General features: G+C 43.4%; 2 protein-coding genes across 5 annotated transcripts in view; both read left to right on the forward strand.

Annotated features, from left to right (window-relative positions):
* Positions 1-4,411: 4,411 nt before the first annotated feature.
* FGF5 (fibroblast growth factor 5) lies at positions 4,412-38,723 on the forward strand. Its single transcript, XM_070756543.1, has 3 exons — positions 4,412-4,790; positions 20,138-20,241; positions 38,388-38,723. The coding sequence occupies exons 1-3, from the start codon at positions 4,412-4,414 to the stop codon at positions 38,721-38,723; spliced, it is 819 nt and encodes a 272-aa protein (XP_070612644.1).
* Positions 38,724-59,770: 21,047 nt separating this feature from the next.
* Positions 59,771-72,089, forward strand: part of CFAP299 (cilia and flagella associated protein 299) — a 192,870-nt gene continuing 180,551 nt past the window's right edge. For all 4 annotated transcript variants that reach the window (XM_070756937.1, XM_070756938.1, XM_070756935.1 and 1 more), the window contains exons 1-2: positions 59,771-59,929; positions 64,576-64,706. In XM_070756937.1, coding sequence (XP_070613038.1) covers positions 59,810-59,929; positions 64,576-64,706 — 251 coding nt within the window. In that variant the 5' untranslated portion in view covers positions 59,771-59,809. The remainder of the gene's footprint in view (positions 59,930-64,575; positions 64,707-72,089) is intronic.

Consider the following 72,089-nt stretch of genomic DNA (forward strand, 5'->3'; position numbering starts at 1 on the left):
GCTTATTTGAGCATCTGCACCAAAGACAAATTCCTTGTGTGTCCAATCACACTTGGCCAATAAATAATCCTATCCAATCCCAATCCCATTCCCATTCCCAATTCTATTCTATTCTATTCTATTCTATTCTATTCCATTCCATTCCATTCCATTCCATTCCACCATTCCATCCCATCGCATCCCAAATCTTAAGGACCTATATAGCCCTACATGGCATTGGACCAGAATATCTTCAGGACTGCCTCCTGCCGCATGAATCCCAGCAACCGATAAGGTCCCACAGAGTTGGCCTTCTACAGGTCCCGTTGACTAAACAATGTCATCTGGCGGGACCCAGGGGAAGAGCCTTATCTGTGGTGGCCCCGGCCCTCTGGAATCAACTCCCCCCCCCAGAGATTAGGACTGCCCCCACCCTCCTTGCCTTTTGAAAACTCCTGAAAACCCACCTATGTCACCAGGCATGGGGAAACTGATATACCGCTTAGCTATTACGGTTTTTTATGTATGGTCTGTTAGGTTGTGTGATTGTTTTTTATAATAATTGTTTTAAATTGTTTTAAACATTAGATTTGTACATTGTGTATTGTTGTTGTGAGCCGCTCTGAGTCCTCGGAGAGGGGCGGCATACAAATCTAAAAAATTATTACTATTACTATTACTATTACTATTACTATTACTATTACTATTACTATTACTATTACTATTACTATTACTATTACTATTACTATTACTATTACTATTACTATTACTATTACTATTACTATTACTATTACTATTATTATCCCATCCCATCTCATCCCATTCCATTCCATAATTTTTCTATTCTATTCTGTTTCCTTCTGTTCTGTTTTTTTTTACAAGAAGTGGGACAACTTCGATGAATTATTATGCCTCCAGCCTTCCTCACCAGACAGCCAAAGCGGCTTCTGGTCGGGGCTCCGGAGAAGAGACAGCCAAGGTCTCACGTGCAGGGCCGAGCAGAAGGAGACAAAGACGCGCGTTCGGCTCTGGCATCATCGCCACGTCGGGTGAATAATTCATCGGTCGGGCAAGCCGTCCGCTTAGTAGCGCGCAGGGGCGCAGAACAAAGCAGCTCCCGACCTTGGAGACGCCCTGCTTATCCAGGCGCCTTCTTGGCTTGACCACAACTCCCATCACCCAACCTTTGGAGCCGAAGGCTGGGCATGATGGGGCTTGTCGTCTAAACCCGTCGGAAGGAGCCCGGCGAGGTAAAATTTGACCGAAGGAGGAGGCGACCCCGAGGCGGCCTTTTGTACCAAGCCTCGCCCGCGGAAGCGAGTCGGACGCCGAGGTCTCTCAAGCCCTTCCCACGTTCTGGCTGCCTTCTTCCCGCGATGCCCTTCACCCGATTGGATGACTCGCTTTCCTGATGGTTAGAACAACCTCGAGAAGTTGTAAAAGCTCCAAGGCTGGAAGTTTTTAAGAAGAGATAACCATTTGTCTGAAGTGGTGTAGGGTTTCCTGCTTCGGCAGGGGGGTTGGACTAGAAGACCTCCAAGGTCCCTTTCTTCTCTTCTCTATTTCTACTCTATTCTGCTCTATTCTACTCTACTCTATTCTTATTCTTATTCTACTCTGCTCTTCTCTATTCTATTCTACTCTGCTCTATTCTACTTTATTTCTATTCTATTTATTCTCTCTTGTCTTAATTATAGTCCTTATTCTACTCTACTCTACTCTACTCTACTCTACTCTACTCTACTCTACTCTATTCTATATCTCCTCTCCTCTATCCTTGTTCTATGTATTCTATCTCTTATCTTCTCTATTCTATTCTTATTCTATTTATTCTTTCTCTTCTCTTCTCTTCCCTTCTTTATTCTAATTCCACTCCACTCCATTCCATTCCAACTCAGGAGTCCATCAGACCAAGAATATCTAACCCAGGTTAATCTAACCAAGCTATCTCAAAGATTTCCCCCACCCCCCAATACACACACATTCAAGAGGCAACTGGACTTTCTGGCTTTTCTTGGGAGACGTTTAGCTTGCCACCCAAGATGCTTCTTCCACTCTAACTTGATGGTGGGGAATTTGCCCTTCTTGAAGGCCACCAATCCAATCAGAGCCGAGAATGCTTCCTGGATGAGAAGCGAAACGCCTTCAAAGGAAAAAAAAAACCCAACAGTTGCCCCTTGGGGAAAAATAAGCACCTTTTGGGGCAACCGCGAACCTGGATGACTGAGACCCTCCGCGGACCTCTAACCAAGCTAAACACGCGTGATGGGGGGAGCGGATCTCCCACGCTTTCGCCGAACTCAGGGACAGCAAGAAAGACTGGCCCACAGTGTGAAATGAGAGGCATTGGATTCGTAGGTATCACGGAAGGCGTCCAGACAGCGCTTTTAAGCTTTTTTTTTTTTAAGCGCAAAAGTCCCGAAGTTGAAGCTGTTATATATCAAGTTTCCCACACTTTAAAAAATCCAAATCTTTTGTTTATTTTTTATTTTTTGCGCGCGCGGGGGGAGGAGGGGGTCATTTACGGCGGTGGAAACTACTGAAAAAGTACCACCAGCATCTGTGGTGCTGCCAATCGAGCATCCGCAGAATGGTTAACCGGCTTGATCACCAACTAGAAATCATCCAGGTTTCTCACGACTCGTTTGAGTCAGCGGAAGGATCGCGCTTCCAAGGCCTGGGTGGATTTCCACCTGGGATCGTTTGCTCCAAGCGAGGCTTTCCAAATCGGCAGATCCCGAAAAATGGCGTCGCAATTTCAAGGCTGCAACTTTGTTGCTTGCTACTCTCAATCCCATGGTCCCCAGCCTTTATGAGACAATGGGTACCGCTCCCCACCCCCCAACAAAGCACGTCGATCGCGTGATCTGGTCGCTTTGGTTAGATCTGCCGTCCCACCCACCTTGCGATTGTGTGCTCAGCCTCATCCGTGAGCTTTATATATACAGTACATGGTCTGCCGAATCCTTGAAGGCAATCCGGATTGGGAATCTAGAAAAAGGAGTCGCTTTCCCCCCTGGGGGTAATATATATGCAACCCACGCTTTCCCCCACCCTTTTTATTTGCAAACCCAGCCGCCGAGCCTCGAGGTAACAGCGGCTAAAGGGCTATAGGGACACGACACGTCCCTTCTTACTTTTCCCTGTCGTGCCTTATAAAAACCCTCCACGCTGGTATTCCTCCCCCCCCCCAGTTTGAAGACGTGTGGACTTATAATAATAACAACAGAGTTGGAAGGGACCTTGGAGGTCTTCTAGTCCAACCCCCTGCTTAGGCAGGAAACCCAACACTGCTTCAGACAGATGGTTATCCAACATCTGCTTAAAAACTTCCAGCGTTGGGGCATTCACAACTTCTGGAGGCAAGCCGTTCCACTGATTAACTCTTCTGACTGTCAGGAAATTTCCCCCTAGTTCTAAGTTGCTTCTCTCCTTGTTTAGCTTCCACCGATTGCTTCTTGTTCTATCCTCAGGCGCTTTGGAGAATAGGTTGACTCCGTCTTCTTTGTGGCAACCCCTGAGATATTGGAACACTGCTATCATGTCTCCCCTGGTCCTTCTTATAATTTTATAATTTCCAGAATTCTGGGAAATGAAGTCCACGCGTCCTCAAATTGAGAAATTTGGGCACCCATCAAATCATGAAGCAGGGAATTCCGCGGGATATTAATCTTCTTTTGGAGAGCTGCCCAGAAGCGCAGGATGGAGAGGTCGGCGCTTCCGTTAAAGCGCCTACACCGCCGCTTGCCGAGATTGCGGGCCGTCAGCCTGGCACCCGCCTCCTTTACCCTTCGCCAAAAAGAGACCACCCCACCCCCCCCGCGCTCCCTTCCAAGCTCCTCCACCTTGGCTCGCTCTTTCTCTCTCTCTTCCTTCCAATTCGGGAAGCTCGCCCGGCGGGAAGAAAAACCCACCAGCTGGTGCGTAAAAGCGCGATTGGTGCGTAAAAGTGCCGGCTTGCGCTCTCTCCTTCGCCACTCCGGCCCTGACCAGGGGTGACCCTCGCGCCTGGCCGGAGTCCTTCCTCCTCCTTCTCCTCCCCCCATCGGTGATCCTGCGAGACGCGCCTCCACCTCCGCCCTTCTCCTTCCCCCGCCACCTCCCCCCCCCCCCCAGCTTCGGGAAGGTCTGGCGAAGCCAGCCTCCTTTAAACTCCAGGCATGTCGAGAGGAGCTGCGCGTGAGATCACCCGGGTTATAAATATCTCCGTGCCAGCGCCGCGCTCTCGGACGGACCCCGCGCTCTTTTCCCTCTCGCGGGGGCCGACTATGCCGCCTTCCCGGCGCGGCGGCGGAGCGCACGGCCGGCTGCCCTGTAGGTGCAGCGGCGGCGGCAGCTGCAGCGGCGGAAGGAGTAGCAGCAGCAGCAGCCGCCGCCGCTTCTCCTCCTCCTCCTCCTCCAAAATGCCAGGCGCGTCTCTCGGGCTGGAAGCATGAGCCTGCCTTCCTCCAGCTGCCTCCACCTCCTCCTCCTCTTGCTTAGTGGCCACTTGATCCTCCCGGCTTTGGCGCGCCCGCGGCCCCTTCGGGCGCAATTTGGAGAGGCCGAGCGCCACAACGTTGGCAGCAGCAGCAGCAGCAGCGATCTTGGAAATCGCCCCGCCACTTCGTCTCTCTCCTCCTCCTCTTCCTCCTCCTCCTTTTCCGCACCTTCCTCGGGAGTTCAAAGCGGCGGCTCGGAGATGAGCAGTTTTATGTGGAGTCCCTCCGGGCGTCGAACGGGCAGCCTCTACTGCAGGGTGGGCATCGGCTTCCATCTCCAGATCCACCCGGATGGACAGGTCAACGGCTCTCACCACGATAGCCTCTTAAGTAAGTAAGTAAGCCAAGCGTGGGCGCCTCTCCCGCCCCTCGTTTTGGCGGTGGGCACGCCGGAGCGGTCGCCAAGTTCTGCGTTTCGGGGAGCCGGTGTTGACTTGGCCATGCGTTGCACGCCTATGTTGTTGTTGTTTTTAAAGTGCATCTTAAAAAAACATTTAATAGATAGTTCAGAATGTCTCGCTTGGCTCAGTCCCTGGAGGATTCCTCTTATTTAATTTCTAGCTTTTGAAGCGCGCTGCTTTGCGCTCCGGGAGTTAAATTCAGGTGCTTCAACGCCTTTGGGAATTTTTTATACTGCGGTTCGCAGGCAGTGAAAACCCTAAAGCGCTGGAGCGGTGAAATCTGGACGAGAGATACTTCTCCAAATAAAAGGGTCTGTAAATTGGCGATGAAAGATACCGGATGCTAATGCAAGCTGCTGAGAGCAAAGCCATCCCAAATAAGTAGGTAGGTAAGTAGTCCAGCGTGAAAATTACCGGAAACTATAACAAATAGATAGATAGAATTCTTTATTGGCCAAGTGTGATTGGACACACAAGGAATTTGTCTTTGGTGCAGATGCTCTCAGTGTACATAAAAGAAAATGTACATTTGTCAAGAATCATGAGGTGCAACACTTAATGATTGTCATAGGAGTCAAATAAGCAGGAAACAATTAATATTAATAAAAATCTTAAGGATGCAAGTAACAAGTTACAGTCATACAGTCATAAATGGGAGGAGAGGGGTGATAGGAATGATGGGGGAAAACTAGTTGTAATGGCAGTGCAGACTTAGTAAATATACTGCTAAAAAAATAAAGGGAACACTCAAATAACACATCCTAGATCTGAATGAATGAAATATTCTCTTTGTTCTGTACAAAGTTGAATGTGCACAACAGCAGGTGAAATTGATTGTCAATCAAGGTTGCTTCCTAAGTGGACAGTTTGATTTCACAGAGGTTTGATTTATTTGGGTTCTATTGTGTTGTTTAAGTGTTTCCTTTACTTTTTTGAGCAGTGTAGTTTGACAGTGTTGAGGGAATTTTTTGTTTAGAAGAATGATAGCGTTCGGGGCTTCAAGAGTTGTAGAACTAATCCTACATAGCTTTTGCTCTGGCAATCTCACACTACTTGCCAGAGCTTACAAAACTTTCGCCAGACCCATCCTTGAAAACAGCTCATCTGTTTGGAACCCATATCACATCTCAGACATTAACACCCTTGAAAATGTCCAAAGATACTTCACCAGAAGAGCCCTTCACTCCTCCACTCGAAACAGAATACCCTACGAGATTACACTTTCAATCCTGGGCCTAGAAAGTTTAGAACTAAGATGCCTTAAACAAGATCTAAGTATTGCCCACAAGATCATATGCTGCAACGTCCTGCCTGTCGGCGACTACTTCAGCTTCAACCACAACAACACAAGAGCACACAACAGATTTAAACTTAATATTAACCGCTCCAAACTTGACTGTAAAAAATATGACTTCAGTAACCGAGTTGTCAAAGCGTGGAACTCATTACCGGACTCCATAGTGTCATCCCCAAACCCCCAACACTTTACCCTTAGATTATCCACGGTTGACCTATCCAGATTCCTAAGAGGTCAGTAAGGGGCGAGTACAAGTGCACTAGAGTGCCTTCCGTCCCCTGTCCTATTGCTCTCCTATATCTCCTATACCTTTCTTCTATTCCTATATCTCTTCTTCTATTCTTTCATTGATATGTTCTATTACTATATCTTTTTTTCTATTATTTCTTAGATATATATTTACTATGAGTATCTCCTCTATAACCTTCATCATGTATTTTACTATGTGTATATAGATATATACCCACTAAAACCCTCATTGTGTATTGGACTAGATAGATAGATAGATAGATAGATAGATAGATAGATAGATAGATAGATAGATAGATAGATAGATAGATAGATAAAAAATAAACTGTTCTTGTGTCTAGTTGTCTTGGTGTGCAGTGCTCTGTAGCGACATTTTGAGGGTAGGAGTTGAAATAGTTTATATCCAGGATGCGAGGGGTTGGTAAAAGAGTAATTAAAATAATTCGGGTTTTAATAATTCAGGTTTCTGCTCTCTTGAAATCTTGACTATTTATTCCTTGGGTCTTCAGGGCACCACTTACCCTGTTAAGTAGGTTTAGACTCTATTCGGTTTTTAAAAAGGCAGAATTTTTGCCCAGGTGAGAGAAAATAGAAGCTGTTGGCTTCATTGAAGAAGGGGGATGTCAGTTGGTGGAACTGTGGGAGAGATGGGTTGACTACAAACAACCATTGCAGACTCCGATGCAAACATCCGAAGGAATGCAGTGTACAGGGAGTCCTCCACTTACGACCAAAATTGAGCCCCAAGGTTGTGCTGCTGATTGAGGCAGTTTAAGTGAGTTTGCCTCATTTTACGATCTTTTTTTTTTGGCTTGCCATGGTTTGTTAAGTGAATCACTGAAGTTGTTTAAGTTAGTAACATGAATTAAGTTAGGGAGGTAAATCTGGATTCCCCATTGAGTTTGCTTCTTGGAAGGTCGCCAAAGGCGATGACATGACCCCGGGACGTTTCAACCATGATGGATACATGCCACTGCTTATTGGTACCTGGACTATCGTTAAGTGTTGTACCTCATGATTCTTAAAGAACTTATCTTTTATGTACATTGAGAGCATCTGCACCAATGACAAATTCCTTGTGTGTCTAATTGCACTTGGCCAGTGAAATTCTACTCCACTAAACTCTATTCTATTCTTCATTCCAATATTCTATTCTATTCTATTTTACTCTACTCTACTCTATTCTATTCTATTCTATTCTATTCTTCATTCCAATATTCTATTCTATTCTATTCTATTCTACTCTTCTCTACTCTACTCTACTCTATTCTATTCTTCATTCCAATATTCTATTCTATTCTATTCTATTCTTCATTCCAATATTCTATTCTATTCTATTCCATTCCATTCCATTCTATTCCATTCCATTCCATTCCACTCTACTCTATTCTATTCTATTCTATTCTTCATTCCAATATTCTATTCTATTCTATTCTTCATTCCAATATTCTATTCTATTCCATTCCATTCCATTCCATTCCATTCCATTCCATTCCATTCCATTCTACTCTATTCTATTCTTCATTCCAATATTCTATTCTTCATTACAATATTCTATTCTATTCTATTCTACTCTACACTACTCTATTCTATTCTTCATTCCAATATTCTATTCTATTCTTCATTCCAATATTCTATTCTATTCTTCATTCCAATATTCTATTCTATTCTATTCTATTCTATTCCATTCCATTCCATTCTATTCCATTCCATTCCATTCTACTCTACTCTACTCTATTCTATTCTATTCTTCATTCCAATATTCTATTCTATTCTATTCTTCATTCCAATATTCTATTCTATTCCATTCCATTCCATTCCACTCTACTCTACTCTACTCTATTCTATTCTATTCTTCATTCCAATATTCTATTCTATTCTATTCTTCATTCCAATATTCTATTCTATTCCATTCCATTCCATTCTATTGTACTCTACTCTACTCTATTCTATTCTTCATTCCAATATTCTATTCTTCATTACAATATTCTATTCTATTCTATTCTACTCTACACTACTCTATTCTATTCTTCATTCCAATATTCTATTCTATTCTTCATTCCAATATTCTATTCTATTCTTCATTCCAATATTCTATTCTATTCTTCATTCCAATATTCTATTCTATTCTTCATTCCAATATTCTATTCTATTCTTCATTCCAATATTCTATTCTATTCTATTCTATTCTTCATTCCAATATTCTATTCTATTCTAGTCTAGTCTAGTCCATTCCATTCTTGCCAAGTATCCGAATTTTGATCACATGACCATAGGGGTGCGGCAAAGGTTGTAAGTGTGCAAAATGGTCCTAAGTCACTTTTAGTAAACTCTGAACAGTTAGTAAATGAATGGCTGTAAGTTAAGGACTACCTGTAGAACGATTGGCTAATCCTAATGCAATTGGGAAGGTTCCTAATGCAAACAACGCATGGTGTAAAATCAAGATGGATGTGTGAAAGGCACCACTAGAGTACGGATCACAAGGTGCAGCTGATATATTTTGCAACAACCCATGTTTTTCTTCCTGGACTGGGCTACTTCAAGGCAGCAGCTGGGAAGTTTGCTGGAACTGGGTATACGAAGGCCTAGGGGCAACATAATCGCAGTCTTGGAATATTTGACGGGCTGTCACAGGGAAGAAGGGGTCAACCTCTTCTCCAAAGCATCCGAGGGCAGGACAAGAACTAACAGATGGAGACTTAGAGTGATCCAACCTAGAACTAAGGAGGAATTCTGCTGACAGTGAGAACAATTAGCCTTCAAAAGTTGTGGACTGGAGGTTTTAAGAAGAAATTGGAAAGCCATTTGTCTGAAATGGTATAGGGCAGTGATTATTATTGTTATTGTTGTTGTTATTATTATTATTATTATTATATTTATTATTATATTTATTATTTTATTATTTTATTATTTTATTTATTTATTCATTCATTCATTCATTCATTCATTCATTCATTCATTCATTTATTTGACTTCTATGCTGCCCAATCCCGAAGGACCGAGGGCAGCTTACAACAATATAAAAATACAATTTACAATAAAAAGAAGTCAAATATAAATTAAAACAGTAAGCCCAGTTAAAACCCACGACTCAACAATCAGATCAACATATACATACCATTCAATACGATCTGGCCATGAAAGATGTAAAATTCATGGCCTGCCAGGTCTTCATATCCTTTCGGAAGGCCAGCAGGGTGGGAGCAGTATGGACATCCGGGGGGCGGATTTGGTTCCTAGAGCGGCCCTACCCCATGGACCCGCCTACCTGCATTGTTTAGTCCAATGTTTCCCAACCTTGGCAACTTGAAGATATCTGGACTTCAACTCCCAGAATTCCCCAGCCAGCACTCGCTGGCTGGGGAATTCTGGGAGTTGAAGTCCAAATATCTTCTAGTTGCCAAGGTTGGGAAACACTGGTTTAGTTGACGGGATCCAGAGAAGGCCAAGTGTGTGGGGGAGGGTGCTAACATGCATGCATATGCCGACACCCCTTCCCCCCCATGCATGTGCACCCCGTCATTGCCCCCCCCGCCATGCCCATGAGGCCTTATTGAAGTGTGATATGTGAAAAAAATTGCCCAAATGGGCAAACCAGAAATGCGAGAAAATGCACTGTGCTGTTTTTTCCACTCCAGATGGTTCAGGGCAGTGTCACTCGCTGGGCTGACAATTTGCTTCGTGTTCCCCACGCTCTCCTTCCTGGGTCACCTCCACCCCCCAGGCTGGGTAGCTAGGTGAATGGGTGCTGCCAGAAGCATAAATGCTGCCAGCGCCGCTTCCACCCACACCTTCTGCTTGCACCTCAGGCCGATGGTAACTGTGTGACGTTGGAGGGGAGCCAGGCAGGAGAGAGGGAAGCGTGTCCGAGGCCAGGAAGGAGGAAAGAGGAAAGAAGCAAGGAGCGCAGACGCAGCAGCAGCAGGGAAGAAATGGAAAGTCGAGGTGAGACCAGTAATCCAGGAAGTGACAGCCGCCAATCAGCTATAGCTGCACACGCATCTCAATTTTCGCCGGTGGAACTATGTTCCACCCCGTCCTGCCTGCTGCCCACTCCTGGTTTCTTGCCTGAGCAAGGGGGTTGGACTAGAAGACCTCCAAAGTCCCTCCCAACAATGTTGTTCTGTTAACCGCGGTGTGCTAAGATTCAGCTAATGCCATGTCGTGGCCAGCAATAAAGTTTTCTTGGTAGGTTATCTTAGAAACATAGAAACATAGAAACATAGAAGTCTGACGGCAGAAAAAGACCTCATGGTCCATCTAGTTCCTTTGTGGTACCCACAAATTTGGATAGGTTATTGCTTCTTATGGTGATATCCATTTAGGAATTTCCATATAATATTGTTTTTTAATTTGGATCTAATTATCCATAATACAGTGTTCCCTCGATTTTCACGGGGGATACGTTCCGAGACCGCCCGCGAAAGTCGAATTTCCACGAAGTAGAGATGCGGAAGTAAATACACCATTTTTGGCTATGGACAGTATTACAAGCCTTCCCTCAACACTTTAAACCCCTAAATTACCATTTCCCATTCCCTTAACAACCATTTACTCACCATTATTACTGGTACTCACCATTGAATAAGACACTTCGTGATCCTGATATTTATAAACATAATTATTTATTAACAATAATTATTTTTTTTCTTATTTATTTGCAAAAATTATTAGTTTGGTGATGACGTGATATAGAAAAAAAAACCACGATGTATTTTTTTAATTAATATTTTTTGAAAAACCATGGTACAGTGATCCCCCGAGTTTCACGATCTCGATCTTTGCGAAACGCTATATCGCAATTTTTCCACCCGATGACGTCACTCCCTTCCTTTCTCATCTTTCTTTCTCTCTCTTTCTCTCTCTTGCTTCTTCCTCTCTCACACTCTCTTCCTCCCTCTCTCATCTCTTTCTTTCCTTCTCTCTCTTTCTCTATCTCTCCCCCTCTTGCTCTTGAGCGGCGGGCGGCACCCAGGGAAGGTTCCTTCAGCCGCCCACCAGCTGATCTGCTCGGCAGCGCAGTAGCAGCGAGGAGCCGAAGATGGGGTTTCCCCTTTGCGTGGGCAACGGGGAAACCCCATCTTCGGCTCCTCGCTGCTACTGCGCTGCCGAGCATATCAGCTGGTGGGCGGCTGAAGGAACCTTCCCTGGGTCTTCAACTCCCAGAGCGGCGGACAAGCGGCGGCCGGACAAGCGGCGGACAAGCGGCGGGCAGACAAGAAAAGCGGCGTCCGGACAAGCGGAAAAGCGGCGGACAAGCAGCGGCCGGAAAAGCGGTGGCCGGAAAAGTGGACAAGCGGCGGACAAGCAAAAAAGCGGCGGACAAGCGGTGGGCGGAAAAGCGGCGGCCGGACAAGCGGAAAAGCGGCGGACAAGCTGAAAAGCGGCGGACAAGCGGACAGGCAGGCGGCTCCTCAGCTGCTGGGTCTTCCCAGGTGCGGAAGTAAAAACACCATCTGCGCATGCGTGGCCATGGAAAAAGGGGCGCGCATGCGCAGATGGTGTTTTTACTTCCGCACCACTACATCCCGAAAAATCGATTATCGCGAGGGGTCTTGGAACGGAACCCTCGCGATAATCGGGGGATCACTGTATAGGGTATCCGTGAAGTTCGAACCCGCGAAAATCGAGGGAACACTGTACTTCTCCTTATATAATGTAAAGTATGAATATTTTTTTGTATTTATCAGTGGTGTTGGGCAAACCGAACTTGCAAAGTTTGGGTTCGTGCCGAACTTTGCAGTTTTCGGCATGCGAACCCGAACTTTTTAAAAAGTTCGGGTAAAGTTCAGGTTCGGCGTTCGGTCGAACACCGCGAAACGCCGCCACCCGGGAGGACAGTGGGGAATCCCATCGTGGGATTTCCCACCTCCGTTTGCTTGCAGTGCTGCAAGCAAAAGGAGGTGAGAAATCCCACGATGGGATTCCGGGGGTGGGACTTTGACATCACGGAGACTACTTCCTGACTGTTCTGTCTGGGTCACTCCAGAAGCTATGACCAACCCAAAAAGATAAGCCAGACACACCGGTTGAATCCAAACACAGTTTTATAATGGTAAAGAGACAAGAAGCCAACAGAAAATGTCCTTACAGATCAGGAAAACACTGGAACTCCAAATAGATACACGAAGGCAATTGTTCATACAGAAACACAGAATCCTTAATGCAGACGAGGCTGTTGAGATAACAGACACACTCCTCCCACCAGTCTTCAAGGCTGCTGGGCCACGAGCCAGGAACAAAAACACTGAGAGAAAATGCAGATAACACCAACTCCCCTTTGATAACACTCCACGCTGCATAGGATGGTTCTCATGTCTTATAAACCCTTCCCTGCTAATGAGGACCACACCCAACCCCCTGGTGTTTCTCATTCAATGCTGATAATATCTACGCAGTTGATTCCTCCTTTGAGCTATGCGTCTCTGCCGCATACTAATGATAGCTTGTGCGTCATCATCTAGGGACTCCAGGGAATCAAAGCTACTTGCTGGAGAGAGCCCTTCCCCAGGGCTCCCAGGCCTTGCATCACCTTCACTTTCGTGACTGCTGTCTACACTATCTGACTGCCAAGAACTCTCCTCTCCGCTCTCAGCCTCCCCCGGGCATGGAGCCAGCAGAGACGCAGCTGGTCTTTGATCTGGCTCAGGCTGAAACACAACACTGACCGGCTGAAACGGAGAGGAAGGAGTCTCCGTGATGTCAAAGCCCCACCCCCGGAATCCCATCGTGGGATTTCCTACCTCCTTGTTTATTTTTACAGAAAAGGACACCGCAGCGGCCCTGCTGCTGTTTGGGTTCGGGTTTAGATAAAGTTCTGGTTCAGCAAACTCACCCGAACTTCACGACAAAGTTCAGATTAATTCACCGAACTTCGTTGGGTTCGCCCAACACAATTTATCAGTCCCCAAAAAGGAATTCACCTAAAAACTATCTTCACTTAGCAACAGAAATTTTGTGGCTCCATTGGGTGTTATAAGTCGAGGACTCCGGGCATTCAGGCTTAATAGAAACATAGAAGATTGACAGCAGAAAAAGACCTCATGATCCATCTGGTCTGCCCTTATACTATTTCTGTATTTTATCTTAGGGTGGATCTATGTTTATCCCAAGCATGTTTAAATTCAGCTACGGAGGGTTTACCAACCACGTCTGCTGGAAGTTTGTTCCAAGCATCTACTACTCTTTCAATAAAATAATATTTTCTCATGTTGCTTCTGATCTTTCCCCCAACTAACCTCAGATTGTGCCCCCTTGTTCTTGTGTTCACTTTCCTATTGAAAACACTTCCCTCCTGAACCTTATTTATTTATTTATTTATTTATTTATTTATTCATTCATTCATTCATTCATTCATTCATTCATTCATTCATTCAATTTTTATGCGGCCCTTCTCCTTAGACTCAGGGCGGCTTACAACATGTTAGCAATAGCACCTTTTAACAGAGCCAGTGTATTGCCCCCATAATCTGGGTCCTCATTTGACCCACCTTGGAAGGATGGAAGGCTGAGTCAACCTTGAGCCGGTGATGAGATGTGAACCGCTGACCTTCAGATCTACAGTCAGCTTCAGTGGCCTGCAGTACAGCACTCTACCTGCTGTGCCACCCCGGCTCAATTTATTTAACCCTTTAACATATTTAAATGTTTTGATCATGTCCCCCTTTTCCCTTCTGTCCTCCAGAAGGGTGATGGCAATAGAGAGGAGAGAAATGGGCCAAGATGAACTTTTGGGAGCCTCTGGATTTCCTGTGGTTTGCTAGGCTATTTTTTGCAAAAGAATGGGTGTTTTGGAGAGCTGGCCCGACAGCTCTATTCTTCCTTGCTGCTATTGCAGTATTCTACATTGCAAAGCTATTGATGCTGCTTAACCAAGCCTTTTATTTACCCAGCAAGAACTGGAACATCTGCTGAGCTCTTCCAGCCAAAAATATATATATAACCCTGCATCAGCGTTTTGATTCACCCCACTTTTTGCAGTCTCTCTCTTTCTCTATTCCACTGCATTTTTCTGTTATTGTTTTTTAACTGCCTGGTTTGAATGACCACCGCAGTTTTAAGCCAAATTTTTGTTGTATTCCCTCTTTGTTTTTTCCCCAGTAGCTTTTCTTCTGTTGGAAGGCAACTCCAATCCTCCTCAGCTATGGGGCTCTGCTGGCTGGGAATTATGGGTTTTAGCTGGTACGGCTGGGATCGGGGTTACGGTGGCAGAAATTGAGATACACACAGGGTTGGGCAGCAGGCAGGACGGGGTGGAATAGAGTTCCATTGGCTGAAACCCACCTCTGTCGTCAGGCATGGAGGAATTGAGATATTCCTTTCCCCCCAGGCCTATACAATTTATGCATGGTGTGTTTGTGTGTATGTTTGACTTTTGGTAAGGGTTTTTAGTTATTTTAAATACTAGATTTGTCATATGCTGTTTTATTATTGTTGTTAGCCACCCCAAGTCTACGGAAAGGGGCGGCATACAAATCTAATAAATAGATAGATAGATAGATAGATAGATAGATAGATAGATAGATAGATAGATCAATCCATCAATCCATCAATCCACCAATCCACCAATCCACCAATCCACCAATCCACCAATCCACCAATCCACCAATCCATCAATCCATCACTCCATCACTCCATCACTCCATCCATCCATCCATCCATCCATCCAACCATCCAACCATCCAACCATCCAACCATCCAACCATCCAACCATCCAACCATCCAACCATCCAACCATCCAACCATCCAACCATCCAACCATCCAACCATCCAACCATCCAACCATCCAACCATCCAACCATCCAACCATCCAACCATCCAACCATCCAACCATCCAACCATCCAACCATCCAACCATCCAACCATCCAACCATCCAACCATCCAACCATCAAACCATCAAACCATCAAACCATCAAACCATCAAACCATAAATAAATGAAGATGCCTGCGCAGCTCCAGCTGATTGGCAGCTGTCACTTCTTGGATTACTGGTCTCAGCTTGGCTCTCCTTTTTCCCCCTGCTGCTGCTGTGTCTGCACTCTTTGCTTTTTTCCTCTTTCCTCCTTCCTGACCTCGGACAAGCTTCCCTCTCTCCTGCCCTGGTCCCCTCCAGCCTCACGCGGCCACCTCCCTCCTGAGGTGCAAACAGAAGGCGTGGGTGGAAGCAGCGCTGGCAACATTTATGCTTCTGGCAGCACCCGTTCGCCTAGCTACCCAGCCTGAGGTGGTGGGGAGGCGACCCGGGAAGGAGAGCATGGCAAACGCAAAGCAAATTGTCACCCAAGCGAGCGACACTGGTAAGATTGTAAGTCAAGGACTTAACAGTTCACTTGAACGATGATGATCGTTCAAGCCACTCCCAACTGATCACATGGCTGGCAAGCCACTCCTACCCATTCACATGACCATTAAGCCACACCCACAAAGTAAGCAACACCCACAGTGTGGCAGTAAAACTTTTGGCTGCCCATTACTGGATAGACATGCGTTTCCCAGACCAGAATACCTCCGAAACTGCCTTCTGCCACACGAATCCCAGTGGTCGATTAGGTCCCACAGAGTTGGCCTTCTCCGGGTCCCGTCGACTAAACAATGTCATCTGGTGGGACCCTGGGGAAGAGCCTTCTCTGTGGCAGCCCCGGCCCTCTGGAATCAACTCCCCTCAGAGATTAGGACAGCCCCCACCCTCCTCACCTTTCATAAGTTATTAAAAACTCATCTTTGCCGTCCTTGGAGAGAGGCGGCATACAAATCTAATAAATCATTATCATTATCATTATCATTATCATTATCATTATCATTATCATTATCATTATCATTATCATTATCATTATCATTATCATTATCATTATCATTATCATTATCATTATCATTATCATTATCATTATCATTTCCACCATCCCTATACCTGCATTCGCGTGCATCCACAATATTTGGTAGTAGCCCACCCCTGCACCTGGGCTTAATTTGGAACAGATACAATAGAGCAAAGGTCTCTAACCTTGACAACTTTAAGCCTGGTGGACTTCAACTCCCAGAATTCCGCAGCCAGTTGTCAACGGAATTCTGGGAGTTGAAGTCCGCCAGGCTTAAAGTGCCTAATTTGGAGACAATAGAGGCAGGCCAAGGATTTGCAGCAGGGGACAGCTAATTTTATGCCAGATTACTTTTATTAAATGGGGAAAAAATATCCTTAGATTTCCTAACCCTGCAGAGGAAAGCCCTCCGGCCTGGGAAAACCAGAATATTTTATTTCGCTCGCCATGTTGCATTTCACTTGTTTAAAAGTTAGTTTCCTTCTTCAGTTCCAGAATCCTCTTTGTTGACCTTCAAAGCAAAAACCCCCAAAACAAAACAAAAAAAAAACAAAACTCTGCTTCTCGGTTCCCCCCCCCCCCTGCTTTTTTGATGATCCTCTGAAGCAGAGCAAAAAATGCATCCTTTTGAGATACAAATCCTCAAAAGGACTTGGAGATAGAAGAAGGGGAACAGAAGGGGAGGAATGAGCTATTTAGCAGTGAAGTATTTGATTTGGAAAGGAGAGACAGGCTTCATTTCAGTCCATAGGGACATGTTGCAGAAAGGAAGGAACGGTGACAGCCTAACCTGGTGTTTCCCAATTTTGACAGCTTTAAGATAGGTGGGCTTTGACTCCTTTGAGAGAGTCGTGCTCTCTGGAGAATTCTGGGAGTTGAAGTCCAGACTTCTGATCAAGGAGAGAGTCAACCTGGAAATAAGGAGAAATTTTGATAGCGAGAACAATCTGTCAATGGAAGAGAAGTTAGGACCTTGGAATACTAATATCGAATGACCTAAGTGCTAAAGCCCACTGCAACAATATCGCCAAAAAAGCCTCTAGAGTTGTCAACCTGATCCTACGCAGCTTCTGCTCAGGCATCCTCACCCTACTCACAAGAGCCTAAAAAACTTTTGCCAGACCCATCCTAGACTACTGCTCATCTGTCTGGAACCCATACCACATCTCAGACATCAACACCCTTGAAAATGTCCAAAGATATTTCACAAGAAGAGCCCTTCACTCCTCCACTCGAAACAGAATATCCTACGAAAATAGACTAACAATCCTGGGCCTTGAAAGCCTAGAACTACGGCGCCTAAAACACGATCTGAGTATTGCCCACAAGATCATATGCTGCAGTGTCTTACCAGTCAATGACTACTTCAGCTTCAACCGCAATAACACAAGAGCACGCAACAGATTCAAACTTAATACGAACCGCGCCAAACTTGACTGTAAAAAATATTATTTCAACAATCGAGTTATCGAAGCGTGGAACTCATTACTGGACTCAATTGTCTCAACCCCTAACCCCCAACATTTCTTCCTTAGACTCTCCACGATTGACCTCTCCAGGTTCCTAAGAGGCCAGTAAGGGGCATACATAAGTGCACTGGTGTGCCTTTCGTCCCCTGTCCAATTATCTTTCCTTTCTTTCACCTATCTTATATATTCTCTTCCTTTCATATATCCTCTCCTCTAAGTTCTCCTTCACCCTCTTTTATATTATTACATGTCTATTTTCTTCCTATGTATTTATGTATTGGACAAATGAATAAATAAAATAAATAAAATAAATAAATAAAAAGTTGCCTTGGGAAGTTGTGGGAACTTCATCACTGGGGGATTACAACAAGGGACTGGACTGCCATCTGTTAGAAGTGGCATAAGGTCTCCTGCTTAGGTGGAGGGTTGGGTTAGATGACCTCCAAGGTCCCTTCCAATTCTGTTATTCTGTTATCTTAACAATGACAGTGTTTGAGAAACCCTGGCTAAACCTATCCAGGAAATATGATGTAACTAGTAATGGGGGGGAGAGGTTTATGAATTATTTATTTTTTATTTAATATTTTTATTGATTTTTATAATATAAAACACACACACAACATATTACATATAACATGTGCTCAGTGATCCCACCACCAGACAATCAATCATACTCCACCACCAGTAGGGGGTATTTCTTGTATAAATCATTTAAACCCAAGAGTGAAATACAGTACAGTGATACCTCGTCTTACAAACGCCTCATCATACAAATTTTTTGAGATACAAACCCGGGGTTTAAGATTTTTTTGCCTCTTCTTACAAACTATTTTCACCTTACAAACCCACTGCTGCTGCTGGGATGCCCCACCTGCGGACTTCCGTTGCCAGCTAAGCACCCATTTTTGCACTGCTGGGTTTCCCCTGAGGATCCCCTCCATGGGAAACCCCACCTCCGGACTTCTCTATTTTTGCGATGCTTCAGGGGAATCCCAGCATCGCAAAAACAGGCGCTTCACTGGCAACAGAAGTCCAGAGGTGGGGTTTCCCAGCGAGGGGAGCCTCAGTGAAATTGCAGCAACGCAGAAACACAGAGGTCCGGAGGTGGGGTTTCGAGGACTTCCATGTTTTTGCAATGCTGCAATTTCACTGATGCTCCCTTCCCAGCGAAGCGCTCATTTTTGCGATGCTGGGATTCCCCTGCAGTATCGCAAAAACACAGAAGTCCGGAGGTGGGTTTTCCTATGGAGGGGAGCCTCAGGGAAATCCTAGCAGAGCAAAAACGGGTGCTTCGGCTGGCAAAAGGGGTTAATTTTGGGCTTGCACGCATTAATCGCTTTTCCATTGATTCCTATGGGAAACATTGTTTCATCTTACAAACTTTTCACCTTAAGAACCTCATCCCGGAACCAATTAAGTTTGTAAGACAAGGTATCACTGTATTTCCTTACATATTATAGAGTAATTCCAACTTGTTTCTTATAGCTTGGTCTCGGATCCTACTCGCCATATCTCGTCTTACCTTGTCCCATCGCCCCATCAGTTGTTGCAAATCAGTTTCATTAATCGAATTCATCCTTTTATCCATAATCATAATCTCCACCATAAAGTAAAACAACATATAGTTATAAAAACAACAATGCTTAAAATCAATCATATACAAACTTTGCTTTTCTCATTACTCCCTAAATGGAGGTTCTTATCTCTCCCTCTGTAAAATTTTCTGTTAATTTTATACAACATTAGCAATTCTTTAAAATCTAAACTAAATTTTTCCCTCACCGTCTTACTACAAAAGGTTGCAAAAATGCAAAGAGTAATAAAAATCTCTTTGTCATTTGGAGAACTTTATACTTCATTAATAAAACAAACAGTATTTGGATGGAGTTACAACATATCTTATAGAAAAAAACGGTTCCAACTATGTTTACATTCCATTATAGCTCATTTTAATTAATTATATACACCAGCTTTGAAGAAATACACATCTTAAATTATAAGTGTCATCTTATATCTTTATATTAGACAATAAATTCTATTACCAGGAAAAAAACCTTTATCAATTACCGTAAAATTTACAGCGTAAATATTATTCTATTGTACATTAATTACGGCGTTTTCCCTTTTCCCTAACCACCAATAAAACCTCTCCCAACATTTGTAAAAATCAGATTCTCCTTTCCTCCTGCATCAGTTTTGTCCTTTAAAACCTCAGGACATTTATAAATAAATGTATATTCAGATAAACCAGGCAGCAAGGAAAGAAGCACCCATCCATGAAATAACTGGTTATAAGCCTAAAATGTCAGGGACATTTTTCCCCCCTGCTCCCCGCCTCTTCTCAACAAGGCATTTAAGTTTTCTCTCTCGTGTTTTGTTTGTCTGTGTTACGGTTCTGTGAATGATGAATTTTATTCTGGGGATTTCTTGTCCTTTTTGTAGGTATTTTGGAAATATTCGCCGTGTCTCAGGGGATAGTAGGAATACGCGGAGTTTTCAGCAACAAATTTTTAGCCATGTCGAAAAAAGGAAAACTTCATGCAAGTGTAAGTACATTTTTTCGTGCATCATGCGTTTCCAATGTATACGCTGAAATGTTTCATTGGGGAAAATACACATTGCTTTACCATCTTGCTAATCATGAATAGTGATGGGCGAACTGAACCCACACAATTCGGGTCCGTGCTGAATTTTGCGGTGTTTGGTACGTTGAACACGAACACGAAATTTTTCGAAACTTCGGGCAAAGTTTGAGGTCGTGTTTGGCGTTTGGAGCTTTGACGTCACCGGCAGGTTGCTAAGGACGCCAAGGTGATCACTTCCTGGATTCCATGGAATCCAGGAAGTGATCACCTTGGCGTCCTTAGCAACCTGCCGGTGATGTCAAAGCTCCGCCCCCGGAATCTCTTCATGGGAGGGATTCCCCAGCTCCTTCAAAGGGAGGTCTTCACGTAAAAATAAACATTGTTATTTTTACATGAAAGGACCGCCCTTTGCTTGCAGTGCCACTGCGGCATCCTTTCACGTAAAAATAACAATGTTTATTTTTACGTGAAGACCTCCCTTTGAAGGAGCTGGGGAATCCTTCCCATGAAGAGATTCCGGGGGCGGAGCCTTGACATCACCGGCAGGTTGCTAAGGACGCCAAGGTGATCTCTTCCTGGATTCCATGGAATCCAGGAAGTGATCACTTTGGCGTCCTTAGCAACCTGCCAGTATACGTGACGTCAAAGCTCCGCCCTCGGAATCTCTTGGTGGGATTCCCCGTTCGGATCCAGGTTCAGGTTCGGTTCGGGTTCAGCCGAATTTTGCGTAAAGTTCTCCCAAACGTGCCGAACCCGAACACTGTTGGGTTCGCCCATCACTAATCATGAATAATGAGACCTTTTCCTTCGACTTGAAATAGCCATCCCGGGCCTATATAATTTGACCCATAGGCTAGACACAACTTCTATCTATAGATTCAAGAAATATTTCAATCTCATTGTTTCCCCAAAATTTCAGAAGTAGGAAGGGAGGATTGTATTTCTGAAAAGGTATGTGCCTTTAGTATGATTGTGGTGTGAGTGGGTAGGGGTGTATGATTTTAAAATCTGGGGCTTTTTAAAAAATATATACATATTTTATTGATTTTTTTTTACAATGTAAACACACACGCAACATAAAACAAGTGTTTTGTGAATTGTGCTCACCACCAGACAAACATTCACACCCCACCACCCAATTGGGGGTGTTTCTTTCATAAACCATTTTAACCCAAGAGCAAAGTATCTATTTACATATTATAAAGTGATTCCAATTTGTTTCTTGTAGCTTGGTCTCGGATTCTACTTGCCATATATCGTCTTACCTTGTCCCATCGTCCCATCAGTCGTCGCAAGTCAGTTTCATTAATCGAATTCATCCTTTTATCCATAATCTCAAACGTTAGATTGTTTTAAATATTGGATTTTTGCATTGGTTTTTGTATTTTTATACATTGTAAGCCGCCCTGAGTCCTTGGAGAAGGGCAACATATAAGCCCAAGAAATAAAATTAAATAATTAAACAAACAAACAAATGAAGAAACAAACAAATAAATGTGGGAATGAGCTTGTAAGACTATCAGGGTTCCAATTAGCAAAATAAGACTTCGAGGCCTGAACTTCCTCAAAGCTCTATTTTATTAGTGATGCCTAGTGATGGGCGAACCCAACGGTGTTCGGGTTCGGTAAGTTCGGACAAACTTCGCGTAAAATTCAGCCGAACTCGAACCCGAACGGTTTGTGGCGCCAAAGCTTCACCCCCGGAATTTCTTTGTGGGAGGGATTCCCCAGGTCCTTCAAAGGGAGGTCTTTTCATGTAAAAAAAAATATTTTTACAAAAAAGGAGGCCGCAGCAGCACCGTAAACAAACGTTTATTTTTACATGAAAAGACCTCCCTTTGCTTCAGGCTGGTGTTTCTGTCCTTGTTCTCAGGCGAACACTCAGGCGAGAACAAGGACAGAAACACCAGCCTGAAGATGACGAGTGAGACCTCGTTGAAACGTCGCCAGAAATTTCCAAATCCTACATGGGAAGAAACCCGAATATACCAAGACCGTCATACCTGTACCCGTGAAAATCTACGAAAACAAATATACATACATACATACATACATACATACATACATACATACATATATTTACATGAAAAGACCTTCCTTTGAAGGAGCTGGGGAATCCCTCCCACAAAGAGATTCCGGGGGCGGAACTTTGACGTCACGTACACCGGCAGGTTGCTAAGGACGCCAAGGTGATCACTTCCTGGATTCCATGGCTACCAAGGGTAAAAACCTGGTGGGATCATAAATCTGAGAAATCTTTACCTTTACCTATCTTGCAATTAGTTTTATTGTTGTGCTGCTTGTCTGGATTACGTCAACGGGCTAAGAGTTTCTATAGAGAGTGTAAAGTATCATCTTAGCATTAGGGAATCCAGCCCTCTGCCTTTCGTATGATGTACAAAACGAATTGCGTACAGTTCTGGTCACCGCACCCTAAGAAGGATATAATGGAACTGGAAAAGGTACAAAAAAGGGCAATAAAGGAAATGGAGCCCCTCCCTGATGATACCAGGTTGCAACGCCTTGGTCTCTTCAGCCTTGAAAGACGGCGTTTAAGGGGTGACTTGATCGAAGTGTATAAAATCCTGCATGGGGTAGAAAAGATGGATAGAGAAAAATTATTTTCTATATCACACAATACTAGGACAAGGGGCCCCTCCCTAAAGCTCATAGGTAAGAAAGCGAGGACAAATCAAGGGAAATATTTCTTCACCCAGCGGGTCCTTGGTTTATGGAATTCACTTCCAGAAGAGGTCATGACGGCTGTCAGCCTGGATAGCTTCATGGCAGGATTAGACAGATTCATGGATGCCAAGTGTATCGGTGGTTATTGAAACGGATGTCCATCTGCCACCTCTATGTTGGTTGAGGCAGACAGGATTCCCTTGAGTACCACCAGAAGAGCCCTTCACTCCTCCACTCGAAACAGAATACCCTACGAAAGCAGACCATCAATCCTAGGTCTAGAAAGCTTAGAATTACGTCACCTAAAACATGATCAAAGTATTGCCCACAAGATCATATGCTGCAACGTTCTACCTGTCAATGACTACTTCAGCTTCAACCGCAACAACACAAGAGCACGCAACAGATTCAAACTTAATATTAACCGCTCCAAACTTGACTGTACAAAATATGACTTCAGCAACCGAGTTGTCGAAGCGTGGAACTCATTACCTGACTTAGTAGTGTCAACCCCTAACCCCCAACATTTTCCCCTTAGACTATCCACGATTGACCTCTCCAGGTTCCCCTTAGAGGTCAGTAAGGGGCGTACATAAGTGCACCAGTGTGCCTTCTGTCACCTGTCCAATTGTCTCTCCTTATCTCATTTATCTTTTCTTCCTTTCAAATATGTTCACCTATACTTTTATATCTTTTCTTCTATTCTTTTCTTTATTTATATTATTACATATCTATTCTCTTCAATGTGTATTATGTATTGGACAAAATAAATAAATAAATAAAAATAAATTTGTTGGGGGTCAGGGGAAAGGGAGGGTCTTGCCTTCTCTTTCTGCTCAAGATCCCCATGGACAATTGGTGGGCCACTGTGTGACACAGAATGCTGGACTCGATGGGCTTTGGCCTGATTCAGCATGGCTCTTCTTAGGTTCTTATGAATCAAAGCATCTCAGAGAGACCTTTGCTCTGCCCCGCTGTTTTAACCAAGGTGGGGAAAGGAAGCATTCAGACCAGGATTCGCTGATTGTCTGTTGTCCACCCCATTGCAACCCTGCCTGGGAGAGGAACACCGCCGTGCCTTCATCCGTTTCTCAGCTCTGCATGGTTTTGTAGTCCGTGCACAAAAGCCGCTGCTTCTGACTCACACAAAAGAGTCTGTTGTTGGGCTGCGACAAAGAGACACGGGGTGCCGTTTCGCTTTGTGGGCTTAGCTTTAAAGAGGGCATTATTTGAAACCTTGAAGATTTCAGTAAGCTTTGCCTTTCCCTAATAATTGATCCACCGGTTCTACTGTGGAATTGATGTTCCTGCTAGAACATTTGGATGCTGTGCCAGAATTGGCTTTCTAGTCACACAGGATGAAAACCCAGTTTGATATTACAGTATACAGGCACTGATGGGCTGCCAACATTTTTACTGCAGCACTGTAGGCGTGGCCTATTTTGTGGGTGTGTTGGTCATGTGACCGGGTAGGAGTGTCTTGCCGACCATGTAACCAGATGGGAGTGGCTTGACAATCATGTGACCAGAGGGTGGCTTAAAGGTCATGTGATTGGGTGGGAGTGTCTTACTAACCAAAATAACTTTTCAAATAGGTGCTTGGACTCTTTTTCCGTTGATTAAGTCACATTATTGGAATAGCCACAAAAAGGACAAATGATAGACAGCATTATTTGTTGAGGAGCAAAGAAACGTTTTAAGGCTTTGTGCGGAATGTATGTGTATATGTGTGTGTGTGTGTGTGTGTGTGTGTATCAAATGTTTTTTGCTGAAATTTTAAAAGTAAGGGAGACTAGGATGGCACCATTTCGGCCTTGTTCTGGCCTCATCAGCTAGCCACACCCTTACTGTGACTTGATCCGGCAGCTTCTGCCTTGTAAGGCAGAGAATTAACAGCTGATCCACCAGACCTGATCCCTTCAGCTCTGTACCAGGTAGGGGCTAAATGTTTTTTTTTTATGTCGGATCACCCTGGTATATTGAAGGAACGTCACAGCTCCTATATATATATTTGTTTTTGTAGATTTTCACGGGTACAGGTATGACAGTCTTGGTATATTCGGGTTTCTTCCCGTGTAGGATTTAGAAATTTCTGGTGACGTTTCGACGAGGTCCCACTCGTCACCTTCAGGCTGGTGCTTCTGTCTTTGTTCTAGGGCGAACAAAGTGAGACCTGAGCTGCCTTCTTTCTATAAATACTGGTGGCTGGGTGTGGTTTGATGGTTCAGCAATTGCCTGCTGTGTAGAAACTTCCTGGTGAGTCAGTGGGGTAACACCTGGGGTCGTTGATTTAACTGAGGTATGCTGATTAGTTAATGATTGTGGATTAGGGGTGATATCCTGAATAGTTGGAGCTTGCAGGCTACTTGGTTGTTTTGCAATGTGTGTTCTGAGTCTGGTTTCAGTTTCTATGGCTGGGATACGTTTGTTAATGAGGGCTGGTTTCCAGATGTCTGGTAGGCGGGAGGTATCATCCCGCTTGTTCATATTTTGGGGATGTTTTTCTATCTCGATGGCTTCCATGATTATTCTCTTGCTGTAGTGTTCTGTTTTGGAAATTAATTTAGTACTGTCAAAATCAATTTCATGTCCTGTAGTTTTGAAGTGTTGGAAAAGGGAGGAGGTTTTTTTCTTTTTTTCTTAATGCATTCTTATGTTCTGCAACACGTGCATTTACTCTCCTGTTAGTTTGTCCAATATATGTGGCTGGGCAGATTTTACATGGTGTTTGATAAACTCCCTGGGAGTTTATCCTACACGGGAAGAAACCCGAATATACCAAGACGTGAATTTGAAAATTAAGGGAGACTAGGATAGATCTATTTTGGCCTTATTTTGGCCTCATCAGCTAGCCATACCCACTGGGACTTGAACCTGCAACCTTTGCCTTGTAAGGCAGAGAATTATCCTCTAGGCTACAGTATCCAATCCCTTCAGCTCTGCACCAGGGAAGGGTTACATATTTTTGTGTCGAATCACCCTGGTGTATTGAAGGGACATATATATGACGGTCTTGGTATATTCGGGTTTTTCCCCGTGTAGGATAAATTCCCAGGGAGTTTATCAAATACCATGCAAAATCTGTGTGTGTGTGTATGTGTATGTGTATGTATGTATGTATGTATGTATGTATGTATGTATGTATGTACGTACGTACGTACATTGGACAAAAAAAATAAAGAAAATAAATACTGTTTCTAAATTGCTATTGCTATTTGTAAGCTTGTGATAATTCTTCGTGGGCTAGTGAACGGAATGCCCCGAAATGCAGAAAGCTTGGTTTCTCCTCCAAGATAATTTGAAATTACTTCCATATTTCCTGTTAAAGCCATGTCTTGCAACTTAGCGACAGTTAAAATTCAATTAACCCCCTCCTCGTTTTGGAGCCAGACATGCTGTTACAGATGGATCTGAGCACAGAGAGGTCACTCTGGAACAGATACTGACCTGTGAAGTCTTCTTTCAAAATCAGTGCAAAGAAATTAGATGAAACCGGAGCCAAACGTCGAAAGATTACTGGGCTAAATAACGCTGATAATGTAAAAACAGCATCTGCCGTTCTTTCTTGCTTTGGCAAGATGGATGGGCTAATGAGTTTGAAGAGCGCCTCCTCGGAGCTGTGCTTGTCACTCAGAGGAAGTCTTTGTTATCCAGGATGAGAAGATTGCTAGCCAAGCCCCAAAATAACATTCGGTTCTTTTGGGAAGGAAGGCGGAAATTCTATAGGCGCCTTTCCATAGCTACGTTTCAGGCATCCACCGAAAGGGTGGATTAATTAATTAAATTAGAAAGAAGGAACCTGGATTCGGAAGGAAGAAGGATTCTGCCAATTCTTAGCTAATGACACAGATGGCTTCAGGGTTTTTTTTTTCTCTCTCTCTATTTCCCACTCTCCCATTCCATCCCTCCCTCTCTCCTGTCTCCTCCCCCATATACCCAATATAATGTGATAGGAAAAAAGTCCCATTGCTTTCAATGGGTTTTACTTTTTAGTAACTGTTGTGGTTAGCTCTGGCCCAGCTCCTGCCCCAAGGACTGTGGATGTGGGGGAGACATCCACATGCTGCAGGCCTGTTTTGCCCCCCTGGTGGAATCTGCTGATGAAGGCTCCTCTGACCAAGAAGACATGAGTGACAGGGAGGAGGAGAGTGTGGCAGACAGCTCAGAAGGAGATCAATTATCTAGCTCCTCCTTGGATTCAGAACAAGAGTTAATGATACAGCCACGCATGCGGAGAGCGATGCATAGGAAGCAACAACTGAGAGATTATTATCAAAGAAAATGAGGCCACCAGTGGTTGGGTGGGGCTGTGGTCATTAGTGAGGCTGCTATAAATAGCAGCCTGTGGGTTTGGCCATTGTGGAGGATTATCTGATCGTTGTGTTTCCTGACTGCTATACTGACTTTGACTTTTTGTGTGCTGATTTTTCCCCGCTTTGAAACTAAACCAGAGCAAAGTGTGTTTCACTTTGTGAAAGAAGAAGGACTGTGAATTATCTCACAGCTGCAAGCTAAGTATCACAGAACTGATAAGGGACTTGTACAAATTACCAATTTGGTTGGAGACGAGTGCTCTTTGCTATACCAAAAGAGGGCTTAGTTTAAGTGAATTTTTATTATAAAGAACATTGTTTTGAATTTTCAAACGTGTGTGTGTCTGAAATTTGTACCTGTGAATTTTTGGGAGGAGTCTACCAGAGAGCCCGACAGAACAAGTAACCATGCATGCATTGGTTGCCGATTGGTTTCCGGATGCAATTCAATGTATTGGTTATGACCTATAAAGCCCTACATGGCATGCGACCATAGAAACATAGAAACATAGAAGAATGATGGCAGAAAAAGACCTCCTGGTCCATCTAGTCTGCCCTTATGCTATTTCCCGTATTTTAACTTAGGATGGTTATATGTTTATCCCAGGCATGTTTAAATTCAGTTACTGTGGATTTAAGTTTGTTCCAAGCATCTACTACTCTTTGAGTCAAATAATATTTTCTCACATTGCTTCAACTAACCTCAGATTGTGCCCCCTTGTTCTTGTGTTCACTTTCAGATGACTGATCAGATTACTTAGGGGACCCCCTTCTGCTGCATGAGTCCCAGCAACCAGTTAGGTTCCACAAAGTCGGCCTTCTCCAGGTCCTGTCAACTAGACAATGTCGCTTGGCGGGATCTAGAGGAAGAGCCTTCTCTGTGGGGGGCCCAGCCCTGTGGAATCAGCTTCCCGCAGAGATTCATACTGCTCCCACCCTCCTCACCTTCCGTAAGAGTCTAAAGACTCATTTATGCTGCCAGGCATGGGGCTATTACATTCTAGCCCACTGGCCGATGGGTGTAGGTATATCTGCTGTTTGAATGGGAACGAGTGATTTTTAAATTTTATTAGGGTTTTAAAGTACAGTGGTATCTCTACCTTCAAACAGCTCCGCTTAAGAACTTTTCTAGATAAGAATCAGGTGTTCAAGATTTTTTTTTACTCTTGTTAAGAACCATTTTCCACTTACAAACCCAAGCCTCTAAAATTGTAACCAGAAAAGGCAGGGAGAAGCCTCCGTGGGGCCTCTCTAGGAATCTCCTGGGAGGAAACAGGGTCAGAAAAGGCGGGGAGAAGCCTCCGTGGGGCCTCTCTAGGAATCTCCTGGGAGGAGACAGGGTCGGAAAAAGCGGGGAGAAGCCTCTGTGGGGCCTCTCTAGGAATCTGCTGGGAGGAAACAGGGTTGGAAAAGGCAGAGAGAAGCCTCCATGGGGCCTCTCTAGGAATCTCCTGAGAGGAAACAGAGCCTCCACTCTCCCTGTGGTTTTCCCAATCATACACATTATTTGCTTTTACATTGATTCCTATGGGAAAATTTGCTTCTTCTTACAAACTTTTTTACTTAAGAACCAGGTCATGAAATGAATCAAGTTCTTAAGTAGTGGTACCACTGTAGTTAGCTAAATTAATTGGACTTTTAGATATTTTTATGTATTTTGTTTTTGATATGTTGTACGGCTCCCTGAGTCCTTGGAAAAGGGCAACATATAAGCCCAAGAAATAAAATTAAACAAACAAACAAACAAACAAACAAACAAATATTGATTGGACTTTTATGTTGCCCCTCTCTGAGGACTAATAAATAAATAAATGTGGTAGAGAGGTGGGTTCCTCCCACTTCGGCCAAGCCGGTAGCAATACTCTGGTGACATCACGGAACCGGATCAATCACCAAACCATATTTTCCAAACTTGCAAAGAACTGATGAAGAAATAATGAAGAAATTTCTTTATTTGTAAGTTTGAAATATCTCTCTCTCTCTTTCTCTCTCTGCTATATAAGAGTGTGCGATGACCCATCGATTAAAGCTAGAAAGCTGACAGTCCAGTTTCGAGACCCTTCTGCACATGTGCTCGCTGCCAAATCTATCTATTGATCTATCGATCTATCGATCTATCTCCTATATATATATCTCTACATAGGATATTATACACTTAGATAGCATGCATAGGAGTGGGCTATAAATCTTCTTGCTGTTCAAATACATTTTCACGGTCCAAAGTTTATGCCAAAAGTTTAAAATCAATATTACTTTCAGTAGCAGCAAATAATTTTTTTACAAAAGGAAGAAAAATCTTGTTAAGAACGAATAGATCGAAAAGAGGGTTTTCATCTAGTCTCTTGATCTAATGCTTGTGATTTCTTCTCTTTTGCTACGGAACCTCTTAGGAAGAAGGAAAGGCGTTTAAGGCAAAGCAGCTAAACCAGATCCAACTGGTCTCATTAACTCCCAGTTCTATCCCAGATCCTGACGGCTCAAGGAATAAGGTTTTGTTTTTCAATCAGCGGAAACTTAACCACATGACAGATAAACATGTGTGTCGTAGCGTAAGAATAAACAGGAGAACTGCTTTCTTGAGGCAGGAAGAGTATATAGAGTGACAGGTCAGCTGGACTGGTTTGACATGTTGACCTGCTAGAATGTACATCTGTCACACAAATTAAGAAGCTGGGAAAAAACTGGACTTAGATTTTAGTTTACTTTATTGCCATTGCACCTCGTACAACGGAATGAAATGCCATCTTCAACGTATGTCATACATAAGAAAACTATAAAAATAAAACCAAATCACACAGCGCTTTCTGTACAATTGAAGTGAAAACCTCTGATATTACATTTGTATTGCACTATACCAGGGGTCAGAAACCTTAAACACTCAAAGATTCAATTCAATTCCATTTATTAGATTTTCATGCTGCCCCTCTTCGAAGACTCGGGGCAGCTCACAACAATGATAAAAACAATATTACAATGGCACAACTCTAATATTAAAAATAACTAAAAACCCTATCATAATTAAAACCAAACAGCACATACGTACCAAACATAAATAATAATGAACCTATTCTATATTTTCTATTCTATATTCGACTCTATATTCGCTGCTCTATGCTCTATTCTATATTCTACTCTCTCTTCCCTCTTATTCTATATTCTATATTCTATATTCTGTTCTGTCTGGGTCCCTCCAGACGCCAACACCAACCAAAAAGAGTATCCAGACACACTGGTAAAAATCAAAGGCAGTTTATATAATTCAAAGCAAACACAGGTAACAAAAACTGTTCTTACAGACAGGAACACGATGAAGCTTCACAGAGGTTTCACGAAGGCCAGGCAATAAAACAGGATTCTTGCTGGCAAAAACAACACTGGAGATAATACAACCCACGCCTCCCCCAAGTCTTCCAGACTTCTAGGCCACAAGCCAAGATCAGAGACGCCGAGAATCAAAGCAAGGTCACAGGACTCCCAGTTGATAACTCTCCACAAGACTGTAAGGGCGGGCCTGCCTTTTCAACCCTGCTGAGGAGAACCACACCCAAACCCAGCTGTTGCCAATTCAGGGATGGAAATACCTTTCTAATTGGCCCCGTCTTTGAGCTGCACGTCTCTGCCTCATGTCTATTATAGCCTGTGCGTCTTCATCCAATGAATCCAGGCTACTAGCTGGGGAGAGTCCCCCCCCCGGGGGTCTCAGGCTGCTCTCCCTCCTCCTCTTCCTGACGTTCCTCTCCCCCGTCTGCCTGGTCCTCCCCCTCCTGTTCACTGTCCTCCTCCTCTGGGCATGGATCCGGCAGAGATCCAGCCGTTCCCTGAGGAGCCTCAGGCTGAATCACAACATATTCTATATTCTATATTCTATATTCTATATTCTATATTCTATATTCTATATTCTATATTCTATATTCTATATTCTATATTCTATATTCTATATTCTATATTCTATATTCTATATTCTATATTCTATATTCTATATTCTATATTCTATATTCTATATTCTATATTCTATATTCTATATTCTATATTCTATATTCTGTTCTCTCTATTCTCTATTCTATTCTTCTCTTTGATTTCCTTATCTTTAAGTATATGTGTTTCTTGCAAGTTGGCAAGTTGGCAAGACGGAGGGGTCAGAATTCCACCTCCTGTGCCTTTTTCAGCTTCCAAAGAATTCTTCATTTTATCTTCTGACAATGCACTTCCACTGCCAAGCTGAGTTCGCAACTCTGCAACTCAGTCTTTATTTCTCCTGTCCCACTGAGAGAAAGTTCATCTCAGTCCATTCATTAACTGACAAGAGGATGCAACGGCTGTCCTCTTTGTTTTCAAGAGCTGGCCGCCTTAGGAAGTAGTCAGAGGAAAGCTAACACAACCCCAAAGGGTTGAAGCTATGAGTTAATGCAAGTCTTTGAGAAGAATACATGGGCCATGGTGGAGATCTCTAAGGCTTAGACCAGAAAGTGTCAAACTCAAGGTAGGAAAGAGGGTGTCAGGCCGAAGCCATCATTAACTTGGAGACTTTGTCCTGCCACACTTTATGCTTTAGAAGGTGTTAGCAAAAACTTCAGAAGAGAAGGATTTAGGGGTAGTGATTTCTGACAGTCTCAAAATGGGTGAGCAGTGTGGTCGGGTGGTAGGAAAAGCAAGTAGGATGCTTGGCTGCATAGCTAGAGGTATAACAAGCAGGAAGAGGGAGATTGTGATCCCCTTATATAGAGTGTTGGTGAGACCACATTTGGAATACTGTGTTTAATTCTGGAGACCTCACCTACAAAAAGATATTGACAAAATTGAACGGGTCCAAAGACGGGCTACAAGAATGGTGGAAGGTCTTAAGCATAAAATGTATCAGGAAAGACTGAATGAACTCAATCTGTATAGTCTGGAGGACAGAAGGAAAAGTGGGGACATGATCGAAACATTTAAATATGTTAAAGGGTTAAATAAGGTTCAGGGGGGAAGTGTTTTTAATAGGAAAGTGAACACAAGAACAAGGGGACACAATCTGAAGTTAGTTGGGGGAAAGATCAAAAGCAACGTGAGGAAATATTATTTCACTGAAAGAGTAGTAGATCCTTGGAACAAACTTCCAGCAGACGTGGTTGGTAAATCCACAGTAACTGAATTTAAACATGCCTGGGATAAACATAGATCCATCCTAAGATAAAATACAGGAAATAGTATAAGGGCAGACTAGATGGACCATGAGGTCTTTTTCTGCCGTCAGTCTTCTATGTTTCTATGTTTCTAAGGTGCTTTGGGAAATTGGGAACAGCTGTTGCATGATGCATGTAGAGATGTGGCCATAACAAATTCCTTTTAGATTCTCAAGGTCATCCTTTGTTCAGTGCTGTTGTGGTTAGCTCTGGTCCAGCTCCTGCCCCAAGGAATGTGCAGGTGGATGTGGGGGAAATATCCACATGCCACAGGCCTGTTTTGCTCCCGATGGAATCTGCCGATGAAGCCTCCTCTGACCAAGGAAGCGTGAGTGACAGGGAAGAGGGGAGTTTGGCAGACAGCCCAGGAGGAGATCAATCATCTGCATCATCCCTGGATTCTGAACAAGAATTAATGACACATCCACGCATGCATAGAATGATGCATAGGAGACAACAACTGAAGGATTATTACAAGAGAAAATGAGGCCACCTGTGGTTGGGTGGGGCTGCTGTAATTAGTGCTACAGGTAAAAGTGCAGCTTGGTATTTTAGTCTCATGGCAGTTTATCTGATTCATTGTTTCATCAAGATCGTGGTTTTTGGTCTGTTCAAGATTGTGTGTGGACTCTCTGGACTGTAGAATTGGACTCAATTTCCCAGTTATTGGGTGAGCAATTGGATTGCATTTCACCTGTGCCTTGAGTGTACCAGAAAATCCCTTTGACATGTAAAAAGGGAGCTGTTTCTGTTTTTCTATTTATAAAAACTTTTGGCTTTTCCTTTTATCATGGGGTGTGTGTCTTTCTGGACTAATTACCCTATAATTACGGGCATTTGGGACACGCCGGCAGAACATATCTCATATATCTTCTCTTCTATCTCTTCTATCTCTTATCTCTTACATTTTCGACTAATCTCTCTAATTATATTTTACTCCTATATTTCTCTTCTATACTCTCTTTGATACATTCTACTTGTATATATCCTCTATTATTATTGTGTATTATTGTCTATTGGACAAAACAAATAAATAAATAAAATAATAAATAAATAAAAATAACAAGAGTGCGGGAGGTTCACAGAGAAGTCCTGCCTAGTCCTTGACCACCACAGATGCTCCTGATAGAAGTGATGTTGAGCTGGCCACGCCTACCCTGGCCACACCTATCTTGCCCCCCCCCAAGGTCAAACACATCCCTGATGGGGCCCTCAATGAAATTGAACTTGACACCTCTGGCTTAGACAATCCTTACTCTATCAATATATATTCTCATTATGTGTGTGTATGTATACCACTGATGGACTGCCAATTTTTTACCGTCACACTGTGGGAGTGGCTTATTTTATGTGAGTGGTTTGTGGGCCATGTGACCAATTGGGAATGGCTTGACAATCATGTGACCTGGGGTGATGGCTTAAAGGTCATGTGACCGAGTGGGCGTGGCTTACCAATAAAGATACGTTTTCAAATAAGGTGCTCTGACTCAGTTGATTAAGTCACATTATTTGAATAGTCACAAAAAAGGACAAGTGATAAACAGCATTATTTGTTGAGGAGCACAGTAACATTTTAAGGTTTTGTACTTAACCCACAAGGTTCAGTATGATAAGAGATTAGGCAAATGGCTCAATTTTCTTTCATTGCTATAAAAGTTCAGTTTTAGTTAATTATTAAAATGATGAAAATGTTTATGGGTAAAAACTTACTATTTAATTATTTCCTATTTTGAAAGTAAAGTCTTCGGAGAGGGGTGGCATACAAGTCTAATAAATATTATTATTATTATTATTATTATTATTATTATTATTATTATTATTATTATTATTTGTTTGTTCTGCCGGGCTCTCTGGTAGAAGTCTCCCCGAAAATTCAAAGGTACAAATTTCAGACACACATACGTTTGAAAATTCAAAACAATGTCCTTTATCACAAAATTCAAAAGAAACAAAGCACCCTTTTTGTATTGCAAAGAGCACTCTTCCCCAAAACAAGTTCCCCAAAGGCTGTACAAGTTCCTTAATCAGTCCTTAAGTACTTAGCTAGCAGCTGTGAAGAAACGTCACAGCCCTCCTTCTTCCCACGAAGTAAAACACACACACACACACTTTACTCTGCTTTGGTGTCAAAGGCGTAAAAAATCCACAAACAAAGTTCAGAAACAGCGAGGTACGATCCTAAAGAACTGCGATCAGATAATCGTCCACAACGGCCAAACTAGCACGCTGCTATTTATAGCAGCAGCTCTAATTACTGGAGCCACACCCAAACACAGGTGGCCTCTCTTATCTCCTGTAATATTTCCTCAATTGGTCTCTTCGATGCATAAGTCTGCGCCTGCGTGGGTCTAACACTTCGCCATCCGAATCAACTGAAGATAAGCCCCCCTCTTCTTCCAAGTCATCCCCACCTTCTTCTTCGTCTGAGGAAACTGCACTCCCTGATTCTGCTGGCAACAAAACAGGCCTAGGACATGTTGATGTTTCTCCTGCCTCCACCTCCACATTCCCTGGGGCAGGAGCTGGGCCAGAGCCAACCACAACAATTATTATTATTTAATTACGGATCATACTAAGGTACTAGAGAAGGAAGGACGCTAAAAAAAACTATTAAGTATTCAATAAAATAGTGCATAAACGTATTACCCCCACGGTGTCCCCCCTCCCCCCTGTGGGGGCAGTAGCCCATTATTGGTGTACAGTGTTCCCTCGATTTTCACGGGGGATGCGTTCCGAGACCGCCCGCGAAAGTCAAATTTCCGCAAAGTAGAGAGGTGGAAGTAAATACACTATTTTTGGCTATGAACAGTATCCCAAGCCTTCCCTTAACACTTTAAACCCCTAAACTGCAATTTATCATTCCCTTAGCAACCATTTAGATTATTACTCACCATGTTTATTTATTAAAGTTTATTTAAAAAAATATTTATTAAAGGCGGACGAAAGTTTGGCGATGATGTATGACATCATCGGGCGGGGAAAAACCTGGTATAGGGAAAAACCCCGCAAAGTATTTTTTAATTAATATTTTTGAAAAACCGTGGTATAGCCGTTTCGCAAAGTTTGAACCCGCAAAAATTGAGGGACCACTGTATACATATAATCAGAGTCCCTGAGAAAAGAGGAGCAGGAAAAGTTTGCCCAAAAAGTTTTCTGCATGAGAATTCGGGAGGAGGAGAGACACCGTTTTGTTGACAGTTTCTCTCACCATGATTCCCCCCCCTCCATATCATAATGGGTAGTCTCCCTTCCCATCCACCCAAATTGAGGAAGGCCTGCTGAAAGACAAGAGACATGTTTCCTTCCCAAAACAAACTTAAAGCCCTTGGGAGGCAATCGTGCGAAATTCTCCTCCCAGGTTTAGACTGGATCAAGTCGGCGAGAGGAATTCCTGACCAAGAGAACAGATCATTTTTCAGCTTCTCTCTATTGTTGTCTGTAGATCCGTAGCTCCTGTTGGGCATTTTGATTATTGTTAATATTATTTATATTAGCAGAGTTTAGCTGGCTTAATTTGCAGCGGATTTAGCATGGCAAGAAATAACACGTGGTTCAGAATCCCATTTGTTAGCAATGAATGACCACTCCTTCATAAAGATGAAAAATATACAGTGATACCTCGCCTTACAAACGCCTCATCATAAAAACTTTTCGAGATACAAACCCAGGGTTTAAGATTTTTTTGCCTCTTCTTACAAGCTATTTTTACCTTACAAACCCACCGCCGCCACTGGGATGCTCCGCCTCTGGACTTCCATTGCCAGCGAAGCACCTGTTTTTGCACTGCTGGGATTCTCGTAAGGTGAAAAGTTTATAAGATGGAACAATGTTTCCCATAGGAATCAATGGAAAAGCGATTAATGCATGCAAGCTCAAAACTCACCCCTTTTGCCAGCCAAAGCACCTGTTTTTGCACTGCTGGGATTTCCCTGAGGCTCCCCTCCACGGGAAACCTCACCTCCGGACTTCCGTGTTTTTGTGATGCTGCAGGGGAATCCCAGCAGGTGAATCCCAGCAGCGCAAAACGGGCGCTTCGCTGGCAACGGAAGTCCGGAGGTGGGTTTTCCCATGAAGGGGAGCCTCAGGGGAATCCCAGCAGCTCAAAAATGGGCACTTCGGCTGGCAAAAGGGGTGAATTTTGGGCTTGCATGCATTAATTGCTTTCCCATTGATTCCTATGGGAAACATTGTTTTGTCTTACAAACTTTTCACCTTAAGAACTTCGTCCCGGAACCAATTAAGTTTGTAAGACGAGGTATCACTGTAATCTTTGCTTACAATTATGTTGATTCATGCAATTACAGATTGCAGGCAGATAAGTTTATATTCCAGTCCATAGTAATAACTTCTGGATGGTCCCATGTGTGAGGATGGTTTTGGATTTCATCTCACACATCTGTCCTCAGCCAAGGACAATGGAGACAATGGAAGGGACATACACACAAACATACCATGCATAAACTATATAGGCCTGGGGAAGATGTCTCAGTTTCCCCATGCCAGACGGCAGAGGTGGGTCTTAAGAAGTTTACAAAAGGCAAGGAGGGTGGGGGCAATCCTAATCTCTGGGGGGAGCTGGTTCCAGAGGGTCGGGGCCACTACAGAGAAGGCTCTTCCCCTGGGCCCCACCAGACAACATTGTTTAGTCGATGGGACCCGGAGAAGACCAACTCTGTGGGACCTAATCGGTCCAGGCAGATATTGAGTTCAACTACTAAGGCAATATTCTGGAACTGCCATTAAATGTTACGAGGGTCGGCCAGAAATTAATGCACCACATTTTTTTCCCTCAACAATTATTTATTGAACGCAATTAAACTTACACACAAGAAAGAACGATGTTTCTTCTACACTACCTATTTTTTAACGTAATCTCCATCCTGTTCTATGGCCTTCCTCCAGCAAGACACAAGGGCGTGTATGCCCTGTCGGTACCATTCCTTGTTCTGGTCACGAAGCCATTCCTGCACTGTGCAAATCACCTCTAATGGCCTCACCCTCTGTGCCCAGCGACTAACCGTACTTCTGTCGACTGCAGATTCTCCATAAACTGTACACAAACATTTGTGAATGTTCCCAACAGTTTCTTTCTCCGCAGTGAGAAATTCAATGACGACACGCTGCTTGTAATCTACATCACTTACAGATGCAATTTCGAAACACTGCTGCAGCTACGCTATCTGTCTGAAGAAATGCAAAATTTACACACACATTCCTGACAATTCAAATAATGTATATCTAAAGTTTCTCATTCCTACCATTACCGTAGGCCGAGAAACAAAAATGTGGTGCATTACTTTCTGGGCGACCCTTGTAGATGAAAGAAACTAGGAGGAACCTGTAACACCACCACTCCGCAGTCTGCATTGGTTGCCAATCAGTTTCCGGTCACAATTCAAAGTGTTGGTCATCACCTATAAAGCCCTCCATGGCACCGGACCAGGGTATCTACGAGACCGCCTTCTGCCGCACAAATCCCAGCGACCGGTTAGGTCCCTCAGAGTGGGCCTTCTCCGGGTCCCATCAACAAAACAATGTCATTTGGCGGGGCCCAGGGGAAGAGCCTTCTCTGTGCTGGCCCCGGCCCTCTGGAACCAACTCCCCCTGGAGATTAGAATTGCCCCCACCATCCTTGCCTTTCGTAAGCTCCTTAAAACCCACCTCTGCCGTCAGGCATGGGGGAACTGAGACATTCTTTCCCCCTAGGCCTTTACAACTTTATGCATGGTATGTTTGTTTGTATGTATGTTTGGTTTTACAATAAGGGTTTTTTAGCTGTTTTAGTATTGGATTTACATGCTGGTTTTTTTATTACTGTTGTTAGCCACCCCGAGTCTACGGAGAGGGGCGGCATACAAATCCAATAAATAAATAAACAACATTTAATGTGAATGCAAATACATTTCCTTTTTTATTGATTCCTGCTTTTTTTCTTCCTTTTTTTCAGGCCAAATTTACCAACGACTGCAAGTTCAGGGAGCGTTTTCAAGAAAACAGCTACAACACTTACTCCTCAGCTGTCCACAGGACTGGGAAAACCGGAAGGGAGTGGTACGTGGCTTTGAACAAGAGAGGCAAAGCCAAACGTGGTTGTAGCCCACGGGTAAAACCCCAGCATGTCTCCACTCACTTCCTCCCACGGTTCAAACAAACTGAACCGCCAGAACTTTCTTTCACGGTGGCTGTCCCTGAGAAGAAACGGCCTCCTGTCATCCTTCCAGCCAAGCCCAAAGCTCCTCAGAAGAAACCGGTGAAGTACAGACTGAAGTTTCGCTTTGGATAGCAATTCCTCGTTCTTTCTCAAATGAAGAAACAATCATTTTTACCTCAGGAACTGCCTCCTAAGCAGCGCCAACGGTGCAGAAAGGCAGACCACGATCTGAGATACCTTCAACTCCATTCGTGGATCTCATTTGAGGCCTAACTTTAAAGTTGAACCACTTTGGGGGTTAAAAAAAATGACATGGGTTCCTTCAGCTACACTGAGGAGAAAAAGCACCAAAGGAATTCAGACAAATTCAGAAGGAAGCCTTAATTTTCCATCCCATCTCTCTCTCTCTTTCTGCTTTACGGTCATTGACCACAGGTTGTCTTCTGCTGGATTAAAATGGCTGAACTGGTGTGTGTATACAAACAACGACAACGACAAAACTTTTCCGAGATGTGAAAGATTTACCTCATATGTCGCGTCTATTCGCTCTCTATTTTTATTACTTCTACCTGGGTTTTTAATTGATTTATTTCTGTACTTTGTGTGTGTGTGTGTGTTGTAAAGAGATGGAGACAATGGATAACGTCACATTCTCCTGCATGTGTGTGTTTGTCTGTCTCATCACTTTTTTTTTACCCCCTGCACTTTTAAGAACATGTTTGAAAATACCTCAGATACGATTGTCGGTGGATTCGCTCAACGCATTCAACCTGGTGATCTAAATGTTTTAAGCATTCAGAACTGTGCGAATCTGGTGAGAAATATAAGAAAGAAAAAATGTAATAAATTGATGAAGGATGGAATGGTCTGATGTGAAATTACAAGGGCAATGCAAGGAGTCCTCGACTTACAACGATTCGTTTAGTGACAGCCTGAAGTTACACTGGCGCTGGAAAAAAAACAACTTATGACCATTTTTCACACTTACGACCATTGTAGTGTCCCCGTGGCCACATGCTTGACCACTGGCTCATATTTATGACACTTGTCATGTCTTAGGGGGTTATGTGATCCCCTTTTTGCGACCTCCTGGCAAGCAAAGTCAATGGGGAAGCCGGATGTGCATGTGCGGAGCCAAAATTTCACTCGGACGTGCATTTGCGCACACCGGGGTCACAGAGTTCTGCGGGAAGCGTGTTAGTATGTCTCGGTGCAGCCTTGTGCGAAACCGTCAACATTATTATTATTATTATTTTATTATTATTTATTAGATTTGTATGCCGCCCCTCTCCGAAGACTCAGAGCGTCTCACAACAACAAAAACAATACAAATCCAATAATTAAAAAAACAATTTAAAATCCTTAATATAAAAAACAGTCGTACATCTGAAACACACCATTCATAAAACAGAAACAGCCCAGGGGAATCGGTTTCCCCATGCCTGATGGCAGAGGTGGGTTTTAAGGAGTTTGCAAAAGGCAAGGAGGGAGGGGCAATCCTAATCTCCGGGGGGAGTTGGTTCCAGAGGGTCGGGGCCGCCACAGAGAAGGCTCTTCCCCTGGGTCCTGCCAGCTGACATTGTTTAGTCGACGGGACCCGGAGAAGGCCCACTCTGTGGGACCTAACCGGCCACTGGGACTCGTGCGGCAGAAGGCGGTCTTGCAGATATTCTGGTCTGAAACCATCGACATACACACAGAAGAGTGTTAGCAGTGGTGTAGTTATGTGGGTTAGCCAGTAAATACACAGACTTAGTATTTAACAAAGTATTATTTACAAATATATATAGATATCAACCACAGAGTACAAACCGCACACAGCTACTCTCAAAGGTAACTCTCCCCAAAGGGAAAGGTACTGGCGCCCTCTTCTGGCCAAACCAGCCAAAGCTTTTAAAGACATATTACATCTCTACATACACAGACTACCATTGATAGTTTACCACATGGCAACCCCCAAAACAGGTGAGTACCAATGTACTAACAAAGAGCACTGGTAGCGGTGGTATGTTGCAACCCCCACCTACATGGGGGCTGGTCCAGAGTTTGGAAGGCAAATTGACTGAAGTTTTCAGCAGCTTCCAGCCATTATTATTATTTATTAAATTTATATGCCGCCCCTCTCTAATGACTTGGGGTGGCTTACAACATATTTATTTATTTATTTATTTATTTATTTGTTTGTTTGTTTGTTTGTTTGTTTACTTACTTACTTACTTACTTACTTATTCAATTTTAATGCCGCCCTTCTCCTTAGACTCAGGGCAGCTTACAATATGTTAGCAATAGCACTTTTTAATAGAGCCAGCCTATTGCCCCCACAATCTGGGTCCTCATTTGACCCACCTCAGAAGGATGGAAGGCTGAGTCAACCTTGAGCCGGTGATGAGATTTGAACCGCTGATCTACAGATCTACAATCAGCTTCAGTGGCTGCAGTGCAGCACTTTTCCTTCCCTTCCAAATGTCCTGATTATCAAACGACAATACACACAAAAAAAACCACACACACTGTTCTTTGGACAGCTGGAAGGACAAATTTTATTCCGATGCTGCAACGACAGTGTCTAAAATACCTCTTCTGTGACCCTGTGGAATTTCTACTCTTCTAAAAAAAAACCACCAGCTCAATCAGAGAATCAACTTCCATTCTGTAAACTAGATCAAATGTCATCGCACGGCCCGAGAATAAGCCCCCATTGTTCTTCCTGGCCATCTGGGACACCCTTCACATTAAAAAAAGAAAAAGGGGGGAAAAAACAAGAGGGAATTTTCCTTTTTTAAAAATATACCAATGTCTCAATTCGAGGCGTCATGCCACTCCATCCGGTAACTGTTCTGTCGAGCTCTCTGGTAGAATCCTCCCAAAAATGCACAGATACAATTTCAGACACACACACGTTTGAAAATTCAAAACAAGGTTCTTTATACCGAAAATGCAAATAAACGAAGCCCTCTTTTTGTATAGCAAAGAGCACTCGTCTCCAAACAAACTGGTAATTTGTACAAGTCCCTTATCAGTTCTGAGATACTTAGCTTGCAGCTGTGAGGCAATTCACAGTCCTTCTTCTTTCACAAAGTGAAACACACTTTGCTCTGGTTTAGTTTCAAAGCGGGGAAAAATCAGCACACAAAAGGTCAAACGCAGCAAAGCAGTCACGAAACACAAGGATCAGATAATCCTCCACAATGGCCAAACCCACAGGCTGCTATTTATAGCAGCCTCACTAATGACCACAGCCCTCCCCAACCACAGGTGGCCTCATTTTCTCTGATAATAATCTCTCAGTTGTTGCTGCCTATGCATCGCTCTCCACATGCGTGGCTGTATCATTAACTCTTGTTCTGAATCCAAGGAGGAGCTAGACAATTGATCTCCTTCTGAGCTGTCTGCCACACTCTCCTCCTCCCTGTCACTCATGTCTTCTTGGTCAGAGGAGCCTTCATCAGCAGATTCCACCGGGGGAAAAACAGGCCTGCAGCATGTGGATGTCTCCCCCACATCCACAGTCCTTGTGGCAGGAGCTGGGCCAGAGCTAACCACAACACCTGGTAAGAAGATTATTTTCCCTATTGTCCTCCCCAAAAACTCAGGTGCCTCCAGTGCAACTTATACTCCGAAAAATACAATAATTCAAATATTACATTGCCTAAGAAGCAACAGTCTCCAACCAAACATTATTTGGAGGAAGTACTTTTTCCTCCTCCATTTTTTTCCACTCAGAGAAGTTATGACTCCCCTAATATTTTTCTGATACTGCCTGATTTCCAAGAGCTTTATTCACTCCACGCATTTAGCATGGTGACTAACTTAACCCCTTTTCTGGGTTTATACAAAATATTGAATCATTAATTAGACAATCAGACTGGATTTGTTTGTGTAACCCCTAAAGAGGAAATGTAAGGCATTGTGCGGAGGCATTGTGTAGGCCTTTAACTGACCTACTAAAGGGCAACATTTCTTGGGAACACAAGCCAGGGTCAAAAATGCTATTCAGTGTTTTTCAGTAGGGAAAGGAATGGAAAGTGATTTTCCCAAGCTCATCAACCATTAAGAATTATTGGAAATGACATAATGTAATAAAAAAAAAGTATACTGTGCCAATTCGGAAAGAGCACTGTATGTTTGAAAGTTGTTTTTGTTATAATGTGTTTGTTAAAAAAAAATTAAAGCAACAGGATAAATAGTTCCATAAAAGAAAAAAAGAAGAAAAGACCTAGGAGTTAGATAGATATATAGATACACTAAGGGATAAAGTGTCAGTCATTAAACAAATAATGTGCCATTATAAACTGATTAATTAATTGTTGTGGTTAGCTCTGGCCCAGCTCCTGCCCCAAGGACTGTGGATGTGGGGGAGACATCCACATGCTGCAGGCCTGTTTTGACCCCGGTGGAATCTGCTGATGAAGGCTCCTCTGACCAAGAAGACATGAGTGACAGGGAGGAGGAGAGTGTGGCAGCCTGTGGGTTTGGCCATTGTGGAGGATTATCTGATCATTGTGTTTCATGACTGCTTTGCTGACTTTGACCTTTTGTGTGCTGATTTCCCCCCGCTTTGAAACTAAACCAGAGCAAAGTGTGTTTCACTTTGTGAAAGGAGAAGGACTGTGAATTGCCTCACAGCTGCAAGCTAAGTATCACAGAACTGATAAGGGACTTGTACAAATTACCAGTTTGTTTGGAGACGAGTGCTCTTTGCTATACCAAAAGAGGGCTTGGTTTAAGTGAATTTTCATTGTAAAGAACATTGTTTTGAATTTTCAAACGTGTGTGTGTCTGAAATTTGTACCTGTGAATTTTTGGGAGGAGTGTACCAGAGAGCCCGACAGAACAATTAATAATTGTATAGAACTATGTTCATGATGCTGTCTGAAGAAATAACTAGGAAGCTTTATTAATAAGATACATGATATTAATAACGATGGTACAACTATTTGTCATTGTACCAAAGATACATGTATTTATGCAACCATGTAAAGAGAAGAGAGGAAAAGGGGAAAAAATAAAAAATAAAAACTGTAGAAACAACAACAACAACAACAACAACGATACCCATTGTGATTGGGGCAGTTGGTACCATGTCCAAGAATTTTACAAAACAGATCAAGAAATTGAAGCTTCCCGCAATAATACCAGCGGAACGGCAAAAATCTGTGCTACTGAGAACATCATATATTTTAGATCTAGGATGCTGGCAGCAACTCCATTAGCTCCAGTCAATGGTATTTGTAACACATTTTTAAAAGTTCAGTTGACTGAGTTTCATGTCTAATTAATAAAATAGGTTAGTTATTATTATTTTTGTTCTGTCGGGCTCTCTGGTAGAATCCTCCCAAAAATTCACAGGTACAAATTTCAGACACACACACGTTTGAAAATTCAAAACAATGTTCTTTATAATGAAAATTCACTTAAACTAAGCCCTCTTTTGGTATAGCAAAGAGCACTCGTCTCCAAACAAACTGGTAATTTGTACAAGTCCCTTATCAGTTCTGTGATACTTAGCTTGCAGCTGTGAGGCAATTCACAGTCCTTCTTTCACAAAGTGAAACACACTTTGCTCTGGTTTAGTTTCAAAGCGGGGAAAAATCAGCACACAAAAGGTCAAATGCAGCAAAGCAGTCACGAAACACAAGGATCAGATAATCCTCCACAAAGGCCAAACCCACAGGCTGCTATTTATAGCAGCCTCACTAATGACCACAGCCCCACCCAACCACAGGTGGCCTCATTTTGTTTGATAATAATCTCTCAGTTGTTGTTGCCTATGCATCGCTCTCCGCATGCGTGGCTGTATCATTAACTCCTGTTCTGAATCCAAGGAGGAGCTAGATAATTGATCTCCTTCTGAGCTGTCTGCCACACTCTCCTCCTCCATGTCACTCATCTCTTCTTGGTCAGAGGAGCCTTCATCAGCAGATTCCACTGGGGGCAAAACAGGCCTGCAGCATGTGGATGTCTCCCCCACATCCACAGTCCTTGGGGCAGGAGCTGGGCCAGAGCTAACCACAACAATTTTTATTATTTTTTACAAAAAGCAGCAATACACAGCAAACAAGATATCTATGCTGGATTTCGTATCACAATATGACAAGTCGAACACTTCCCAAGCTCCTAGGACTCTGTGATGTATTCTTGTATCATGCGCGTAGATCCAAGTACAGGGTCCTTTTGCAAATGACAGATTGTGATTTTGTCAAGGTTTGTTGTTTTCAAATGCCAGCTGAGGTCTTTTGGCACAGCTCCCAGTGTGCCGATTACCACTGTGACCACTTCTACTGGTTTATTCCACAGTTATTGTAGTTCAATTTTAAGATCCCGATATCGGCTAGGTTTTTCTTGTTGTTTATCAATAAATTAAGCTGTCACCTAGTGTTCTGTCGGGCTCTCTGATAGGAGCCTCCCGAAAATTCAAGGATACAAATTTCAGACACACACACGTTTGAAAATTCAAAAAAATGTTCTTTATCACAAAAGTCAAAATAAACTAAGTACTCTTAAGAGCACTCTTCCCAAAACAACTGGGTAGTCTGTACAATGTCCCTTAAGCAGTCATTAAGTACTTAGCCAGCAGCTGTGGAGAAACTTCACACCCCTTCTTCTTCCAACGAAGGGAGACACACACACACGCTGCTCTGCTTTGGTTTCAAAGGTGTGAAAAAGCAACAAAGTCCAGCACACAAGATTCCTGATGAAACTGCAACAGATAATCTTCCACAATGGCCAATCCCACATGCTGCTATTTATAGCAGCAGCCCTAATTACTGGAGCCCCACCCAAACACAGGTGGCCTCACTTATCTCCTGTAATATGTTCTTACTTGGTCTCTTCTACGCATAATTCTGTGCTTGCGTGGGTCCAAAACGTCATCATCTGGAGCATTGAGCCGGGGTGGCGCAGCAGGTAGAGTGCTGTACTGCAGGCCACTGAAGCTGACTTGTAGATCTGAAGGTCAGCGGTTCAAATCTCATCACCGGCTCAAGGTTGACTCAGCCTTCCATCCTTCCGAGGTGGGTAAAATGAGGACCCGGATTGTGGAGGCAATAGGCTGGCTCTGTTTAAAAAGTGCTATTGCTAACATGTTGTAAGCCGCCCTGAGTCTAAGGAGAAGGGCGGCATAAAAATCGAATAAATAAATAAATAAATAAATAAATAAATAAATAAATAAATAAGATTGACTGCCTTGGCTGTGTGCCAAGCCCTCCTCTGCCGAGTCACTCCCACCTTCTTCTTCGTCCGAGGAAACTAAACTCTGAACTAACTCTGTCGGCAATAACACAGGCCTGTGACATGTTGAAGTTTCCCCTGCATCCATCTCCACATTCCCTGGGGCAGGAGCTGGTCCAGAGCCAACCACAACCCCTAGAATGGCGACATCAGTGATCCACACTTTTTCCTTTTCCACAATCGCGAGGTATGTTTTTTTCTACCCGTTCTGTGTACCTGAACGTACCCGTAGGAGCCCATTACTGGTAGTAAGCTGCCTAAAGTTGTCCCAACTAGAGAAGAGACAAAACTCTGATGGTAAATATATAAATAAGTAAGTAAATTTTCTGCTGTGTTAAGATTCAGTTGAGGCAGGGAACCGTGAAGAGCCAAAAGAGATTTAGTTCTTTCTTACGGATTCAGTTGGCATGAAAGCTTCTGATCAGAACCATGGAATTGGAAAGGGCTATTTCACGCATGGAAGGCGACCTCGAGCAGGAATCTAAATTGAATCAGAATAACAAGAGTTGGAAGGGACCTTAGAGGCCTTCTAGTCTGTCCCCTTGCTCAAGCAGGAAAACCTATATCCATGATGGGGAACTTATAGCATGCGTGCCACAAGTGGCACATGAAGCCATATCGAAAGGCAAGCAAGTTGTTTCCCTATGTTGGCTACAGTGTGTATGCATTCAGTCTGCCGCACGAATCCCAGCGACCAGTTAGGTCCCACAGTGGGTCTTCTCCGGGTCCCGTCAACTAAACAATGTCGTTTGGCGGGACCCAGGGGAAGAGCCTTCTCTGTGGCGGCCCTGACCCTCTGGAACCAACTCCCCCCAGAGATTATAATTGCCCCCACCCTCCTTGATTAGATTAGATTAGATTTATTGGATTTATATTGGATTTATATGCCGCCCCTCTCCGAAAACTCGGGACGGCTCACAACAAGATAAAAACAATACAGTAGTCCCTCACCTATCGCTGGTGTTACGTTCCAGACCCGGCCGCGATAGGTGAAATCCGCGATGGGGAATTTATCGACTGATAGTACTTATTTAAGTATTTATATTGTAATTGTTTGGTAAGTTTTCATTGTTTTAAGTGTTTATAAACCCTTCCCACACTCTTACAAAAGTTTAGATATTTTTTTTTTAAAAAACATGCCGATCGAGTTCTGCAGGCTGTTTAAATCTGCCGATCGACTTCCTCAGAAACCCGTGAACCAGCGAAGATCCATGAATGATTTTTCTCATTAATATTTTTTGAAAACCCGCGATGAAGTGAAGCCGCAGTAGGTGAAGCGCGATATAGCGAGGGACTACTGTACATAATAACATTATGTATGTTTGGTTTTATAATAAGGGCTTTTAACTGTTTTAATATTGGATTGTTATATGCTGTTTTTATTACTGTTGTTAGCCGCCCCGAGTCTACGGAGAGGGGCGGCATACAAATCCAATCAATCAATAAATAAAATAAATAAATATAAATGAAAGCTAAGAACATTATCTAAAATTTGGATGATAGCATTTGGAAAGGAGGTAGCACAAGATGAATGATATATACCAGAAATAATTGCTGCCAACCTGCCTTCCATTGAGGACCTGTATACTGCACGAGTCAAAAAAAGGGCGGGGAAAATATTTACTGACACCTCACATCCTGGACACAAATTGTTTCAACTCCTACCCTCAAAACGTCGCTACAGAGCACTGCACACCAAGACAACTAGACACAAGAAAGTTTTTTCCGAACGCCATCACTCTACTAAACAAATAATTTCCTCAACACTGTCAGACTTTCTACTAAATCTGCACTTCTATTCTACTAGTTTTTCTCATCATTCCTATCACCCATTTCCTCCCATGTTGACTGTATGACTGTAACTTGTTGCTTGTATCCTCAGATTTTTATTAATATTGCTTCTTCATTGCTTATTTGACCCCTACGACAATCATTAAGTGTCGTACCACATGATTCTTGACAAATGTATATTTTATTTTATTTCCGCTGAGAGCATCTGCACCAAGACAAATTCCTTGTGTGTCCAATCACACTTGGCCAATAAAAATTCTATTCTATTCTATTCTATAAATAATTAGAAAAATCTGATTAATTTGACTAAGAATTTGGCATTTGATATTGTATTGTATTGTACTATATTTTAATTTGAGGTATGTAAATTGGAATCTCTGCAAGGTGCGAAAAACAACCCAAAATATATACCCTGATAAGACTCCGCCTGACTCCTGTGGCACACGCCATCACAGTTCTAGAGTCTCCACATCTTTTTTATATCGTGGAAACCAAAACTGGACTTGATATTCCTTCCGCCTCTGAAGGAAGCTGTCCAACTGCTACTAACAACCCATCCAGAGCACGGAAGCCCGTCATTGTCTTGATAGTAGGTCACACTGTCAAACTTTTCTTCCTGTTGGAGAGTTTCCACTACACACTCCGTTGGAATTTGCTTTCCTGTGACTTAGGTCTATTTTTATTTATGTGAATCGTGTCCTTGAGGTACCTTCCTCCCAACCTTCGGAAGCGGAAATATATCAACAAGCCAAGCCAAGAATTTCCTAGAAGGATCAAGCCCGGTAGATTTGTATTCTAGCATATGTTGGGGTAATTAAAAGTCATCTTTACTCTTCGTTACTTCGTGCCTTATTTATTTATTTATTTATTTATTTATTCATTATTTTATTTTATTTTATTTTATTTTATTTTATTTTATTTTATTTTATTTTATTTTATTTTATTTTATTTTATTTTATTTTATTTTATTTTATTTTATTTTATTTTATTTTATTTTATTTATCTATCTATCTATCTATCTATCTATCTATCTATCTATCTATCTATCTATCTATCTATCTATCTATGTGTTCGCCTTAGAACAAGGACAGAAACACCAGCCTGAAGATGATGAGTGGGACCTCATCGAAACATCGCCAGAAATTTCCAAATCCTACACGGGAAGAAACCCGAATATACCAAGACCGTCTGTCTGTCTGTCTGTCTGTCTGTCTGTCTGTCCATCCGTCCGTCCGTCCGTCCGTCCATCGATCCATCCATCTATCTATCTATCTATCTATCTATCTATCTATTTATTTATTGGATTTGCATGCCGCCCCTCTCCGTGGACTCGGGGCGGCTAACAACAGTGATAAAAACAGCATGTAACAATCCAATAATAAAACAACTAAAAAGCCCTTATTATAAAACCAAACAGACATACAAACATACCATACATAAATTGTAGAGGCCTAGGGGGAAAGAATATCTCAATTCCCCCATGCCTGATGGCAGAGGTGGGTTTTAAGGAGCTTACGAAAGGCAAGGAGGGTGAGGGCAATTCTAATCTCTGGGGGGAGTTGGTTCCAGAGGGCCGGGGCCGCCACAGAGAAGGCTCTTCCCCTGGGTCCTGCCAGACAACATTGTTTAGTCGACGGGACCTGGAGAAGACCAACTCTGTGGGACCTAACTGGTCGCTGGGATTCATGCGGCAGAAGGCAGTCCCGGAGATAATCTGGTCCGGTGCCATGAAGGGCTTTATAGGTCATAACCAACACTTTGAATTGTGACCGGAAACTGATCGGCAACCAATGCAGACTGCGGAGTGTTGGTGTGACATGGGCATATTTAGGGAAGCCCACGATTGCTCTCGCAGCTGCATTCTGCACGATCTGAAGTTTCCAAACACTTTTCAGAGGTAGCCCCATGTAGAGAACATTACAGTAGTCGAGCCTCGAGATGATGAGGGCATGAGTGACTATGAGCAGTGACTCCCAATCCAGATAGGGTGCACCAGGTGCACTGGTGCACCAGGCAAACCTGGGCAAACGCCCTCCTCGCCACAGCTGAAAGATGTTTCTCTAATGTGAGCTGCGGATCGAGGAGGACGTCCAAGTTGTGGACCCTCTCTGAGGGGGTCAATGATTCCCCCCTCCCAGGGTAATGGATGGACAGATGGAATTGTCCTTGGGAGGCAAAACCCACAGCCCCTCCGTCTTATCAGGGTTGAGTTTGAGTCTGTTGACACCCATCCAGACCCCAACAGCCTCCAGGCACCGGCACACCCTGGGTAACAACAAATATTCTTTTTTATTTTTTAAAAAATCCTCCCCCCCCCACTTAAAGGGCAGCTTTATTGAAATGAGGGTTTAAAAATATGAATGAGATGTACAGTATATAAGAAATGGATTGAAGCACTAAGGCATTAATTTATTATTATTATTATTATTATTATTATTATTATTATTATTATTATTTATATTATATTATTAGAATTTACTAGAAAAAAGCAAATAGCTAATAGAAATTTTGATAGCTAATAGCGTTTTGTACTTGAATGAGAACAGAAAATAATCTCTGAAATCCAAATGACAAAATTTGAAAAGGAGGTAACACAAGAAAAACAATGTACAATGGTACCTTTACCTAAGAACGCTTCTACTTAAGAACTTGACCGGGTGTTCAAGATTTTTTTTGCCTCTTCTTAAGAACCATTTTCTACTTAAGAACCCAAGACTGGAAAAATTTCCCAGGAAATTTGAGAGCGGCATGAAGGCCCGGCCAGTTTCCTGCCATTCCCACTTTAATCCTGGCCACCTCGGGCTTTTCTGGGCTGACAGAGGAGCCTTTCGGTGGCGCTAAAGGAGGCTTTGGCAGTCCAGAGTGAACGAAGCATTTTCCTTTCTCTGGGCACTTAGAGAGGGAATAAACCTCTGCAAGTGCTCAGAGAAAAGAAATGCTCTCTTCGCTCTGGGCAGCCCAGAGCGAATGGAGCATTTTCCTCGGTCTGGGCAGTTGGACAGGGAATAAACCACTTCGCTGTGGTGACTCCCTCGCACTGCCTCCCACACACCCGGCTTGAGGTTGCCTCCCAGAGTGTCTGGGTGCAGGAAAGGCAAAAGGGGGCGCTTCACCCCACACGGATCAACTCAGCTTCAGCCAAACTGAGGAGTCACCACAGTGAAGGAAAGGCGCCGACTACAAAGCAAGTGAGTGAGAGGAGAGGGAGCCCTTCAGCATGGGAAGGAAGAGGAAGCAGGTAGCAGCAGCAGCAGCCGCCTTTTGGTCAAAGGAGAGGGAGGTTCCCTCCTCCTGCCCTCCTGGGTTTCTCTCTCTGGTGCAGTGCATGAGAGGCAGCCTCGCGCTGGGTGTACTGGAGGCGCGTGCTCCTTCTCGCCGCCTCAGAGTCCCTCTTTTTTTTTTTAAGCCTTAAAGCTTTGGATTTTTTTGATTCCCCTCACCTCACCTTCTTCCTTCGGCAGCGACTGTCCTCCTCCTCTTCTTCCTCCTCCTCCCACCCAAATTCTGATCTTTTATTTCTTTTCCAATGGGTTTGCACACGTTATGTGCTTTTACATTGATTCCTATGGGAAAAATTGGCTCTCTGGAACCAGCTCCCCCAGGAGATTCACACTGCCCCCGCCCTCTTTGCCTTCTGAAAGAGTTTAAAAACTCACTAGATCTTCCCCCTGACTGTTCTGCCGGCGTGTCCCAACTGCCCGTAATTACAGGGTAATTAGTCCAAAAAGACACACACCACACGATAGAAGGAAAACCAAAAGTCTTTATCAACAGAAAAGCAGAAAAAGCTCCCTTTTTAAATGTCAAAGGGATTTTCTGGTACACACAAAGCACAGGTTAAATGCAATCCAATTTCTCACCCAGTAACTGGGAAATTGAGTCCAATTCCAAAGTCCAGAAAGTCCACACACAGTCTTGAACAGGGAAACAGCAAAACCAACAATCTTGACGAAACTATGAATCAGATAAACTTCCACAAGGCTAAACCAGCACACTGCTCTTTTTATCTGTAGCACTAATTACAGCAGCCCCACCCAACCACAGGTGGCCTCACTTATCTCCTGTAATAATCCTTCAGTTGTTCTCTTCTATGCATCACTCTACACATGCGTGGGTCTGTCATAAGTTCTTGTTCAGAATCCAGGGATGATAAGGATGATTGATCTCCTCCTGGGCTGTCTGACAAACTCCCCTCTTCCCTGTCACTCATGCTGCCTTGGTCAGAAGAGGCTTCGTCGGGAGATTCTATCGGGAGCAAAACAGGCCTGTGGCATGTGGATGCTTCCCCCACATCCACCTGCACATTCCTTGGGGCAGGAGCTGGGCCAGAGCCAACCACAACACTGACCAACGAATGTTTTTAGCGCAATTTATTGGTTGAATGCTAATAAATGTTTTTTAAAATGTTTTTGAATGTTTAAATTTTTAAAAATTGTATTAATTGTATTTATCGTATTGTTATGTCTACTATATATGCCGGGAGCCGCCCCGAGTCCTCGGAGAAGAGCGGCATACAAATCCAATTAGTTAATTAGTTAATTAGTTAATTAGTTAATTAGTTAATTAGTTAATTAGTTAATTAGTTAATTAGTTAATTAGTTAATTAGTTAATTAGTTAATTAGTTAATTAGTTAATTAGTTAATTAGTTAATTAGTTAATTAGTTAATTAGTTAATTAGTTAATTAGTTAATTAGTTAATTAGTTAATTAGTTAATTAGTTAATTGAATTTGTATGCCGTTCTTCTCCGAGGACTCTGGGCGGCTCACAGCATATATTAATTAATTAATTAATTACATTTTATTAATTAATTAATTAATTATTAATTAATAAAATAAATTTCCACTACTGGGGTGGTGTCCTTATTCGTACCGGTAGCAAGCTGCTGGACTCAATCTTTCCTGCCAGCTTTTCGTTTTCTGCCTTCCTCATCGCTTTTATCTCAGTTCTGTGTGTTCCTTAAATAATGCAGGGCCGGCAATCTGTCTGACTTTGAGGATAAATGTGATAACAGTGGAAAGGGTTTGTTCTCTCAGCTCAAGCTTTTGATCACAGTTCACGCTCTGCAAAAAAAAAGGAAAAAAATTGTGCAGTCATCCTTCTCGGAAATATTGTGTGCCATCCGAGGCGTCTGTTTTGGAACATCGCCACTAATGTGTCCTCATTATTGCTGCTTCACACAGCTGGAAACGAGAGAAAAAAATGAATTCAGTGTTTGGGATGATTCACTTCTGACTCGGTGGTGGCAAATGACGGGGTCAGCGAGTCGAATGAAAGCTCTTCTCTTTGGCCGTACGGACTGAAAATGCAAATTGATGACTGCGGGATTTGGGTCGCCTTCGCTCTGCCCTTGTCTTTTGGGACTAGGGGCTGTGCAGGTCACTCAATGGAGCAGTTAGCACACAGCAATAGCACTTTTAGTTTGAGATTTACAGAGTTGGAAGGGACTTTGGAGGTCTTCTAGTCTATCTCGGACATCAACACCCTAGAAAACGTCCAGAAACGGAATGCCCTACGAAAACAGACTTTCAATCCTAGGCCTAGAAAGCTTAGAACTACGACGCCTAAAACACGATCTAAGTATTGCCCACAAAATCATATGCTGCAACGTCCTGCCTGTCAATGACTACTTCAGCTTCAACCGCAACAACACAAGGGAACGCAACAAATTCAAACTCAATATTAATCGCTCCAAGCTTGACTGTAAACAATATGACTTTAGCAATCGAGTTGTTGAAGCGTGGAACTCATTACCTGACTCAGTAGTGTCAACCCCTAACCCCCAACATTTCACCCTTAGACTATCCACGATTATTTATTTATTTATTTATTACTTAGATTTGTATGCCGCCCTTCTCCGAAGACTCGATTATTGATCTCTCCAGGTTCCTAACAGGTCAGTAAGGGGCGTACATAAGTGCACCAGTGTGCCTTTCGTCCCCTGTCCAATTTGTCTCCCCTTATCCCATATGTCATATATCTTTCCTCCCTTTCATATATCTTCTCCTCCATTTTCATATCTTTTCCTTGTATGTAATACTTCATACCCATTCCCCTCGATGTGTTTTGTGTATTGGACAAATAAATAAATAAATAAAATAAAAATAAAAAATAAACTCCCTGCCCAAGCAGGAGACCCTACGCCAAGTCCAAACCTTAGCCTTCTTCCAAGTTCCCATTTATTGACAGAGTCGTGTTGGTTATGAACTGTAGTCATCCCGATACTAACTTTTCCTACAGTTCTCCACCCAGGTTATGGTTCATCCCTCACCCCACACCCACAAGACGGATGATAAGATGGAGGGGCTGTGGGTTTTGCCTCCCAAGGACAATTCCATCTGTCTGTCCATCACCCTAGAGGGGTAATTACTGACCCCCTCAGAGAGGGTCTGCAACCTGGGCGTCCTCCTCGATCCACAGCTCACATTAGAAAAACATCTTTCGGCTGTGGCGAGGGGGGCATTTGCCCAGGTTCGCCTGGTGCACCCGTTGCGGCCCTATTTGGACCAGGATTCACTGCTCACAGTCACTCATGCCCTCATCACCTCGAGGTTCGACTACTGTAACACTCTCTACATGGGGCTACCTTTGAAAAGTGTTCGGAAACTTCAGGTCGTGCAGAATGCAGCTGCGAGAGCAATCATGGGCTTTCCCAAATATGCCCATGTTACACCAACACTCTGCAGTCTGCATTGGTTGCCGATCAGTTTCCGGTCACAATTCAAAGTGTTGGTTATGACCTATAAAGCCCTTCATGGCATCGGACGAGAATATCTCAGGAACCGCCTTCTGCTGCACGAATCCCAGCGACCAGTTAGGTCCCACAGAGTGGGTCTTCTCCGGGTCCCGTCAACTAAACAATGTCGCTTGGTGGGACCCAGGGGAAGAGCCTTCTCTGTGGCAGCCCCGGCCCTCTGGAACCAACTCCCCCCAGAGATTAGAATTGCTCCCACCCTCCTTGCCTTTTGTAAGCTTCTTAAAACCCACCTCTGCCATCAGGCATGGAGGAATTGTGATACTCTTTCCCCCTAGGCCTTTACAATTTTATGCATGGTATGTCTGTATGTATGTTTGGTTTTACAATAAGGGTTTTTACCTGTTTTAATATTGGATTATTATATGCTGTTTTACTACTCTTGTTAGCCGCCCCGAGTCTAGGGAGAGGGGCGGCATACAAATCCAATCCAATCAAATCAATCAATCAATCATCACTTGGACCACTCCAGTTCTCTCAACGTCCACGATCCTCCACTGTACTTCCAGGTGGCGCTGAACAAAGGATGACCTTGAATCCTCTGGAAAGAATTTGGCGTGGCTAAACCCTCTCATGCAACCACTTCTGCCCAATTTCTACAGTACTTCGGAGGGGGGCGGCATACAAGTCTAATAAATTATTATATTTTTTTGTGGGGGGGTGTATACATTTTTTATTGTTTTTCACACCTTACAGAGATTCCAATTTTGGCCTCAAAAGTAAGTCACCGAGGAGTTAAGGAAGCTGGGAGACAATCATTTCTAGCAACATGGCTGTCATTTTACAATCCCATCTGTATTCTGTCTACGCTCCGTGTCCTTTATCGTCTCTTTCCTCCCACCCCCTCCCTCTCTTTGTCTCACCGTGTTTTGTGTACACATCTGTGTGACCTAATTTCTTCCTGGGAAAGGCAGGGATATAACCCCCCCCAGCCTATCCCTTCAACAAAAGGATCCACAATTTCTCTGCCTTTTCTTTGAAGGTGGCATGCTTGCGGCACTTACTAATTATAAGTGTTTAGCTACCAGGTTCTTTGGGGTTATTTTTAAAAACAACAACAGACATTGGGGTCACTGTGCCTGCTCATCGTAGGAAGAGCAAGTTAAAAGAGGCAAAGTCACATCAGGTGATTCTCACTTGGCTTCCAGATTTACCCAGAGCCAGAAAAGACCATTTCTTTGTTCCAATCTGCTGGGGTGGAGCTGCCTGGCAATTATGACATTGGAGGGTCTTCTGGGAAAGGAAATTTGAAATGCTCAGCTGAGCTCATGGGAACCTGAAAAGTACCGTGTTTTTCAAAGTATAAGATGCACAAGAGTATAGTACACAAGATGCACAAGAGTATCATGGGCTTCCCCAAGTCACAATTGAAAGTGTTGGTTATGATCTATAAAGCCCTTCATGGCATCGGACCAGAATATCTCCGAGACCACCTTCTGCCGCACGAATCCCAGCAACCGGTTAGGTCCCACAGAGTTGGCCTTCTCCGGGTCCCATCGACGAAACAATGGAGGGATCTAGGTGTTGTGGTTAGCTCTGGCCCAGCTCCTGCCCCAAGGACTGTGGATGTGGGGGAGACGTCCACATGCTGCAGGCCTGTTTTGCCCCCGGTGGAATCTGCTGATGAAGGCTCCTCTGACCAAGAAGACATGAGTGACAGGGAGGAGAGTGTGGCAGACAGCTCAGAAGGAGATCAATCTTCCTTGGATTCAGAACAAGAGTTAATGATACAGCCACGCATGCGGAGAGCGATGCATAGGCAGCAACAACTGAGAGATTATTATCAAAGAAAATGAGGCCACCTGTGGTTGGGTGGGGCTGTGGTGATTAGTGAGGCTGCTATAAATAGCAGCCTGTGGGTTTGGCCATTGTGGAGGATTATCTGATCGTTGTGTTTCGTTACTGCTTTACTGACTTTGACCTTTTGTGTGCTGATGTTTCCCCCGCTTTGAAACTAAACCAGAGCAAAGTGTGTTTCACTTTGTGAAAGAAGAAGGACTGTGAATTGCCTCACAGCTGCAAGCTAAGTATCACAGAACTGATAAGGGACTTGTACAAATTACCAGTTTGTTTGGAGACGAGTGCTCTTTGCTATCCCAAAAGAGGACTTAGTTTAAGTGAATTTTCCTTATAGAGAACATTGTATTGAATTTTCAAACGTGTGTGTGTCTGAAATTTGTACCTGTGAATTTTTGGGAGGAGTCTACCAGAGACCCCGACAGAACACTAGGGGAAGAGCCTTCTCTGTGGCGGGCCCGACCCTCTGGAATCAACTCCCCCGGAGATTAGGATTGCTCCCCCCTCCTTGCCTTTCTCAAACTCCTTAAAACATATCTCTGTCATCAGGCATGGGGAAATTGATTCCCCTGGACCGTTCCATTTTATGCATGGTTTGTATGAGATGCATGATTGCTTTTATATTAAGGGTTTTAAATTCTTTTAACTATTGGATTTGTACTGTTATTATTGTTCTGAGCTGCCCCGAGTCTTCGAAGAGGGGCGGCATACAAATCTAATTAATTAATTAATAATAATAATAATATTAATAATAATAATAATAATAATAATAATAATAATAATAATAATATGCACCTTAGATTTTGGGGAGGAAAATAGGGAATGGAATCTGCTTACCAGGTATTCATCAGGCTAGCGTCCTTAGTCTGGTCAGTTTCAGCACATTATTTTATCCCCTGGTTAGGGCTTTGAAAAAAACCTTATTCAGAGAGAGTAACAATGAAAGAGTTTGCAAGCCAGCAAGAGCTGGGAAGTTTGAACAGTGCGGTCAGGCGGTAGGGAAAGCAAGTAGAATGCTTGGCTGCATATCTAGAGGTATAACAAGCAGGAAGAGGGAGATTGTGATCCCGCTGTGTAGAGCGCTGGTGAGACCACATTTGGAAGACTGTGTTCAGTTCTGGAGACCTCACCTGCAAAAAGATATTGATAAAATTGAACGCGTCCAAAGACGGGCTACAAAAACGGTGGAAAGTTTTAAGCATAAAACTTATCAGGAAAGACTTCATGAACTCAATCTATATAGTCTGGAGGACAGAAGGGAAAGGGGGGACACGGTCAAAACATTTAAATATGTTAAAAGGTTAAATAAGGTCCAGGAGGAAAGTGTTTTCAATAGGAAAGTGAACACAAGAACAAGGGGACACTATCTGAGGTTAGTTGGGGGAAAGATTAGAAGCAAGGTGAGAAAATATTATTTTACTGAAAGAGTAGTAGATCCTTGGAACAAACTTCCAGCAGACATGGTTGGTAAATCCACAGTAACTGAATTTAAATATGCCAGGGATAAATATATATCCATCCTAAGATAAAAATACAGGAAATAGTATAAGGGCAGACTAGATCAGTGTTTCCCAACCTTGGCTATTCGAAGATACATTTGGGGAATTCTGAGAGTTGAAGTCCAGATATTTTCAAGTTGCCAAGGTTGGGAAACCCTGGACTAGATGGACCATGAAGTCGTTTTCTGCCGTCAATCTTCTACGTTTCTATATTTCTATGCTGGCTTTCTACACCACAAATATATCAGCATTGAAAGAATCCCAGCAACCCATAAGCAGAATGAGATACCCCACACCCACACACATACAAAATATCCCTCAACTTTCCCCACAACCTAACGTGGTTTACACACTCACCTCGATGTGTCTATCTGATTGCTGCATAAATTTTCTCTCTCGGAAAATGGTGTTATGATTTTTTTTTATTGCAAGCGCATTTTCTCTTGATAAATTAACATTTACATACTTCGATACTTGCGGTAACACAACTGCTACGCAACAGACGAACGGGATGGAAATTGCTTAGTGGAAAATTACAAGAAGGTTCAATTACACTTGAATGCAAGCAATCAACAATCAATTTTAATTATGGCCCCGCGTTAGGAATCATTATGATTTGAGACGAGAGCTAAAAATAACTTTGGTTAAAAAGAACAGCCACGAATCCCAGGGCGGTTTGAGCAAATATATAGGTATCTACCACAGCAGATTCAGAACGTAGAGTGAGTTCTCAACTTACAACCAACCAGAATGCCCGCTGCTAAATGAAGCAGTTGCTAAACGAGTCATTGTTGTGGTTGAATCACAGCCAGCTCCTTTACTCACGGACTCTGAAGAGGTGGAACCAAGTCCATCTAAGCCAGTGTTTCCCAACCTTGGCAACTTGAAGAAATTTGGACTTCAACTCCCAGAATTCCCCAGCCAGCATGCCCATGTTACATCAACACTCTGCAGTCTGCATTGGTTGCCGATCAGTTTCCGGTCACAATTCAAAGTGTTGGTTATGACCTATAAAGCCCTTCATGGCACCGGACCAGAATATCTCCGGGACCGCCTTCTGCCGCACGAATCCCAGCGACCGGTTAGGTCCCACAGAGTTGGCCTTCTCTGGGTCCTGTCAACTAAACAATGTCATTTGACAGGACCCAGGGGAAGAGCCTTCTCTGTGGCGGCCCCTGCCCTCTGGAACCAACTCCCCCCAGAGATCAGAATTGCCCCCACCCTCCTTGCCTTTTGTAAACTTCTCAAAACCCACCTCTGCCGTCAGGCATGGGGGAATTGAAATATCTTCCCCAGGCCTATATAATTTATGTATGGTGTGTTGTGTGCATGTTTTTTAAATTATGGGTTTTTAACTTCGTATTATTGGATTTGTATTGTACATTGTTTCTATCTAGTCTTCGGAGAGAGGCGGCATACAAATATAATAAATAGATAGATAGATAGATAGATAGATAGATAGATAGATAGATAGATAGATAGATAGAAATTCCTTGTGTGTCCAGTCACACTTGGCCAATAAAGAATTCTAATCTATTCTATATTATTAATATTGTTTCCTGATTGTTTATTTGCACCCTATGGCAATCATTGTTGTACCTCATGATTCTTGACAAATGTATCTTTTTCTTTTATGTACACTGAGAGCCTATGCACCAATGAGAAATTCCTCGTGTCCAATCACACTTGGCCAATAAAGAATTCTATTCTATTCTATTCTATTCTATTCTATATTATTAATATTGTTTCCTGATTGTTTATTTGCACCCTATGGCAATCATAGTTGTACCTTATGATTCCTGACAAATGTATCTTTTTTCTTTTATGTACACCGAGAGCATCTGCACCAAAGACAATTTCCTTGTGTGTCCAATCACACTTGGTCCATAAAAAATTCTATTCTAAGTTCGAAGAGTTCTGATGTACTGTATACTGTATATTTTGAGGGTTTGGAATGGAAGTTTCCTCCTGCGATTGGCCAGCCGGGCTGGTGGTGGGCGGGCTGAGAGCGTGATGCTTCCGAGCGATTGGCTGGGCCGGGGGCGGGGGCGGGATGACAAGCCATCTAAGCCGCGGGCCGTTGCTAGGGTCGGGGCGGGCCGTTGCCAGGGACGCGGCTAGCCGGCTGGGCTCGAGCTGCCGTCGGGGATGGCGGGCGTGGAAGGCGACGATGCCAGCGCGGTCTTGGATCACATCGTCACCCAGTTTAACACTTACGAGGAGTACCTGGACTCCCAGATCACCACGCAGGATCTCTTTTATCTGGAGGTGAGCCTGCCTGCCTTGCAAGGAGCATGGGCAGAGTGCAACGCCGTCGCGATCCCTGAGTGCAAGCTCTCCCGTCTGCAACCGCCGGCCGAGGAGGACGGAACCGGACAGCGGAGCCCCCGTTTAGGGTTAAAAGCCGGTTGGTCCCCACTCGAGGAGGGCTGAGGGTTAAGGCTTTCTCTGAGTTGAATCCTCAGCTGATCGGGTGGGGTCGGGTTTATGCAAAAGGAAACCTCCCCAGACCCACCAAGGGTCACAATACATGTTGCCCAAATGGATGTATTTGTCCTAAAAATGACCCGGTGAAGAAGAATCTTAGCTTTCTTTCCCAGATGGAACCGCACTTGAATGTGACCAACCTCTCCATAATAGACTAGACTAGACTGGAATAGACTAGAATACAATAGAGTAGAATAGAATAGAATAGAAAATATGAAGTGGAATAGGATGGAATGGAATGGACTAGACTAGAATACAATAGAGTAGAGTAGAATCGAATAGAGAAAATATAGAAACAGAAACATAGAAGATTGATGGTAGAAAAAGAGTGCTGTACTGCAGGCCACTGAAGCTGACTTATAGATCTGAAGGTCAGCGGTTCAAATCTCATCACCGGCTCAAGGTTGACTCAGCCTTCCATCCTTCCGAGGTGGGTAAAATGAGGACCCGGATTGTGGGGACAATAGCCTAGCTCTGTTAAAAAAGTGCTATTGCTAACATGTTGTAAGCCGCCCTGAGTCTAAGGAGAAGGGCGGCATAAAAATTGAATAAATAAATAAATAATAAATAAATAAATCTAGTCTTATATATGGAATGGAATGGAACAGAACATGTTCCATTGTTTCCAAATGTAAAATAATGCACTTGGGGAAAAGGAATCCTCAATCTGAGTATTGTATTGGCAGTTCTGTGTTAGCAAAAACGTCAGAAGAGAAGGATTTAGGGGTAGTGATTTCTGACAGTCTCAAAATGGGTGAGCAGTGTGGTCGGGCGGTAGGAAAAGCAAGTAGGATGCTTGGCTGCATAGCTAGAGGTATAACAAGCAGGAAGAGGGAGATTGTGATCCCCTTATATAGAGCGCTGGTGAGACCACATTTGGAGTACTGTGTTCAGTTCTGGAGACCTCACCTACAAAGAGATATTGACAAAATTGAACGGGTCCAAAGACGGGCTACCAGAATGGTGGAAGGTCTTAAGCATAAAACGTATCAGGAAAGATTTAACAAACTCAATCTGTATAGTCTGGAGGACAGAAGGAAGAGGGGGGACATGATCAAAACATTTAAATATGGTAAAGGGTTAAATAAGGTTCAGGAGGGAAGTGTTTTTAATAGGAAAGTGAACACAAGAAGAAGGGGACACAATCTGAAGTTAGTTGGGGGAAAGATCAAAGGCAACATGAGAAAATATTATTTTACTGAAAGAGTAGTAGATCCTTGGAACAAACTTCCAGCAGACGTGGTTGGTAAATCCACAGCAACTGAATTTAAACATGCCTGGGATAAACATAGATCCATCCTAAGATAAAATACAGGAAATAGTATAAGGGCAGACTAGATGGACCATGAGGTCTTTTTCTGCCGTCAGTCTTCTATATTTCTATGTTTCTATGAACAGGAATAGGTTAGGATGGGATAGAGAAAATATGGAATAGAATGGAGTGGAATGGGATAGAAAGATAGAATAGAATAGGATAGAATAGAATTCTTTATTGGCCAAGTGTGATTGGACACACAAGGAATTTGTCTTTGGTGCACATGCTCTCAGTGCACATAAAAAAGATGCATTTGTCAGGAATCATGAGGCACAACACTTAATGATTGTCATAGGGGTCAAATAAGCAATAAAGAAACAAGCAATATAAATCATAAGGATACAAGCAACAACTTACAGTCATAGTCATAACTGGAAGATCAGTGATAGTAATGATAGTTTCTTCATTGCTTATTTGACCCCTGTGACAATCATTAAGTGTTGTACCACATGATTCTTGACAAATGTATATTTTATTTTATGTACGCTGAGAGCATCTGCACCAAAGACAAATTCCTTGTGTGTCCAATCACACTTGGCCAATAAAATTCTATTCTATTCTATTCTCTATTGAAGAAAAGAGGTTGAAAAACACTGATTTACATATTATAAAGTAATTCTAATTTATTCTTTATACCTTGGTCTCGAATTCTACTGACCACATGTCCTCTTACCTTATCCCATCATCCCATCAGTTCCTTCCCGCAAGATTAGTTTCATTGGCCGAATTCATCCTCTTATCCATGATCTCAATCTTTTTTTCATTTTATTTTCTAGGCCTATTGATCCCTTCCCTTTCTTAATCTCTTTCTTCAATGCCTGTTTTTCTTATTCCTTCCTTTATCATAACCAAAGGCCAATAAATTTTGAAGAGACCTTAAAGGACATCTATCTCAACCCTCCACCCAACTCCCCATGCTCAACGTTACAGCGTCTCTATAGCATCTTTGACAGATGACAATCCAACCTCCGATGATGGCTTGGAGCTTTTTCCTGCAGTAACCAACTTGGCCTTCCTGAAATCCTTTGAGAAGAGGAGGGACACTATATTCCATAATGTCCTTCAGAAGTTGTGTTGTGTCTTCCAAAAAGCTATTTTTCCCTTTGAAACCTGTGATTCAAACTTTTCTAGAACTTCCTAAGGGATGTAGTAGATCCATGAAATTGGACTGCAGTTCCTCTGATTGGCCACTAGGTGGAAATATTACCTCACTTTTGTTTTAAATGGTACCACTTATTATTTCCGAATGGATGTGGAAGAGATATGGCCTCTTTAACTCAGCAATTTTGTAAGTGTGTCGGTCCTGTTGGATTGCAGAACCAAACCAGACACTTATAGAGGTGCAGATGACGGACTCAATGATTCCTCTGTAGAACTGGATCAGCAGCTCCTTGGGCAGTTTGAGCTTCCTGAGTTGACACAGAAAAAATATTGTTTTTGATGTTAGGTATCCATTTTATTTATTTATTCATTTATTCATTGGACTTATATCCGCCGCTCTCTGTGGACTCGGGGCGGCTCACAAAATTTCAATAAAAAATAAAAATTGTCATAGTCAGTAATACATAGTCCATTTTGGATCTTGAGATAGGTTCGAACCTAGAAATTTGAAGGTCTTTACTGTTGATACTGTGTTTGTTTGTTTATTTATTTATTATTTATTTATTGGATTTGTATGCCGCCCCTCTCCGGAGACTCAGGGCAGCTAACAGCAGAAATAAGACAGCATATAATAATAATCCAATACTAAAAACAATTAAAAACCCATTATTATAAAAACCAAACATACATACAGACATACCATGCAAAAAATTGTAAAGGCCTAGGGGGAAAGGGAATCTCAATTCCCCCATGCCTGGTGGCAGAGGTGGGTTTTAAGTAGCTTACGAAAGGCAAGGAGGGTGGGGGCTATTCTAATCTCTGGGGAGAGTTGGTTCCAGAGGGCCGGGGCCACCACAGAGAAGGCTCTTCCCATGGGTCCCGCCAAGTGGCATTATTTAGTTGACGGGACACGGAGAAGACCCACTCTGTGGGACCTAACTGGTCGCTGGGATTCGTGCAGCAGAAGGCGGTCCTTGAGATGATCTGGTCCGGTGCCATGAAGGGCTTTATAGGTCATAACCATGTTGTTTAGTATTGTAACAGTTGTGAAAAAAAAATAATCATGGCCTTTGGACCAAAGTTTATTAAATGAGTTTCGTTACTCATCCAAGTGAGTTTTACAGTCAAAATGAAACATTTACCATACGTTAGAGCAGTGATTTTCAACCTTTTTTGAGCCGCGGCACATTTTTTACATTTACAAAATCCTGGGGCACACCACCAACCCAAAGGACACAAAACGACATTCTAAGACACTCTCCTCTCTTTTTCCATCCCTGTCTCCTCCCCCTCTTCTCTGTGTGTGTGTGTGTGTGTGTGTGTGCGTGCATGTGTGTGCATATATACAGACTCCTGAACCATTTCCAAAAACAGGTGAGGGTTGGGGTTTTTTCTCTCTTATTTTTTGGGTGCTTTTTATCATATGCTTTAAATCAAGAGTCACCTCTCTCTCTCTCTCTCTTGTTTCTCTTTCTTTCCTCTCATTCTCTGTCTCAATCATTTTTTCATTTCTCTTTTTTCTTCCCCTTTTTGCTCATTTTTCTCTTTCTCTCTCTCCCTTCCTCTCCTTTTTTCTCTCTCTCTCTCTTGCTTTCTTTCCCTCTCACTCTTTCTTTCTCTCTTTCTCTCTCTCACTTGCTTTCTCTCTTTCACTCTTGCTTTCTTTCTCTCTTTCTCTCTCTCACTTGCTTTCTCTCTCTTTCACTTTCTCTCTTTCTCTCTCTTTTCTCTCTCTCTTGCTTTCTCCCTCTCTCTCTTTCTCCCTCTCTTGCTTTCTTTCTCTCTTTCTCTCACTCTTTCTTTCTCTCTCTTTCTCTCACTCTTTCTTTCTCTCTCTCTCTAAGCAAAAAGTTGTGAGACCAGAACCTGAACTTCCGTCTTCGCGGCACACCTGACCATGTCTCATGGCACACTAGTGTGCCACGGCACACTGGTTGAAAAACACTGCGTTAGAGTGTCAGACAGTCTTTGGAAGATTCTGGTTCATCCGAATTCTGATTTATTTCTCCAGAATGAAGAAATGGCCCGGCAACTGGTAGAATTGGGCTTTCGAGGAAGTGGAGAAGTCTTGAAAAGGGAAGATTTCATCGTCAGGAAATTAGCTGCTGAAGCATCCAGGATCTCAGAGAGACAACAGCAAAAGTAAGTGACTGTTTAGCAATAGCAATAGCATTTAGACTTATGTTGTGATTCAGCCTGAGGCTCCTCAGGGACCGGCTGGAGCTCTGCCGGATCCATGCCCAGAGGAGGAGGACAGTGAACAGGAGGGGGAGGACCAGGCAGATGGGGGAGAGGAACGTCAGGAAGAGGAGGAGGGAGAGCAGCCTGAGACCCCCCCCGGGGGGGGGCTCTCCCCAGCTAGTAGCCTGGATTCATTGGATGAAGACGCACAGGCTATAATAGACATGAGGCAGCAACGTGCAGCTCAAAGAAGGGGCCAATTAGAAAGGTATTTCCATCCCTGAATTGGCAACAGCTGGGTTTGGGTGTGGTTCTCCTCAGCAGGGTTGAAAAGGCAGGCCCGCCCTTACAGTCTTGTGGAGAGTTATCAACTGGGAGTCCTGTGACCTTGCTTTGATTCTTGGCGTCTCTGATCTTGGCTTGTGGCCTAGAAGTCTAGAAGACTTGGGGGAGGCGTGGGTTTTATTATCTCCAGCGTTGTTTTTGCCAGCAAGAATCCTGTTTTATTGCCTCTGTGAAGCTTCATAGTGTTCCTGTCTGTAAGAACATTTTTTGTTACCTGTGTTTGCTTTCAATTATATAAACTGCCTTTGCTTTTTACCAGTGTGTCTGGCTACTCTTTTTGGTTGGTGTTGGCGTCTGGGGGGACCCAGACAGAACAGACTTATATACCGCTTCACAGTGCTTTACAGCCCTTTCTAAGCAGTTTACAGAAAGGCAGCATATTGACCCTGTTGAATATTCATTAGCATTATGTAAATAGTTGAGTCATAGACTGTTGAATGGTGATTGGTTTAAAATGCCCGGGAAATTAAAATGCGCGTCAATTATTTTGAGCGGGAAGAAACAATGTATAAAAACCAGAAAAGCCGATATTGTTGCAGTTTGTGCTTGGATACAATTCGTATAGCTACTCTGTCTCTGCTATGTGGTGAATAAACTTTACTTTAAACTGACCCCAGCATCAGTATTTTTCAGACCCCAACAATCTGAGTCCTCATTTTACTGACCTTGGAAGGATCAGTCAACCTCCAGAGCCCAGGGTGGTGGAAAACAGGCCGCCCAGAGGCTCATGGAGCACGAAAATAATAATAATAATTTATTAGATTTGTATGCCGCCCCTCTCCGAAGACTCGGGGCAGCTCACAACAATAATAAAACAATATTACAATGAAACAAATCTAATATTAAAGACATGTAAAACCCCATCATTTAAAACCATACCAAACAAAATATAAAAGCCTGGGGAAGGTGTCTCAGTTCCCCCATGCCTGGTGATACAGGGTGGTCTTAAGTAATTTGCGAAAGACAAGGAGGATGGGAGCAGTTCTAATCTCTGGGGGGAGTTGATTCCATAGGGCCGGGGCCGCCACAGAGAAGGCTCTTCCCCTGGGGCCCGCCAAATGACATTGTTTTGTCGACGGGACCTGGAGAAGGCCAACTCTGTGGGACCTTATTGGCTGCTGGGATTCGTGCGGTAGAAGGCGGTTCCGGAGGTATTCTGGTCCGATGCCATGGGGAGTACCTGATTGACAGATTGCCAGTTTGACAGCACCTGATCTGACAGTCTCAAAATGGGTGAACAGTGTAGTCAGGCAGTAGGGAAAGCAAGGAGAAGGCTTGGCTGCATAGCTAGAGGTATAACAAGTTGGAAGAGGGAGATTGTGAGCCCGCTGTATAGCGCGCTGGTGAGACCCCATTTGGAATCCTGTGTCCAGTTCTGGAGACCTAACCTACAAAAAGAGGTTGACAAAATTGAATGGGTCCAAAGACGGGCTACAAAATCGGTGGAAGGTCTTAAGCATAAAACGTATCAGGAAAGACTTAATGAACTCAATCTGTATAGTCTGGAGGACAGAAGGGAAATGGGGGACATGATCGAAACATTTAAATATGTTAAAGGGTTAAATAAGGTTCAGGGGGGAATTGTTTTTAATAGGAAAGGGAACACAAGAACAAGGAGGCACAATCTGAGGTTAGGTGGGGAAAGATCAGAAGCAATGTGAGAAAATATTATTTTACTGAAAGAGTAGTAGATGCTTGGCACAAACCTCCAGCAGACGTGGTTGATAAATCCACAGGAAGTGAATTGAAACATGCCTGGGATGAATATATATCCATCCTAAGATAAAATACAGGAAATAATATAAGGGCAGACTAGATGGACCATGAGGTCTTTTTCTGCCGTCAGTCTTCTATGTTTCCATGTTTCTATTGGAGAAAGCTGTCCGAAATAAACACAGATCCCTAACTCCTAATGCACGTAGGATTTCAAGCTATTTATTTCCATTTCTGAAGGTTGAAGGCCTTCATAAAAGGAAAGTTCTCTCTGTGAGGAAGATTGCCTGTGAATACGTCTGCGTGGTTGAGGTTGGGGGGTCTTTCCTCTTTTTGGCCTTCCAGCTGCAGGCCAGGAACCTGATCCTATTTCTCTACTGGATGCCCGGGGTCAACATCCTTCCCCCCTTCCCTGTGTGGCTTGCCTTGTTCCATGAATATTGGTGACTGTCAGATCCTGTCTTCATTCGCCCTAAAAGACAACAGTTTACATTCCCAAAATAAAATGTGTATCTCATTCAGGGAAAAATCACCTATCTTGGGAATCAACGAAGCAGTGGAAGTGATGTGCCAGTGCCTGGAGGCTGTTGGGGCCTGGATGGGTGTCAACAAACTCAAACTCAACCCAGACAAGACGGAGTGGCTGTGGGTCTTGCCTCCCAAGGACAATTCCATCTGTCTGTCCATTACCCTGGGGGGGGGGGGAAACTATTGACACCCTCAGAGAGGGTTCGCAACTTGGGCGTCCTCCTCGATCCACAGCAGACACTGGAACATCATCTTTCGGCTGTGGCGAGGAGGGCGTTTGCCCAGGTCTGCCTGGTGCACCAGTTGCGGCCCTATTTGGGTGGGTCTTCTCTGGGTCCCATCAACTAAACAATGCTGCTTGGTGGGACCCAGGGGAAGAGCCTTCTCTGTGGCAGCTCTGGAACCAACTCCTCCCAGAGATTAGAATTGCCCCCACCCTCCTTGCCTTTCGTAAGCTACTTAAAACCCACCTCTGTCGCCAGGCATGGGGGAATTAAGATTCCTTTTCCCCCTAGGCCTTTACAATTTTATGCATGGTATGTTCATATGTATGTTTGGTTTTTATATTAAGGGGTTTTTAATTCATTTTTAGTATTGGATTATTATTGTACACTGTTGCTGTTAGCTGCCCCGAGTCTTCGGAGAGGGGCTGCATATAAATCCAATAAATAAATAATAAATAAATAAATTTGGACAGGGAGTCACTGCTCACCGTCGCTCATGCCCTCATCACCTCGAGTTTCGATTACTGCAACGCTCTCTACATGGGGCTACCTTTGAAAAGTGTTCGGAAACTTCAGATCGTGCAGAACGCGGCCACGAGAGCCATCGTAGGGCTTCCTAGATTTGCCCACGTTTCTGCAACACTCCGTGGCCTGCATTGGCTGCCGATCAGTTTCCGGTCACAATTCAAAGTGTTGGTTATGACCTTTAAAGCCCTGCATGGCATTGGACCAGAGTACCTCCGGAACCGCCTGCTACCGCACAAATCCCAGCAACCGATAAGGTCCCACAGAGTTGGCCTTCTCCGGGTCCCGTCGACCAAACAATGTCGTTTGGCGGGCCCCAGGGGAAGAGCCTTCTTTGTGGCAGCCCCGGCCCTCTGGAATCAACTCCCCCCAGAGATTAGAACTGCCCCCACACTCCTTGTCTTTTGTAAATTACTCAAGACCCATCTATACCGCCAGGCATGGGGGAGTTGAGATAACTTTCCCCCAGGCTTTTTTATATTTATGTTTGGGTATGTATATGTTGTTTGCTTTTTTAAATATGATAGGGTTTTATGTACTTTTTAATATTAGATTTGTTTTCGCTGGAATATTGTTTTTATTATTGTTGTGAGTCGCCCCGAGTCTTCGGAGAGGGGCGGCATACAAATCTAATAAATAAAATAATAAAATAAAATAAAATTGAGCAAACGAGTTTACAGGGCTGAAAAACAAAGAACGGAAACCTTTCCCTCGTTCTAAGGTTAAAATAAAGTGACCCATCCTCCTCCTTTAGGGGGGACACTCCTTCTTTTGCAGGTCACATGGCTGGTAAGCCACACCCACAAATAAGCCACACCCACAGGGTGGTAGTAAATTTTTTTGCAGCCCTTCTGTACCCTCTGCGCATGCCCATAAGCCTTTGTGTATGCGCAGAAGTTTATTTTTGTCTCCAATCTGCGGTGACCGGACGATCAGTTCAGGGGTGTGGACCATTGGTCATCGCTGCTGGTTTGGGGAGTGGTGGTAAATTTCCGCTACCGGTACAAAATAAATCTTCAGGTGTTTGTCTTTTTGTTTGTTTGTTTGTTTGTTTGTTTGTTTGTTTGTTTGTTTGTTTGTGTATGTATGTATGTATGTATGTATGTATGTATGTATGTATGTATGTATGTATGTATGTATGTATGGTATTTGTATGCCGCCCCTCTCCATAGACTCGGGGCGGCTAACAACAATAGTACGAAACATCATGTAAATCCAATACTAAAACTAATACTAAAACAATTTTAAAAAACCTTATTTATAAAACCAAACATACATACAAACAAACATACCATGCATAAATTGTAAAGGCCTAGGGGGAAAGAATATCTCAGTTCCCCCATGCCTGACAGCAGAGGTGGGTTTTAAGGAGCTTACGAAAGGCAAGGAGGGTGGGGGCAATTCTAATCTCTGGGGGGAGTTGGTTCCAGAGGGCCGGGGCCGCCAGAGAGAAGGCTCTTCCCCTGGGGCCCGCCAAACGACATTGTTTAGTTGACAGGACCCGGAGAAGGCCAACTCTGTGGGACCTAACCGGTCGCTGGGATTCGTGCGGCAGAAGGTGGTCTCGTAGATACCCTGGTCCGGTGCCATGAAGGGCTTTATAGGTGATGACCAACACTTTGAATTGTGACCGGAAACTGATCGGCAACCAATGCAGACTGCGGAGTGTTGGTGTTACATGGGCATTTTTGGGAAAGCCCATGATTGCTCTTGCAGCTGCATTCTGCACGATCTGAGGTTTCCGAACACTTTTCAAAGGTAGCCCGATGTAGAGAGCATTACAGTAGTCGAGCCTCGAGGTGATGAGGGCATGAGTGACTGTGAGCAGTGACTCCCGGTCCAAATAGGGCCGCAACTGGTGCACCAGGCGAACCTGGACAAACACCCCCCTCGTCACAGCTGAAGATGTTTCTCTAATGTGAGCTGTAGATCCTGAAGATTCATTTGTAGCTTTCTGAAAGTGCCTTATGGCTGTTTCATGAAATAGTGGAAAGCAATACAAAAGTTTTGGGGAGGGATTTTTTTTTTTGCTATTTATGTCGTATAGTTGAAGGCATTCTTTAGTTTGTAGAATTTTCATACACATTAATCCCTCCCACCCCACAGTATACATCCAACAAACAGAAAAGGACATTTACTTTAAATAACACAGGGAGAACTACCAACCCTTTTTGATGACTCAAAATGTTCTTGTCCTTAACATGTTTACCTTAATATACGGTTAAGTCCATTTTTTTTTTTTGAAAGCCCCAGGTGTGTTTGTGTAGCTTTTCAGTCAGCACAAGTGAATTGGTTACAATAATGCCAATGTTTTTGCACCTGGAAAGGGGCAGCGGTAACCAACTTTCTCAGTGCTAGGAATAAATATTTCTCCATCTCCTTCTCCCTCCCTCCCCCCCTCTCTCTGTATGTCTCTCTTTCTGCTTCTGCTCTATAGTTGTGAATGGTTTGGTGGAAAATGCTTTGGGAATAAAATAATTTATTTCAATAGGTCTTGGTTGTTTTCTGTTGAAATCACCCTGGTATCCCCAAATATGGGAGATAAATTATATATATATACACACACATACAGATAGAATTGTCGGCTATCAATAAAATTAACTGCCTTCGAAATGGCCCTGGGTTGGGCCGAGAGGCAATAAGGAGCTGTGATGTTCCTTCAATACACCAGGGTGATTCAACACAAAATATGTAACCCTTCCCTGGTGCAGAGCTGAAGGGATTGGATACTGTAGCCTAGAGGATAATTCTCTGACTTACAAGGCAAAGGTTGCAGGTTCAAGTCCCAGTGGGTATGGCTAGCTGATGAGGCCAAAATAAGGCCAAAATAGATCTATCCTAGTCTCCCTTAATTTTCAAATTCAGCAAAAAAACATGTGACATACATACTGTTGTGATTCAGTCTGAGGCTCCTCAGGGAACGGCTGGAACTCTTCCGGCTCCATGCTCAGAGGGGGAGGACGAGGAACAGGAGGAGGAGGAGGACCAGGCAGATGGGGAAGAGGAATGTCAGGACGAGGAGGAGGGAGAACAGCCTGAGACCCCCGGGGGGGAGCTCTCCCCAGCGAGTAGCCTGGAATCATTAGATGAGAACGCACAAGCCATCATCGATATGAGGCAGAGAAGGGCAGCACAACGAAGGGGACAATTAGCCAGGTATTTCCATCCCTAATAGGCAACAGCTGAGTTTGGGTGTGGTTCTCCTCAGAAAGGTGGAAAAGGCAGGCCCGCCCTTCCTGTATTGTGGAGAGTTATCTTTTGGGAGTCCTGTGACCTTGCTTTGATCCTTGGCGTCTCTGATTCTGGCTTGTGGCCTCGAAGGCTGAAAACTTGGGGGAGGCGTGGGTTTTATTATCTACAGTGGTGTGTGTGCCAGCAAGAAGCCTGTTGTATTGTCTGGCCGTCATGACTCTTCTGTGAAGCTTCATAGCATTCCAGTTTGTAAGAACAGTTTTTGTTATCTGTGTTTGTTTTCAAAGATATAAAATGACTTTGCTTTTTACCAGCGTGTCTGCCTACTCTTTTTAGTTGGTGTTGACGTCTGGGGGAACCCAGACAGAACACATACATACATACATACATACATACATACATACATACATACATATGTCACATGTTTTTGCTGAATTTTGAAAATCAAGGGAGACTAGGATAGATCTATTTTGGCCTCGTCCGCTAGCCATACCCTCACTGGGACTTGAACTTGCAACCTTCAACACAAATCTTTTTTGACACAAATATATATACAATAGTACCTCGTCTTACAAACTTTTCGAAATACGAACCTGGGGTTTGGGATTTTTGTGCCTCTTCTTACAAACTTTTTTTGCCTTACGAACCTGCCGCCGTGAACGCCGAACCTGGAAGTTCGGCAAAAGTTTGGGTTCGGCATTCAGGTTTGGGAGGCTGCCGAGAAGCGTCGTCGCCCGCCTGTCACTTCTGCAGAAAAGCCGCGGAGCTGTCGGCCGGTCGGGAGGCTCAAACGGAGGTGGGGAATCCCAATAGGGAA

This window comes from Erythrolamprus reginae, chromosome 7 (assembly GCF_031021105.1).
Source record: "Erythrolamprus reginae isolate rEryReg1 chromosome 7, rEryReg1.hap1, whole genome shotgun sequence".
Taxonomy (NCBI): domain Eukaryota; kingdom Metazoa; phylum Chordata; class Lepidosauria; order Squamata; family Dipsadidae; genus Erythrolamprus; species Erythrolamprus reginae.

Bases quoted from the DNA above. Each gene is read 5' to 3' on its own strand.
- FGF5 (XM_070756543.1), top strand. From the start codon at position 4,412: ATGAGCCTGCCTTCCTCCAGCTGCCTCCACCTCCTCCTCCTCTTGCTT. The intron at 4,791-20,137 runs GTAAGTAAGTAA...TCCTTTTTGTAG, and splicing joins TCACCACGATAGCCTCTTAA to GTATTTTGGAAATATTCGCC. The intron at 20,242-38,387 runs GTAAGTACATTT...CCTTTTTTTCAG, and splicing joins AAGGAAAACTTCATGCAAGT to GCCAAATTTACCAACGACTG.